Raw genomic sequence first — 71,057 nt, 5'->3', positions numbered from 1 at the left:
CACAATCTTGTTCAAAGGAACTATCATCGGAGATAAACTTGCTCCCAAAATCACTTCTTTTTCATCAAGGGGACCGAATATGGAAAGCCCTGGAATTTTGAAGCCCGACATCGTTGGTCCCGGTGTTAGCATCCTAGCGGCGTGGCCCATTTCAGTGGACAATGCCACGGATTCTAACGCAACATTTAACATGATTTCAGGTACCTCAATGTCATGCCCACACCTGAGCGGCATTGCAGCCTTGCTCAAGAGTTCCCACCCCGACTGGTCACCGGCTGCCATTAAGTCTGCAATTATGACAACAGCGGGAGTAAATAACCTTGGAGGAAAGCCCATTGTTGATGAGACACTTAAGCCGGCAGACATCTTTGCCACTGGTGCAGGCCATGTTAACCCTTACAAAGCAAATGACCCTGGGCTCATCTACGACACAAAACCAGCTGATTACATTCCTTACTTGTGTGGATTGAACTACACAAACGAACAGATACAGGTCATCACCCAACAAACAGTAAACTGCTCTGAAGTAGAAAGCATACCAGAAGCACAGCTAAACTATCCCTCATTTTCTATTATAGTTGGGTCATCTGATGAGTCTAAGTCTCAGTACTATACAAGGACAGTGAAGAATGTTGGCTCGGCTAACTCAACTTACAAGTTGGATCTTAATGTACCACGTCAAATGGGAATGAGTGTGAATCCTGAGGTGCTCACATTCACAGAGGTTAACCAAGAGATTACGTTCCAAGTGGAGTTTCTCGCAGAAGACGGCGCTGGAAAGGATGGAGTTCCGTTTGCTCAGGGATATTTGAGATGGGTTTCTGATAAGCATTCTGTTAGTAGTCCAATATCAGTCATATTTGACACCGGCTCGGATGGAAAATGAACAAGCAACAGTTATCACAAGCTTGCAGACAATAACAGAAGCAAAATAAGAGCAATTCAAATCCTTGAACATTTTGATTTTTTAGCGTTGTCATTGTCAACTCGAAAGTTGAATAAAAAAATAAAAGGTTGTTATATTCTGAATCGAAAATCGTCTACCTAACAAACTTAACAATATTGCATTCACTATTCTAATAAATAAAATTTTAGCACAAACAAACAAGCCATTAAAATAACAAACTACATGGATAATTATGTTAGAAGTCTCTAATGTGTGCGATGAAACATAATAATAATGTTCATTCCAATAAGAAAGGGAATTGTTATTAGCACTCCAAAAATCTCATTATACACTCCAAACTTTTTATATTAGGAAAGAAAAATACACTTGTGAGGAGTGCAGAATGAGATTTTTGGAGTGCCAATAACACTTCCCATAAGAAAATGTCTAGTGAGATGAATATCACTAGACCATAATACTAAATGGCTCTATAAGTTAGTCTTAACATATAAATAAAGAAAACCAAGTAGCCATGAACAAGGTTCTAAAAGATGTTAAGTGCTAGTCGGGCGGCGGGTTGGGGCTTAGCGCCTAGGCAGACTAAATGGATTTTAAGTAAGTTTATTGTATTTCGTGTAAATAAATGTCTGTTTATACTTAAAATATATATAATTTCATCATAAACTAGAAAATAGAATGACATATATATTATGAAGTATTGGAACATAATAAAAATATATATGGAGAGCAAACATATAATGTGTGTTTATTTAAGTGTTCAATAAGTCTCTTACAATTTATTGGAAGCAATAAAATGCAAAATGAAAGTTATCTATTTTCTATCTAAGTGAGTTGCAACCTAGGCAGGTGTCTAGGCGGGTCTGGGCCGGCTAAGCGAGTGCCTAGGCAGTCTATGCAGGCGCCTCAACATGTCTAGACGGGCGTCTCAATAGGTTTTCTTAATTTTCAAACACCTAGCTAATTGGGACAATGGCCAGTCACCTACCACCTAGGCGGGGATTTTTACAACAGTGGCCATGAATTTATGTCCCAGCCCATCCCAAAGTTCCTAACTGTATGAGTATTAGCCATGATCACGGACCAGCTTGGTGGCCGACAAATACCCACCCTCAGATCTTGGAGGTGGGAAGTGGGACAAAAAAGATGAAAAAAATACAGGTTGAAGATGATGACCCAACAAATTTGGGTATTATGGTAATTTTCAAGGGCCTATTTTCAGTTTTTGCCCCAAGGCTCCAATTAGCCAGGGCCAGCCCTCGTTCCTATATAGGCTGAATCAATTTAATTACGCTTTGGTTTGGTTCGATTTGGTCCAAGATTACACGTTTATATTGTTGAAACTGATCCGAACAACTGTAATTTGTATATTTTAAAGAAATTAAGCATTTGGCTAATTTTATATCCATGCAGAGTTTTTCTTTGATACAATAATATCAAGGTAGGCGTTGCGTTAAACCACACAATGAGCTAGCCATTAAGTATCGCACTCATAATTGATGAGAGTCGAACTTGAAATCTTCTACTTATACATTAAGAAAAATGAGAAAAATATCATTAAATTGTACTGCTAATGGTACGTCCACCATGAGAAATATAAAAACAAATTTTGAAACACATGCCACAATATAATAATGTGATAATAACAAAAAAAATAAAAAAAAAGGATAAAAGGATAAAAAAAAAATATATATATATATATATATAATTCTAATTACTAAACGGATCAAAATTGAATATCGATGACACATCGATCAAATATAAACCCATATAGTGATCAAAGATTGACAGTATAGCTATCAGCTATTAACAACATACTAAAAGATTTGATCATCTCAGTAATTCAAATTTAAAAATCATCATTTTATTCCACCTAAGACGTGGTTTCATTAATCCAAGCCTTTAATTTTCTCACATTTTGAAATTATTCCTGCAAAAAATCATTCAAATTCAAAATACATGATTACGTAAGTGTTTTATTTAAAAGGAAAATGCTAACGAGACCAATTTAGTAGACTACATGTAAATCACCTCCCTAATAGCGGTATGACATACTTATATTTGTAGACGTTATCTTTATTAGAGAAGTGGGTCTGCGATTTACTAAATATGATCTCCCTAAGGTCACCCTATTCAGAATATTTTGTTTGTCTATTTTACTTTGCATAACTCCAAAAATAAAGCTTGGACTGTTGTATTCATGTGGTCTGTTCCTACCAAGTGACTATTTAGGTCGTCCCAGTCAATAGGCTCAACTATTTGAGCCTGTTTGTTTGACATTCATGTTAAATATAACTCATGTTTGAGTGGATATTTAATGTTGGGCTTAGTACAATTGAAGGCCCAAGAACGCAAAAAGTAGAAGAAAGATTGGGCTCGGGCAGTTGGCAGCCCAGGAAGAATTAAAAATTATTTTTTCCAAGAAACAGGCAGCAAGCCTATGTGGAAAATGATAGGTGACAGAGGGTAGCTCACCCCCAAAAAAAAGTACTTTTTCGGGTATAGATGGGTAAATAGCAAAAGCAGATGGTGACTCACCATACTCTAGAAGCCATCCCCAAAAAGGGAGGCTTGGACAGTTGGGCTAGAGAGTCTATAAAAGCAACGAAGGACACAAGGAAGAATGACGCTTAACCAATCAATCAAAAGACATCCAACTTTGCACTTCAACAAGCAAGAAACCAGAAAGCTTTAGTTTGTTCAAACTTTACCCTTTTTAGTCGCAGGTCCACCATAGAAAGCCATTTTTTGTCAAGTTTTAGAAGCTCTACTACATTTCCCCTGTGTTGTAGTATCGAATCCCTTTAGTAAACCCGATTTATACTTCATTCTCCAAAGATTACAACCCCTATAAAACACAAAGAGAAGTGGTTGCAAGAAGACGAACCTTGCTTGACAAGGTCATAATCTTGCCCGAGTCTCTTTTGTTTGTACTTACATAAAGTAGATCTGTTATTTTATGCATCTTTCATTGTATCCTATATCATTTTCTACTGCTTTTCGTTCAAAGTTTCATCTATGATTAATCTTGCTAAACTAATTAACCTTACTTCTTTAGTATTAACCGTAACCAAAGAAATAATTTGAAGGGCCCTAAACTCCCTTTAATTGGACATATGATATTATGAGTAAAAGTCTTTATTTATAAGGCAAGAAAAAGAACTTTATACAGACTTAACCCATGTGTAAACAATCCAATCCAATTGAAATAAAAAGTCTAAATAACTTGTGGCGCAAGTAATCAACCCATTTAATAACCAAAAAAGAACAATATGTTATACAAAGATAACGGTGGCACACTCAGACCCATATTACTTTTGATTGTGAGTCTCAAGGCCTAACAAAGGCCCCACATAATAACAAACTCATATTGCAGTACATTAAGCAGTAAACCTTGCCCGACAGGTAAGACCCAGTGGAGTTGTGCGAGGGACAGATCTAGCCCGAACAACTCCAGCTCCGAATTTTTGGAGTCTTATTCCTCAGCAGCTACCATTTGGCATCTCTTCAATTATCTATATAAGAAATGCAGGCACATTCCAGCTCGATCGATTGCTATCGACTATATATAGTTGCTCATATGCGGTAGACTAACACAAAACACTTGCACTTCGTAGTAGTTCTTAAACGAAAAGAAAGTGTCTAATGTTGTTGCAGATTGTATATCTACTCGGTTTAAGTTTCTTGTTTTGTTTGTCGGTTGCAGCAGCTGCCCAATACTCACGAGGGGGAAAGTAGCATGCAAACTTACGTTGTCTGGGAGAAAGTGGCACACACATATCCAGCACAGCCGCTGGATATTTTGTGAAAGATGCCAATGCGTTGCAATGGCCAATGGCACAGCAGCTGGCGTGGCACCTTATGCTCACGTGGCAATGTACAAGGTATATGGTGAGGAGGGTTGTTCTGATGCATACATTTTAGCGGCTATGGATACTGCTGTCAAAGATGGCGTTGACATCCTCTCCCTCTCACTTGCTGGTACTTCATTTCCTTTCTATAATGAAGGAATTGATGTAGGTGCATTCACAACAATCCAAAAGGGAATTTTTGTCAGCTGTTCAACAGGAAATTCTGGTCCTGACTACGAGTCTTTGTCCAACGAGGCCCCGTGGATTCTCACAGTTGGACCAAGCACCATTGACAGAAGCATAAGAGCGACAGCACTCATTGGAAATCACGGGAAACTTGATGCGTATCTTTGAACCAGCCTAATGATTTTAATTCAACATTGTTGCCTCTTGTTTATCGAGGCGTGAACGACAACCTATCATTATCTTTGTGTCCCCCAAGATCCTTTGGAAATGTCAAAGGGAAAATAGTGTTGTGCGAGGGAGGAAGAAGAAGAGTTGCCAAAAGGGTAGAAGTAAAAAGAGCTGGTGGTGCTGCCATGATTCTTGTGAACCTAGAGGCTGATGGCTACAACGTCTTAGCTGATGTTCACGTCCTTCCCGCGACACACGTGAGTTATGATGTGGGGTTGATGATCAAAGTGTACATAAACTCAACCACAACACCTCAAGCGCCAGTCTTGTTCAAAGGCACTATCATTGGAGATCCGTTAGCTCCTAGTCTCTTTCCTTTCATCAAGGGGATCAAGCATTGCAAGCCCTGGAAGTTTGGAGCCGGACATCATTGGAGCTGGTGTTAGCATCCTAACGGTATGGCCCGTTTCTGTGGACATTGCCACACCTCCTAATCCTAAGGCAACATTTAACATGGCTTCAGGTACTTCGATGTCATGCCCTCACTTAAGTGGCATTGCAGCCTTGCTCAAGAGTTCCCACCCAGACTGGTCACCAGCTACCATTAAGTCTGCAATCATGACAACCACAGAAGTAAATAACCTTGGAGGAAAGCCTATTGTTGATGAAACACTAAAACCAACAGACATTTTTGCCACTGGTGCAGGCCATGTTAACCCTTCAAAAGCAAATGACCCGGGGCTCATCTATGACATAAAACCAACGGATTACATTACTTACATGTGCGGTTTGAATTACACAAACAAACAGATACAGATCGTCACCCAACAAACAGTGAACTACTCTAAAGTGGGAGCCATCCCAGAAGCACAGCTCAACCATCCTTCATTTTCTATTATAACTAGGTCATCTAACGAGTCTAAGTGTCAGGACTATACAAGGTCAGTGAAGAATGTTGGGACGGCTAGTTCAACTTACTAGCTGGATCTTAATGTGCCACATAAAATGGACATGAGTGTGAATCCTCAGGTTCTAACATTCACAGAGGTTAACCAAGAGATTACGTTCAGTGTGGAGTTTATTGCACAGGACGGGGCTAGGAAGGATGGTATACTGTTTGATCAGGGGTACCTGAGATGGGTTTCTGATCAGCATTCTGTTACTATCCCCATATCTGTGATCTTTGACACATAGGAAAAGACATCACAAGATTGCAGAGAACGATAGGAGTTGAGCTCAATAAATAAGTGATACTCCAGCGGTGCCATTTTAGACACTCAAGATTTAATTTTCGATTTGCAAGTCCTTTGTATCATTGCTTACATACTATAATTGAAATTGATAAAAGAAGTAAATGGATAAATGGATTGTTTACGGTTGTATCAGCTGATGGACACAGTTCTTCAGTTTTTTTTTTTTTTTTTTTTTTTCAACATAGAACTAATAATCTAACAGCATTAGCCAACATACAAATTTGGGGATTGTCGTGCATAATGACAAATAAAAATTAAACTAAAGAGCTTCAAGCAAGGTCTTCAAAGGTTTAGATTATACGTACCTCTAGCGTGTGTAGAGAAGCCAACCGAGCAGCTGATCTGGTGACTTGCATAATTGAGTTTCAGAAGCCCATGTTCCACAATGCAGGTTCTCATGGTTAATGTACTTTCACCCTCTGCTATATCGCAGTGGGGTCTGCTTCACCAACCTTTTCACTTCCAGAGTTCAGAGTAGAGGTTACGGATGACATATTAATGACTAAACAAGTTTACCTTCATACGTGATTTAGAAATATAGCAACCCCAAGCTCCTCGAACCCCCTTCAAGAAATGCTGAATGCGCCCTCTAGAGGCTAGAATTGTAAAAGTCGAAAAAATGGTCTAAAAATATGTGACATTTATCCTGATGAGTATGTCAATTACTTATGTGATTTGAATCTTACAGGCAGTGAAAGATAGGCATGATCACATAACAAAGCATAAAATGTCGAGTCCAAAAGGCGTACCGGCAGCACAACTATCCTTCATCTTCCGATGCATTTGATCCAAGTCCTCTGACATTTACAAGGACAGCGACAAATGTTGGCTCTGCTTTCTCACTTTATTACTATGGGTTGTTCCGCCACAAGGATTTGACAACCGTGTAGTGCCCATTGTAATTACTTTCACGGAGACGAAGCAAACAGCAACGTTCTCTGTGACATGTACTCGAATAGGTGACAGTACTTGGGATGCAAGAAACCTATTGAGATGTTTGAGAGGATAATACTATTTAGCATTCACGTTAACTAAATACTAAAATGGGGATGAAATGGAAAATATAAACAAATTACAAAGATTAGTAAAAATTGAACTATGTTTATTTGAGTAGTATCTTCATTTGCGAGTAACGGTTTCTATGCATGACAAGAATAAATATGTTGTCCGCTAAAAGATAATCATAGGCGTCAATTTGTAGTCTAGGATTGGTTTGGATAGACAACTCACTGGATTTAATGGAATGACAAACGGAGAATGGGATGTCCACTTGCAATTTTCGTTTAAGTGAAGGTATAAAATAGATTAGCCGTGAAGAAAATTTATTTGGATAACGAACGAGGCTATAAAGTGTAGGATTGTTCACTATGCGCAATTCACATCTACATAATTCCAAGTAAATAATTGGCATTTTGTGTAAGAATATTTACAAAATAAATAAATATTGGTATTATAAATGCTGCTGGGTTATGTATAAGGTAACAAATATTGGTATTTGTTTAGTTCTAACCGAATTCATCTACACTACAGAGACGGATAAGAGTTTGAATCTGGAGTACGATGGGTTAAAGAAGAATACTCTATCCACAGAGCAATCCATGACTTGCAAGAAACGACTCTTTCTAATGTCTAAGTTGCTAGTGGCAGAATATAAACCAACAGAAAAGGACAGCAAAGTCCCAACGCAAAAAAATTCAGGCAAGTTGCTAACTAGTGCGACATCAATTATATTAATAGTAGCTTCTTACTAGAAGAGAATAATTTGTTGGAATTCCTTTGTCCCACATAGACCAAAGAGCTTAAGAATAAGCAATTTATATAGAATTACCCTACTCTAACCAACACCGAGACCTTTTGTATTAAAACCCCACACCTAACGGATTGAGCAGGTGGCCAAGTGGGGACAGTATCGATGTTGTTGGAGTGGGCTCATGGCTCGCCTACTTGAAATTTAAGATAAATAACCTCCATAAATGCTAAGAACTGTCCGGTTAACAAAAAAGGTAAGGATGGTCAATTAGTTTCTCTCCCTCATGAGAGACTCTCTCTCTCTCTCTGAGAGTCCCTTTTCACTGGTTGTGTGGACCCAAACCAAAGCCCAAAGCCAACTAAATACAAGCACAAGTGGGCCAACAAAGTTAAACAAAAAAGAGCCCAAAAGAACAAAAGAACCCCTAATCTTCTTCTTCCACCACCTCTGCTACAGGGAACCAACCGGATCTGCAAGCTTTCATGTCTCGAACCGACAAACGCCTCTCCAATCGCATCAACCAACCGCAACGCAGCAACAAAGGAAAAAACAAGTCACAAAGTAGAAGAAGCTCGTGGCAATACTCGAGCAATGCTGCCAATAATGGTAGCAACCAGTGAGAAAGTGGTGGTGTTAGGAATATCGGGGCTCTACACACTCTCCCGAGTAACCGCAACAGATCGTGGTAAGAAGTGACTGCAAATCAAAGCGGAGATGGTCGAAGATTATGAACGTTGTTGTGGTGTGAGGAACAAGCCAAATCAGGGTGGGGAGCAGGGGGAAAAGCAAAATTAGGGAAGAAAAGAAGAGACAAAGGGCAGGAGGAAGGGACGGCGGCTTGAGAATTGGTCAAGATTGGGTACACCCACACAATCGGTGAGAAGGGACTCTCAGAGAGAGAGAGAAAGTCTCTCACAAGGGAGAGAAACTAATTGACCTTCCTTGCCTTTTTTGTTAACTGGACGGTTCTTAGACTGGGCCTCTTGGGTATTTGCTCTTTGTACTTTATGATGTTGCCCTGGAATATTATTTTCAGTTTACCAAAAAACAAAACAAAAAAGCAAGGAAAAATGACAAAAACCTGCATAGTATCCCTGTTGCCGCCTTGAGGAGTAATTAGAATCACGAAACAAAATTCTCCGGGCCGGGCAAGATGGCGATAATATGGCCGCAATAGCATAAAACTCACAGGGAGTGGAACCATAAAGCTCCAGCAGCGTGAAATGCCGGCCAATCCTCCGCTTCCTTCAGCTAACATAGTGTATGATGCTTTCGCAAGTCTGTTAAAAGTATGATTGGCACGGTTAGTAATTTGATTAATACCTTAGGAATATATACAACAGCTTTTCTTGTACAATAGCTAAACCCATAATCTAGGGATTACAATCATAAATACGAAATCAAATATAAACCAATTATATGAATATTTTCTAACTAAGAACACTGACTTTCTAACACTCCCCTTCAAGTTGAAGAGTGAAGTTCAAGAACTCCCAACTTGCGTAACATAACCGAGAACTTCTCCTTGCCCAAAGGCTTTGTAAACACATATGCTAACCATTGCAAAGACAGTATATGTTGAGTAGGGATCGTGGCATCAATTATTTTGTCTCGAATAAAGTGGCAATCCATCTCAATATGATGTGTCCTCTTATGAAAAACTAGATTTGCCGCTATATGTAAAGTCGCTTGATTATCACAATATAAAAGCGAAGCTCCTCAATGAGGCAATCGTAAATTTTCAAATAAAAATCTCAGCCAAGTGACCTCATAACAAGTACCTTCCATCGCCCTATACTCTGCCTCGGTGGAGGATAAGAAAATGGTATTATGCTTCTTTGTGTGCCAAGAGATGAGAGAATTACCCAAAAATACACAATACCTAGAGGTTGAACGACGAGTCATGGGATAGCCTGTCCAATCCTAATCACAATAAGCAACCAAATTTAATTTAATTTAATTTGTTCTCTCCCAAACTCACCTACGTGGAGCTCAAGGGTTGTGGGCTTGGATCTTTGGTACTCCCAACTAAACCAAAGTCTTCCATATTGTTGATTCCACATAGGCCCGATAAAACTTCTGTAACCATCTACATCACGATCCACTAAGCAAGCCCCGGCACATAGCTTGGGCTTAAGTGAGCATGTATTGTAGTTAGCATGATTTGTACATGACAGCAATGTCATGTCAAAGCTTGGCGTGATGAATATGCTTGGGCATGAGCTTGGTGTGACTATGCAAACACTTACTCCATAATTTTTATTTTATTAACGTGGCGTATATATTCTCGATTCCACACCTTTGCATATGTTTAAGCTTGGCTTGGGTTATTTTACAACAATCGGGCCTTGAGACATAATTGGGCTTGCATGTGCAATTTTGGCCTCCAACACTAATGAAGAGGAGAGTTCTCATCATCAGAGACTGGTCAAGAGAAGTCTAATCAAGAGATCTTGGTCAAGAGATGTTCAAACAAGGAGAGTACGATCATGAGTACTTGAGCCTAGTCAACAGAAGTTCGATCAAGAGGCGCTTGGTCTAGAGAATTTCGATCAGAGAGAGTTTGGTCATAAGTAGTTCAATCAAGGTGGGCCTGGTTATGAGAAGTTTGATCAATGGAAGTTTGATCAAAAGGAGCAATCCTATTTTGGTATACCTTCCTCATATTCTGGATGGGGATATTGTTGGGTTTTTCCAGCCCATAATGAGTTGTCATAAGTCTATTATGAATTATAGTCTTAAGAGGATTAAACTGTTTTCCTATTTGGGGTTGTTCTCCTAATTGGAGTCGTATTCCCAATTAGGATTCATAACTAGAGTAAGAATATTGCAAGGGCAAAGTGTTTGCGAGAGAAAAAATTAGTGTGTATTTCTTGTTCTTTCAAGTTTTTCGTCTAGTCTTAATTCTAAAGACTTAGCAAGATTATTCGTTGTACTCATTATTGATATTCACAATAATACCCGGAAGAAAGACCATCATCGTCTTCCACGAAAAACCTTAGAGGATCAACCTATTCATTTCCAGCTACCTTCACCATTTACGGTTCATGCTAACTATAACTAGATGAGGAGGGCGACACCTAAAAGAAAAAAAAAAAAACCACATTAAATTGATAAATACTAATAAATTGAACATTGTTTAAATGAGCAATATTTCTATATTTATTGTATAATAATTAATTATAAAGCCTTGTAGAATGAGGGTTTCTTTAGATAAAGCCTTGTATAATAATTAATTATAAAGCCTTGTCCAACAAAACAGGACAGCAACGTCTAAACACAATAAAAATCATGCAAATGGGTCGCTAATGTGACGTCCATTTTATTAATAATGGCTTCCTACTGGAAGAGAATAACCTCCACACATGCTAAGAATCGTCCAGTTCACAACAAAAAAAAGGTAAGGAAAAATGGACTCATTCGCTCAATCCTTGAACTGGTCAGACATGCAGTAATGGCATAAAACTAAACCAGCTAAGCAAAATATGCAAATAAAGCAGTAACACTCGAAGTAGAAATAAAACCTGCACAGATCCGTGTTGCCGCCTTGAGGAAAAATAGAATCACTAAATAAAATTCTCCGTGGGACAGAAGACGAAAATCAGGCGAGAATTGGATCAAATTTGCACGGACCCAAATCATAAAGCTCCAACAGATATATTGCTGAGCTTCTGTGAAAATGCCGGCCATTGTCCGCTTCCTTCAACTATATATGATGCTTTCCTGAGAATATCAACTCATAACAGAAGTACAGGCATCTTCGACTATCCCTTCTACTTCATTCAGTAGGGTTTTATTCACCATGGCTGTGATGCCTTTTCTTACTCTCATTTTCATACTTAGTTTCTGTTATGTTACCGCTCAGAAAAACGAGCTCTCACCAGCAACTACTAAAACGAGCAATTTACAGACATACGTTGTCCATGTAAGGCAACCAGAGGGCAGAGTTTTTGCTCAAACAGAAGACCTCAAGAGCTGGCACGAATCTTTTCTGCCCGTTACCACAGCAAGCGCAGATGAACCGCCACGCCTGCTTTACTCGTACCAAGAAGTGATCAGTGGTTTTGCTGCTAGACTAACTCAGGACGAAGTAAAGGCAATGCAGGAGATGGATGGCTTTGTGGCAGCATATCCTCAAAGAGTATTCCGTAGGAAAACTACACACACACCCAACTTCTTGGGGCTGCACCAACAAACCGGAATATGGAAGGAGTCAAATTTTGGGAAGGGCGTGATCATTGGCGTGCTGGATGGTGGAATTGAGCCCAACCATCCTTCATTTAGTGGTGCAGGAATTCCACCTCCACCCGCTAAATGGAAGGGGAGGTGTGACTTTAATGCATCAGACTGCAACAACAAATTAATTGGTGCAAGGGCTTTCAATCTTGCAGCTAAGGCGTTGAAAGGAGAGAAGCCTGAGGCACCGATCGATATAGACGGACATGGGACCCACACAGCAAGCACTGCTGCTGGTGCATTTGTGCAGAATGCTGATGTTTTAGGGAATGCCAAAGGTACGGCAGTTGGGATCGCACCTCATGCCCACCTAGCAATATACAAGGTGTGCTTCGGAGACCCCTGCCCAGATGCTGATATATTAGCTGCACTTGAAGCAGCTGTGCAGGATGGTGTTGATGTGATCTCAATCTCCCTTGGTGAAGTGTCAGTTCCATTTTTCCAAGACACCACTGCAATAGGCTCATTTGCAGCAATCCAAAAAGGAATATTTGTAAGTTGTGCAGCTGGAAATTCTGGCCCATTTAACGGCACACTATCTAATGAAGCCCCCTGGATGCTAACAGTTGGAGCAAGCACAATAGACAGACGTATTGTAGCCACAGCAAAACTTGGAAATGCAGAAGTATTTGATGGTGAATCTCTCTTTCAGCCCAGGGATTTCCCTTCAACATTAATGCCTCTTATTTATGCTGGAGTAAATGGTAATGATTCGGCATTGTGTGCTGAAGGATCCTTGAAAGGTCTCCCTGTTAAAGGTAAGGTAGTTGTGTGTGAGCGAGGGGGAGGTATAGGAAGGATTGCTAAGGGAGAAGAAGTGAAAAATGCTGGAGGTGCTGCCATGATTCTTTTGAATGAAGAAACTGACGGTGTCAGTACTTCAGCTGATGTTCATGTTCTTCCGGCAACACATGTGAGCTACGCAGCTGGACTGAAGATCAAAGCATATATAAATTCAACAGCAACACCAACAGCAACAATCTTATTCAAAGGAACTGTCATCGGAGACTCATCTACTCCGGTGGTTGCTTCCTTCTCTTCAAGAGGCCCCAGCCTGGCAAGTCCAGGTATTCTGAAACCAGACATTATTGGTCCTGGAGTAAGCATTCTTGCTGCATGGCCATTTCCCGTTGACAATACCACAAAATCAAAAGTCAATTTCAATATAATGTCTGGAACTTCAATGTCTTGCCCGCATCTCAGTGGAATTGCAGCTTTGCTTAAGAGCTCACACCCTTACTGGTCACCAGCTGCCATTAAATCTGCTATAATGACTTCTGCTGATCTTCTAAATTTAGAAGGCAAACCTATTCTCGATGAACAACTTCAGCCTGCAGATGTTTTAGCCACTGGTGCCGGCCAGGTCAATCCATCAAAGGCAAATGACCCGGGATTAATTTATGATATTCAACCTGATGATTATATCCCTTATCTTTGTGGCTTGGGCTATAAAGATGATGAAATCAGTATCATTGTGCATAGACAAATAAAATGCTCAATGGTATCGAGCATACCTGAAGGAGAGCTGAACTACCCTTCATTTTCTGTCACACTGGGACCATCTCAGACATTCACACGAACTCTGACAAATGTTGGTGAGGCATATTCATCTTATGCAGTCAAGGATAATGCACCAGAAGGGGTATATGTGAGTGTCAAGCCCAAAACACTTAACTTCACAAAGGTGAACCAGAAGATGTCGTATTCAGTGACATTTAGCCGTATTGGTTCAAAAGGTGAAGCAGGTGAATTCACTCAAGGATTCTTAACATGGGTTTCTGCTAAATATGTTGTTAGGAGTCCGGTTTCTGTTAAATTACAGTGAGTAATGGATGTTTATCGTATAGTGGGCACCTGGTGACTTGTAATGTCATCAAACTTCATGGAGCTCTATGCGATCAAACATAAATGTACTCATTTACTTATGTTTTCCTTCAATAACATGGCAATATTTTAAAGGAGATAACGACTTGGACAATCTAAGTCTAGAACAGAAATAAACCTCACATACCAGGTATATGATGTAGAAATCTTGGATCTGCTTCTCGTCGAAAAAATAATTAAAACATAAATATAATAATAAAGATTAACAACAATAAACAGGATGTGGACAAAGAAGAAGGGTGCAAAATAGATGCCAAAGACTAAACAGTAAAAAATAATCTCATAACGCAATATGCACTTTCTCCCATCCAATTTAAGGTTGTATGTTAGTTGTTCACTTAAAAAACTGCTGATATAAGTCTAATAATTAACTTCCACTGGGAGACTCTATAATCTCCTTACCTAGATGTTGCACACAGTCAGCAAATAATACGGAAAGGAGGTGACGAGATCCTTGCTCAAGAATGATAAACATCAGATTTCCTGTTTACTCACACCTCAGGTCATCAGGTCCACATCTAAGGAAGCTAATAATTTTGAATACACTAAATATCCAGGAGTTATATCCCCAGATGCAACAATATGTCAACAGTATCGCACTCTAGCAAGGGAATTACAGAGGAACTTTCCCATTGTAGGAACTCAATATAAGATTCATTAAGCAGTTACCATAGATTGATCCTTGGCTGCATTGTCTCTGAAATTTGATGGTTACATAGTAACAGTGAAAACTGAAATGCACGAAAACTCATCAGCCAAAACCAGGAATTTCACTGGCTGCAGCAACAACTAAGCCATTACTGTCAACTTCGTTTGAACTGGAACATCACGATTCACGAGTGAAGGCTTCACCCTTAGCTTCCCCATTTGGATTAGTCAACTTGTTGTAGACAGATCGAACAGTTTCTGCTATTTCACGTTTCATGCCATCACTTGATCTGATTATACCCCACAACTCATCAGATACGTGGCTCATTACTTAGTCCCTAGCAATTGTAAGCACACCAAACGAAGAAAAAAAAAAAAAGGTATTATCAGCTCCCACACAACTTTACATTTCTAATCCTATTACAATAACCATCCAAAGAGTTATCAAATAAACGTTTGTAACTATCTGCTTAGAAGTCCAGAAATACAAAAATAACGCTTGTATAATCTTTAAACTGTAAATTGCTTCGACTATTTCAACAAAGAAATACAAAACCACCACCACATAAACCTAAACGGTCACCAGTCACATTTTAATCACCGGAAGAAAGCGAAAAATTAGTTACTAACCCAACCTCCAGATAAATATCATCAGAAAGGTGTCTGGGTTTACATTCTCAGTACCTTCGTGATTAAGCTGCCGATTGCTTCACAATAAAAGTAATAACCTCTCGCAGTTCTTCCTGCAATTAATTGCCCCTCTTTCAGAAAAACCCACACAAATTTGGTTCAAAAACATACAAATTATAAACAATTTCCAACCATCCAAACATACTTTCAATCTACCCCATTCAAATCCTAAAGTTCAAAACTTTGGCCAAATAAAAAAATCAAATCGAATATTATTGCGTAACATACAAGGTTCCCATAACAATTCACTGAATTTAATTAGATTATTCACTGAAAATTAGTTTGAAAAAAACTGAATCGGTACAATTTACAAAAGCCTTGATTTCTACAATTACGTTTTGGACAAATACATAAGAATTTAGGCACAAACAAATACATATACTAGCAAAATTCTTTATCCTAGGACAGATGAGAGAGAGAAGGGGACGGAGTCTGTCGAAATCTCCGTCGTCCTTGAGCCGTTCACCTCCTCTTTGCTGACCTTGTTATCTTGCGAGCCCTCCAGTTGGTTTTTGCTTTGCTTCTTTGCATCCAAACCCCTTACTTTTTTGCCGCCACAACCATAGCTTATTGCCTCGTGAAAAATTATTTCTTTTGTACGAGACTAGACTTAGAAGATTTTTTTTTTTTTTTGGAATACTTTGGATCAGGTCTCTAATTCTTATCATTCTTTAATTAAAACTTTAATAGTATTCAAAGTTTAATCAATGTCCCTTGACTTTGTCAGCCTCATTATATTACTATTAATAGTTATAGTTTTATAGTTTTTACATTAATTGTTTGATATTTTATGAGATTTATAATCCTATAAATTTAAAATCCCTCGTTATAATACTATTAAAAACAGTTACAATAAAAAAATTCAAACATTTTGATTGAATAAATGGATAAAAACTATATAAAAATAAGAAATAATAAATGGCAAAAGAATGTATCCATAGTGTTAAAAAAATTTGGTACATTTCACATAAAACAAAGTGGTACATTAATAAAGAAGAATGGGTACATTATAAATAAATTAGGGTACAGATAAAAGATTAAAAATTATGAGTACAAATGAATTTTTAAAAATATAGGCGCTAAAAGAAATTAATACATGGGTACAAAATAAAACTAAAAAGAAAAGGCTTTTTATATTAACACCCCACAAAATGTAGAATGCACCTCACATTAAAATTTAATATTAAATCACTTATTTACCCCCATTATGCAAGGACAATTTTGACCTTATTAGGTTTTTAAAAAAATTAAAAATTTTAAATACACTCAAATCACTTTTAGCGTATTATTTATCTTGTCAACTATCAAAACTCTCTCCTCCTCCATTGTTGAACAAAACTCTAACCAATGAAACTACAAACATGTTGATTGAGAAAAAATTGTTTTTGACGAATGAAACACGAAATCGATGTTTCGGAAGCTTCACATGAGGTAAGACTTCATATTTTTCATTGTTTTAGTGATTTCGATGATATCAATAACTATTTAATCTTGCGTTTGCTGCGTTATTTAAACTTCTATAGTCTTATTTATCTTTTAGAGTACAATCTGAGAGCATGAATAGCATTGGACTTGCTTTGTTAGATTATAAGTAAATTATGACCTAATGTGTGTGTTTTTTCCTTTCTTTTTCGATCTCAGGTTCGTACCGAGGAGTAGCTAACAGAAGCGATTGCAACAGCAACGGGGGGGGGGGGGGGGGGGGGGGGGGGGGGGGAGAAGAAATATTGCTTGTGCTTCGTTGAAGTGATTGTTCACAAAGATTACACAAGCAAAGAGCTACTTGATGGGGATCTAGGGTCTCTTCTGCCAATAGCCGTCTGCCAAATTCTCAATAAAAAAGCCATGCTTTAGAATGATCTCAAAAAATCCAAATTAGAATAAGATCTGTACTTTAGTAGTTTGAATTATTTTATGGATTTTCTCATTTACTTGGATGTAGGGCATGTACAAAATATAAGATGTATATTGAGAATGTGGGGTGTGGGGGTATTATGGGAAAGTACGTGGGGTGTATTAAGATAATTTTTAAGTGAAAAAGAAAATGTGGAGTGTATTAAGTATGTGGGGTTTGTTCAATAATTTGTGGGGTGTTAATATTATAAGCCAAAGAAAATACTACAAATTAAAAAAAAATGTTGCAAATTAAAAGTGGGTACAAACTAAAAATATAAATATATGATACAAAGTTTAGGCATAAAACATAAATATACCATATGTAATTTTTTTATCATTCATTATATAAAATATCACATGACGGTATACACGTGTGACATTCCACATCGCCCAGGGGAGTGATCCTTATATGTATATTCTCATCTCTACCTAGCACGAGACCTTTTGGGAGCTAACTAGCTTCAAGTTCCATGAGAACTCCGAAGTTAAGCGAGTAGCGTGCGAGAGCACTCCCATGATGGGTGACCCACTAGGAAGTTCTCGTGTGAGTTCCCATAAACAAAACCGTGAGGGTGTGGTCGGGGCCCAAAGCGGACAATATCGTGCTACGGTGGAGTCGAGCTTGGGATATAGTGGGGGCCCAGGCTGGAATGTGACACATGGGTACAAACACAAATAAAACTTTAAAAAATATGGGCACAAAAAGAAACTAATATATGGGTGCAAATTAAAAATGAAAAGGAAATTGGTATAAATTAAAAAATATTTGCAAATTAAAATTGGTACAAACTAAAAATAAAAATATATGATAAAAAAATTAGCCATAAATATAAATATACTAATTGTAACATTTTTAACACTAAAGGAATATATTTAAAAATTAAAAAAAATTATTATTCAAATAATTAATGATGTTATTAATACCCAAGGACCTTGATCAAAAATTCAAAATGAATAGGATTTTAATCAATGGAGTAACTAAAAGAATGATGTGAACCTAATTTTCCCTTTTTTTTTCAAAAAATTATGACCGGTTTGAAAATGCTTTTAAAATAACTGAAAGTGCATTTGGTGAGAATATTTTTAAAATCATCTTAATAAAAAATCACGTTGATCTTGGAAAAGCACTTTAAGTGTGACAGCCCGTCTTAGAATTATTTGTACCATAGGTGTGAAATGATGATTTTGCCCTTGGTAGTTATTTGTCATTTTGGGGTGGTTATTTTTTTGTTTGGCTGGTTGCATCTGGACCACACACACATCCTCATCCCCATCATCCTCTCTCCCGTGTACTACCCTCTGTCTCGAACACACTTTCCCTCTCTCTCCTTCTCAAGTGTACGGACGAACTTCAAAACCAACCTTTCACGCACGGATTGACGTCTAGAAGGTAAGATTCGAACTCCTTGCAAGTTCCTGAGTTCATTTATACCATTTGTGAGACTTGAAACCTTCGAAAACCTCGAGAAACCTAACCCCAGATTTCATGCACACATGATTGTGAAGTTTTTAGGAGTTTTTAATGTCATAGGGAGCTTTAGAACACTCTCACGAAGCTCGGGGAAGAAAGTTGAAGTGTTTTGGACGTCGGGAAGCCCAGTTTCAATGAGTTGCAGGTTTGGCCGGAATACCGTGGGTTTTCCGGTGAGATTCCGTTGGTTTTGGGTTCCCAAAGTGGTAAGGTTTTGTTCTACTCTTCGTAAGCTTCATTTTCATACAAAATTCATGAATTTTGGTTGAGAAATGAGTGAGATTTGACGAATGGAAGTTTTTCCCAATTTCTGGCGACGGCGACGGAGTCCGGCGACTAGCCAGAGAAGAAAGGGGAATATTCCGTTAAGATTAACGAAATATTCATAACGGCAGTTAACGGCATCAGGTTAGTTTTAACGGTATATTCTATTTTTTGGACGGAATATTCCCTAACGCCGTTAGGGCTACCACACATATGCCAGGCACGTGCCCGCGCGCGGCCGGCACGTCTGGCCGTGCCTTGGCCAGCGCGTGGGTGGTCGAAAAATTATTTTAAAAATATAGGGATGTTCATGAGGTTGAGTAGATCACGTTGGTATATCCAAACACCTCATTTGAGCATTGTATTAGAAGTTATTACCTAGTTTTCGTTATGTACTTTAAATTGACGTTTTTATAGTTGTTTCGCATATAGGTGAGACCTATCCTGAGGACGAGCACAGTCACTCGAGACAAGGGGGTTACGACCCTTCCACATATCAGTGAGTGGGCTTTTGGTTTTCCGTATATACCTATATACTTGTGGTTCTTCCCAGAAAATGAAATAGAGTGATTATATGTTTTAAATGCCATGCATAGCATTTGCCTATTTATTTATGCATTAGTAGTTGCATATATGTATGTTTAGTGTTGTGAAGGCGCAGGTAAGTGCTAGGTAAGTTTATGGTTTATGATTGTGAATTAGTGGTTATGTGCGATGCATAGAGAACTCATAACCTGCACCCCCGATGTTAGTGCTCCCGCCCAGAGTAGAGCACAGTCCTTCACGTGATGTTCACCTCCCACACCACACGCTCTTCTTGGATCCAAGTTAGGTGCACAGTCCTGTCGTACAGACCATTATAGGTGGTTCCGACTCGTAGGTGACCCGCGATTATTCGCCCAGTCTTTATGTGATCGTAGCACTTGAGCGTATTTATTTACACCCAGTCCTGTCGTACAGACCATTGTAGGTGGTTCCAACTCGTGTGTAGATATAGTTAGTGAGTTGGGGATTTGAGCTCTAGATTCAGCCGTACAGGTCACGTTAGATAACTCCGGCTGACATATTACTTGCATTGATTGACATTACCTGGGTTACTTACATTTTATGTGGAGGCATTCGACATGGCATATTTCTGAGCATGTTTTCAATATATGTGTATATTCTATTTTCTGGGAACTATACAGATTTTACGGCGAAGGGTTAAAACTTTTGATAATGAAATGATTTTTCAAAAGCTTTGTTTTTGCCCACTCACACTTTTTGTTTTGCGCCCCTCCAGGTTCTAGTTAGAAGTAGCTTTGGTGGTTCACGAGGACTTGACGGTGGTTCTGACAGAACATCACAAATGTAGGATCACCTTTGGGGGTTGTGTAATTAGTATTCTTCTTCTGGACTGCACTTAGGTTTTCTGTGCTCTGATTATGTTTATCACATTTAGTCTCGCGTTAATGTGTTACTTTAATTAGTTTATTTAGTAGTTTGGTTTTTATTTATTCGTACGTTTATTTTTATCTTTTTCTTCCCCAATGTGCACATGGCTACGTCACCCTCACGTGACGACCAGCACGCCTTAATTTCGGTAGGGGTGTGTCAGTTTGGTATCAGGGCATAGGTTTGGTAGTCCTGCATATTTTGTGAGTGTTCTAATTGTTTTGGTGTCTTCTGTCATAACTATGCCGTCTCGTAGGAACCACGTCGCTCTGTTGAGCCTATTTTCCCCGATGTAGCTCAATTGGGGGAAGCTATTGCTACCACTATTCAGTCGGTGCTCCGCCCTCCCCAGAGAACTCCTCTGGAGACCATGTATAATTTGAAGCTGGATAAGTTTGAGGGCCACGAGGGTTTTAAGGGAGCTGAGCGGTGGATTGACCATATTGAAAAGACTTTCTGAGTGCTGCATAATCAGGGGAATCTTCCTGTTAAAAGGTAGGTAAAGACGACTTCTTGGTTCTTGGGTAAGGAATTGTCATCCTGGTAGAAACAAAAGGTCTGTCGTTTGACCCCAAAGGAAAGGGTTGACTGGGAAGTGTTTAAGCATTTGTTTCGAAAAAGGTATGTGCCTCCTGAGTACATTGATCGTAAAAAGAAAGAATTTACTGAGTTGAGGCAAGGGAAGTTGACGGCGAATGAATATTATAGGAGGTTCACTGATTTATCTCGTTATTATCCAGAGGTTGCTACCAATCCGGGTGAGATGCTTTGTCATTTTCGATTGGGTACTAAGAAGAAATGATGTTCTATGGCGACCACTACTCCTTGTGACTCTTATCAGGAGTTCTATGAGATTTTGTTGAGAATTGAGGATTCCGAGAACATGCCTAGCGAGAGTGAGGAGGAAGAAAAAGATGGCAATCAAAGGAAAAATGATAATGGCAAAGGTCATGCATCTCTAGGACCTCGCAAGACCCAGAGTTTTAAGCGAGGTGGGACTAGTTCCAGTTCTTCCAGCGGAGGTTTTAGTGCCATTAGTCAAGGAAGAGGTGGTAGATTTTATGGGGGTCTTAGAGGCCAAAGACAGGGCGATACTAGTAGAGGAAGAGCTCCGTTGTGCCGCAGGTGTAACAATCAACATTTTGGAGAATGCATGAGAGGCAGCAGTGGTTGTTTCACTTGTGGGAAAATGGGACATAGAGCTGCAAATTGTCCCCAGAGTCAGCAGAGGCCCCAACAGTCTTTCTTGCCACCACCTGCACCGATCTAGCAGGTTCCAGGACCTGGTAGTTATGGTCAAATGGGTCGTGGTGGTGCCTACTATTATCAGGGTGATGCTGTTCCTTATGCTCCAGGACAGTATCTGTATTCCCAGGATCCTTATTCTCAGAATAGGTATCCTTAGTACTCCAGAGGTTATATATCGTATCCTTCCATTCCAGCAGGTGGATCTCAGTGGTACCAGGGAGAACAGCCTCAGCAAGGAGAGATTGCTACTAGTAGTGCAGGATCTTCAAGGCAGTCTAGTCAGCCTAGTCAGGGGCGAAATGTGCAGGGTTGAGGTGGTCAGCCTAGTAGAGGTCGTGGTGGACGACAGCAGACCCAGAGGCGCATCCACAATATTTCTCTGCAAGATGCTCAGAATAATCCTGACTTGATCATGGGTACGTTAAATATCCTTGATTATTTTTCTAGAGTATTGATTGATTGTGGTGTTACACATTCTGTTATTTCTCATACATTTGCTCAAGTGACGCAACCTCACCATACACCTCTAGGGTATGATTTAGAGTTTGCTATGCCTAGAGGGGAGAAATGTTATGTTGATTGTGTGTATCCAGGATGTCCAATGATGGTGGAGGATGTTGTTATGCCAGCTGACCTTATCCCGTTAGATATTGTTGATTTTGATGTGATTTTGGGCACAGATTGGTTGCATTTTAATCGTGCCAATATTGATTGTTACGGGAAAACAGTTATCTTCCATCGTCCTGGATTACCTGTGGTTACTTTTGTGGGTAAGAAGAGTGGGGTGAGACATGGCGTTATTTTTGTTGTGCGAACAAAAAGGTTGTTATTAGCTCATGTAGTGTTGAACAATGTTGCTCCTAGTAGCGTGGAAGACATAAGGGTAGTCAGGCATTTCCTTGATGTTTTCCCTGACGATTTACCTGGATTGCCGCCAGACCGAGATGTGGAGTTTACCATTGATTTGCTTCCAGGTACTAATCCTATATCCTTAACTCTTTATCGAATGGCTCCTGCTAAGTTGAGGGAATTGAAAATCCAGTTGCAAGAATTAATGGATAAAGGTGTTATTCAGCCTAGTACTTCACCCTGAGGAGCTCTAGTGTTGTTTGTGAAGAAGAAAAACGGGACTTTGAGGCTATGCATTGATTATCGGCAATTGAATCGGGTAACAATTAAAAACTGTTATCCATTGCCGGGTATAGATGATTTGTTTGATCAGCTTCGAGGTACTTGTGTATTTTCCAAGATTGATTTGAGGTCTGGTTATTATCAGTTGAAGATCAGTAGTGAGGATGTCCCTAAGACAGCTTTCAGGACTCGTTATGGTCATTACAAGTTTCTGGTAATGCCATTTGGATTGACGAATGCACTAACAGCTTTTATGGATTTGATGAACCGAGTATTCCAGCCGTATTTGGATAGGTTTGTCATTGTCTTTATTGATGATATCCTAGTATACTCTAAGTCTAAATTTGAGCATGTTCGACATCTTACTTTGGTGTTAAAAAGGTTGAGGGAACACCAACTATATGCTAAATTTAGCAAGTGCCAATTTTGGTTAGATCAAGTGGCATTTTTGGGGCACATCATATCTGCTCAAGGTATTTTGGTGGATCCTCAAAAGGTAGCAGTAGTGAAGAATTGGAAGCAGCCACGAACCGTCACTGAGGTGAGGAGTTTTCTTGGTTTAGCAGGATATTACCGACGGTTTGTAAAGGATTTTTTCGTAATTACCTTACCACTGACAAGGTTAACGAGGAAGGATGTTAAATTAGAGTGGGATGATAATTGTGAACAGAGTTTCTAGCAATTGAAGTATTGTCTCACTTATGCACCTATTTTGGCATTCTCGGATGATAATGGTAATTTCGAAGTCTACAGTGATGCTTCCTTAAATGGTCTGGGATGTGTGCTGATGCAACATGGTAGGGTGATTGCTTATGCTTCACGATAATTAAAGCCTCATGAGTTGAATTACCCTACGCATGATTTGGAGTTAGCGGCCATTATCTTTGCTTTAAAGATGTGGAGACATTATCTTTATGGAGAAAAATGTAAGATCTTTACAGATCATAAGAGTTTTCATTATCTTTGCACTCAGAGGGATCTTAATCTTCGTCAGCAGAGATGGTTGGAACTGCTTAGTGATTATGATTGCACGATTGATTATCACCCTAGTCGTGCGAATGTGGTAGCTGATGCACTTAGCAGGAAATCTCAAGGCCGTATTAATGCATTGTACGTTAGTCATGTTCCTCTTCTGGCAGATTTAAGATCAACTGGAGTGCAGTTAGAGGTAGAAGATCAGGAGGTAGCCTTACTTGCTAATTTTCAAGTTAGGCCGATTTTAATTGATCGTGTACTTGAAGCCCAAATGGTTGATGAAGAGACCCAGGAAATAATTCAAGCAAGGAATCAAGGGAAAAAGAAAGACTTTAGAGTTTGAGAATCGGATGACATGCTTATGCATGAGGGTAGAATGTTTGTGCTGAATAATTTGGAATTAAAGAAAGCAATTCTTGATGAAGCGCATATCTCAGCTTATGCGATCCATCCAGGAGGTACTAAAATGTATCATACCATTTGACCATTTTATTATTGGCTGGGTATGAAAAGAGAGATAGCTGGGTATGTGAGTAGGTGTGCCATTTGCCAACAGGTTAAAGCTGAAAGGAAGAAGTCGTTTAGGTTGTTGCAGCCGCTTCCCGTTCCAGAGTGGAAATGGGAAAATATTATTATGGATTTTGTGTACAAGCTTCCGCATACACATAATGGTTTTGACGGCATTTGGGTAATAGTTGATCGGCTTACTAAGTCAGCGCATTTTATTCCAGTGAGGGAAAAGTATTCTTTAGGCCGATTAGCTGAATTGTTCCTATGATGATTGTGAAGTACCATGGTGTTCCAGTGAGTATTGTCTCAGATCGTGACCTAAGATTTACTTCTAAATTTTGGGTGGCTTTTCATGAAGCTTTGGGTACAAGATTACTCTACAGTACGGCATATCATCCTTAGACAGACGGACAATCAGAGAGGACCATTCAGACGTTGGAGGATATGTTGAGATCTTCGGTGTTGCAGTTTGGCGATACTTGGCACAAAAGGTTGGATTTAATGGAATTTGCCTACAACAACAGCTTTCATTCGAGTATCGGCATGTCACCATTTGAGGCACTGTATAGTAAATCTTGTCGTACACCCTTGTGTTGGTCAGAGGTCGGAGAAAGAGTTTTGGTGGGCCCCGAGATTGTAGATGAGACTACTCAGAACGTTTAGGTAATTAAGTCTAACCTAAAAGTGGCTCAGGATTGACAAAAGAGCTTAGCGGACAGGCATACCACTAACAGAGTGTATAAAGTTGGTGATTAGGTGTTTCTGAAACTTTCACCGTGGAGAGGTGTAGTACGGTTCGGAAAGAAATGTAACTTAAGTCCCAGGTATATCGGACCATATATGATCACCGAGCAAGTTGGTGAGGTGGCTTACAGGCTTGAGTTGCCTTCTGAGCTGGCTAAAGTGCATAATGTTTTCCATGTGTCCATGCTTCGTCATTACGTTGTGGATCCTTCACATGTAATACCTCCTTAACCATTGGAAATTAATCTGGATTTGACATATTACAAGGAACCAGTAACGATTTTGGATTGGAAAGAAAAGGTTCTGAGGGACAAAACTGTGAGTTTAGTGAAAGTTTTGTGGAGGAATCACTCATCGGAGGAGGTTACTTGGGAAACGGAAGACCGGATGAGAGATTTGTATCCCCGCTTGTTTTATGGTTACTAATGTTTGGGTTGTTGTTGTTGTGTAATTTCGAGACGAAATTTTCTTAAGAGGGTAGGTTGTGACAGCCCGTCCCGAATTATTTGTACCATAAGTGTGAAATGACGATTTGGTAGTTATTTGTCATTTTGGGGTGGTTATTTTTTTTGTTTGGCTGGTTGCATCTGGACCACACACACACCCTCATCCCTATCATCCTCTCCTGTGTACTACCCTCTGTCTCGAACACTCTCTCTCTCTCTCTCCCCTTCTCAAGTGTACGGACGAACTTCAAAACCAACCTTTCACGCACGGATCGACGTCTAGAAGGTAAGATTCGAACTCCTTGCAAGTTCCTGAGTTCATTTATACCATTTGTGAGACTTGAAACCTTCGAAAACCTCGAGAACCTTAACCCCAGATTTCATGCACACATGATCGTGAAGTTTTTAGGAGTTTTTAAGGTCATATGGAGCTTTAGAACACTCTCACGAAGCTCGTGGAAGAAAGTTGAAGTGTTTTGGACGTTGGGAAGCCCAGTTTCAGTGAGTTGCAGGTTTGGCCAGAATATCGTGGGTTTTTTCGGCGAGATTCCGTTAGTTTTGGGTCCCCAAAGTGGTAAGGTTTTGTTCTACTCTTCATAAGCTTCATTTTTATATGAAATTCGTGAATTTTGGTTGAGAAATGAGTGAGATTTGACGAATGGAAGTTTTTCCCAGTTGCCGGCGACGGGGACGGAGTCCGACGATTAGCCGGAGAAGAAAGGAGAATATTCCGTTAAGATTAACGGAATATTCATAACGGCAGTTAACGACGTCAAGTTAGTTTTAATGGTATATTCTATTTTTTGGACGGAATATTCCCTAACGCCGTTAGGGTTACCACACGTGTGTTAGGCACGTGCCCGCACGTGGCCGGCGCGTGGGTGGTAAAAAAATTATTTTAAAAATATGGGGATGTTTATGAGGTTGAGTAGATCACGTTGGTATATCCAAACACGCTATTTGAGTATTGTATGAGAAGTTATTACCTAGTTTCAGTTATGTGCTTTAAATTGACGTTTTTATAGTTGTTTCGCATATAGGTGAAACCTATCATGAGGACAAGTGCAGTCACTCGAGACAAGGGGGTTACGACCCTTCCACATATCAGTGAGTGGGCTTTTGGTTTTCCGTATATACCTATATATTTTTGGTTCTTCCCAGAAAATGAAATAGAGTGATTATATGTTTTAAATGTCATGCATAGCGTTTGCCTATTTATTTATGCATTAGTAGTTGCATATATGTATGTTTAGTGCTGCGAACGCGCAGGTAAGTACCAGGTAACTTTATTGTTTATGATTGTGAATTAGTGGTTATGTGAGATGCATAGAGAGCTCATAACCTGCACCCCCGGTGTTAGTGCTCCCGCCCAGAGTAGGGCACAATCCTTCACGTGATGTTCACCTTCCGCACCACACGCTCATCTTGGATCCAAGTTAGGTGCACAATCCTGTCGTACAGACCACTATAGGTGGTTCTGACTCATAGGTGACCCGCGATTATTCGCCCAGTCTTCACGTGATCGTAGCACTTGAGCATATTTATTTACACCCAGTCTTGTTGTACATACCACTTTAGGTGATTTCGACTCGTGTGCAGGTATAGTTAGTGAGTTGGGGATTTGAGCTCTAGATTCAGCCGTACAGGTCACGTTAGGTGACTCTGGCTGACATTTTACTTGCATTGATTGACATTACCTGGATTACTTACATTTTATGTGAAGGCATTCGACATGACATATTTATGAGCATGTTTTCGATATATGTGTATATTCTATTTTCTGGGAACTATACAGGTTTTACGGCAAGGGTTTAGAACTTTTGATAATGAAATGATTTTTTAAAAGCTTTGTTTTTGCCCACTCACACTTTTTGTTTTGCACCCCTACAGGTTCTAGTTAGAAGCAGCTTTGGTGGTTCACGAGGACTTGACGGTGGTTCTGACAAAACATCACAAATGTAGGATCACCTTTGGGGGTTGTGTAATTAGTATTCTTCTTCTGGACTGCACTTAGGTTTTCTGTGCTCTGATTATGTTTATCACACTTAATCTCAAGTTAGCGTGTTACTTTAATTAGTTTATTTAGTAGTTTGGTTTTTATTTATTCGTATTTTTATTGTTATCTTTTGCTTCCGCACTGTGCACATGGCTACGTCACCCTCACGTGACGGCCAGCTGATAGGAGCATATTTATGCGCCTTAGTTTGCTTGTTTTCTTGCATTTATGTTGCTAGTACTTAGTAATTTTAGTACTTTAAGCTATTTTCGTGTGTTTGTAGGTCCAAAGGGCTAAAGGAGCAAAAAGATGCATTTTGGAGACTTTTGGAGCACTTTTGGGCTAAGGATGGATAGCTTATGCTTGGAGCCAAAGTGTTGGACGAAATTGAAGACCTAATTAAAGACCAAAGTGTTGGAACCTTGTTCCCTTTAGTTTTAGGACATTTAAACCTTTCCTAATCCCAATCATGCCATGCATAACACACCAACACCATCCTAGCCGTGCATAACATTCCATTTCCACCAATTTCCAACCCAACCCACATGCACTTATTCCTCCATCATTGCACCACAATCCCAGCCATTTCCTTTTGTGCCGTGCACTCCCATCCCATTTCAGATTGCATTCCATTCATTCCAGCCAAGCCACATGCAATCCCTTCAATTAATTCAACCTAGCTGTCAAAGCACATGCACATTCACCCTAATCACTCACATACTACACAACCTTTCATCATTGCACCACAATCCTCACCCTTTGCCGTGCATTTCCCTTCTAACAATCAGCAATTCACATGCATTTCCAACCCACATGCACCCTTTAATCATTCACCCATGCAGCCACACATTCACCCACATGCAATCTTAAACATCCACCACATATTCCAGCTCATATCTCCACCCTCTTTGCCGTGCACATGCACTTCCCACTCTTTAATTCAGTTTTGCACATGCATTCACTTTCCTAGCTGTTTTGCACATGCATTCACTTAACCTAGCTGTCATGTTCCCTCTCCCATCCATTCATCTCCCTATAAAAACCATACACACTTCACACAACAGATATACACTCTTCCATTTCAGAAAACCATCCCTTGGTGCCGTGCCTTAAGGCACCATTCCATCAATTCCCTACTAATCCAAACACCATCTTCATTCACCACCAAAAACTTACCATTGCCGTGGCCTCCCCCTTCCATTTTCACCACTCCCCAAACCATTCACACCATCAAACTATCCTTAGACCTTGTGCTACAACGAAGAGGAAGATAAGAGGGCCTAAACGTTCATACAATTCAAGTTTGAGTTGTTGGAATGTTTAGGTGTTTCTTTGATTTCAATGTTTAATTTCAATACTCTTTGTTTTGTACGAATGAGGAATGGAAGAGAAGAGGGCCTAAACGTTCATACAATTCAAGTTTGAGTTGTTGGAATGTTTAGGTGTTTCTTTGATTCTCTTTGTTTTGTACGTATGAGGAACTAAACCCCCCTTGGCTGGGGGGGGGGGAATTCGAAATATATGTTTATGCTTGCATTTTGATTTGATTACTTCTAATTGCGTTTCATAAGTTGTGGATTCAATTTGTTTAACTGTTTGATTGATAACTTATTTATGTATGTTTATTGAGAGTGCACGCTTAATTTTCATGCATGAATATGACGCTAGAATATAAGTGAGTTTCACCTAATAGTTACGAACTTATATTCACAAGTAGTGGAGGTTGCTTATAAACAATCGCGTTAAACGAATTCTTGGCATAAGTTTCATGTGTATTCCATAGTAACGAATGCCTCGTCAACACTTATAATTTTCATAGAGCGTAATGATTCTTGCTTGTATCTCTATTATGCAATCATGTAGGGGACTTGTGGGGAATGTTTTGGGTTGTCGTATGCAATCATCCAATTCAATAACGTTAGGAAGATTTGAAGGTTAATTAGTGCATCACAGTTAACTTGGGGTGTTGAGAATTCATGGTTTATTGAAATGCAATTGGAAATCTTTTTATTATGCAAGTATAACATGTATGGAGATGAACCCCTTAGCTAGCATCCATTCATTCAATTCTATCACAAATTCATATTTACATTCTGCCTAGTTTATTAACTTGTTTCGTTATTTCAATTCTCGTCAAATCAAAACCCCCTTTACTTTCTTGTTCTTTAGTGCTTAGAATCTGTTTAGTTTATGTTTTAAAGTGTTTTGAGTCAAGTTACAACTTAATTTAGTCCAAAATTGGGTTTAAGGTCAGAAACTGCCTAGTTAGTGTTTTTAGGCAGTTTTGAGTCTTTTGAACTTGTTTTGAGTCTTTTGGTTTGTCTTAGTGTTTTAAAGTTTAGTTTTGCATTCTTTGAGTCTAGTATAGTGTTTTATATTGTGTTTTTACGTTTTTGAGTCAAATCCAAGTGATTAACAATCCCTCCTAATCCCCGGTCCAGAACGATCCCTACTTATACTTATACTACAATTTGACAAAAAGAGGGTTTAATTTGTGTGCGTATAATTCTTGCATCACCAGCACGCCTTGATTTCGGTCGGGGTGTGTCATTAAGTGCTTCTTGCTAAAAGCACATATTTTGTGCTTTTTCCAATTCTTTTTGGAACCCAAATCAATTTCACTAAAACCGTTTTTAATTTTTTAAAAACACATTCAAACAAGCTCTTAATGCATGAATTATGATTCTTTGAACAACCCTAATTAGAATTGATTGTCAATCCTTAACCGTTTTAGTCTATATCTAGAACTCGGCCCAGCTCAAACGCAATTTCTCCACGGTCTTTCTTAATGGTGTCTTTGACTGGAACATTTTTACCCTTTAGAACCGATGTTGCGTCGAATGTTGGGTCTTCCATCCAATTTCCTTGTTCTTGGCCGAACTTGTACAATAACATTCACCAAAATTGTGCAAATTAATAAGAGAATTTTAACAAAAAGCTCCCAGTACTGTTTACTTTAACGAAAAATCATATTTTACACTAAAAAGTCAATCCTAGTACTATTCACCTTACTCTTTATTTTCGTTAGTTTTCTTAATTAATAAAGCAAATTAATCAATCTTGGGGACATATATAAGTTTATTGAATCAACTATATCCAAACTAACTCCATACAAATCTGAGCTCAAAACAAATTATAGAAATTGAAGTCATTTATCTCTCTGTTGGTGAGCCTCCTTGAAAGTGTTTCTCACTAGTTTGTGAGTGTTTTTCCATTCATCCTCAATTTCGAAGCTGCCGACCCTAGCTCTGTCTAAGGTCGGTGGCAATCCTTCGTTTTTTTTTTTCTTCTCTCTTCTTCCCTTTCTTTCTCCCATCCATCACCCCCGCTTTCCTTTGATTTCATTGTCCTCTGAGCCAAATCTCCCCTTCCCTACCTCCATGATCAATCCTCTCCATAACTTTCTTCATCTTCATAAAATCAATCCTTCATCGATCTCGTCTGGATCTGTACACACAAATCTTCAGCGCAATTTTTCGCGATCTCCTTGGAAGGTGCATAAAGCTTCGACCCTGATGTTCACACTACCACCTCATTCCTTCTCTTTGCTTTTGTTGGCACTGGTATTTGCAAGCTAGTTCTTCCTGTGTGTTTCTTTCGATTTGTGGTGGAGATTTCGGTGGTGCTCTTTGGAGGATGTAAGTGTTTCTTCTTCATCCAGCTCAAGGACCATGTTTAGCCTAATCTCAGGCATTTGTTGGGGGCGACGGTCTGAGATGGTGGGTAGGAGGCGGTATGGCGGCGATGGAAATTACAAGTTGTTAGGGTTAGGGTTTGTCTCAGTATTTTTGGTGTTGGGCCCAGAACCTGGTTTTGGATTTTTGTTTTACTTTGGAGGTCCACTTTTGTGTTGTGTGGATATTGTAACTGTGCCTTTCTCTTGTAATTATGTTGTCTTAGTAATAAACTTACCTTTTATCAAAAAAAAAACAAAAAAACAAATTATAGAATTTTTTTTTCAAATTTCAGTAATGACTAAGGATGCAATGTTATGATTAAAAAAAAGTAAAAAGGAAAAAAAAATAAAAAGGAAAAAGGATGTAATGCAACTAAAGATCTAAAAGTAAAACATCTAATGAAAAAAAAATAAAATTGAATCATGTCTGAGGATGGTTCTCATCGTAGCACCATGGTATGGTTTTTTACACGACATGTTAACCCAGTACGAAATGACATGAAATTAACAGATTTTCAGGTCAACACGATAACAAATCGGGTAATCCGATGAGCACCTGTTAAGATAACGGGTTAGTCCAAATATACACGTGGGTAACCTATTATACGATAAGAAAAATATGAATTTTATAATTTTATACCACTAAAAAAAATACTATAATTAACAACAATAGGATTTAATTCCAAACCAAATTGAAAACTAATACACACACACACACACACACATTCAAATTAAATTTAGAAAATTGATGACTGTTGGATCGGCTGAGACTTAATCCCCGTCATCAGATGTTTTACTCAGCCCTATATCAGACTCTCTCTCATTCTCGAAGGCTCGAATCGAAGCAGTTGCTCGATCTTTCTTGACTCTCACTCTCGAACCTCAACTTTGGCCAGCCACAAGTGCACGACCACCCTCTTTAGGCTCCCTCCACCACACCACTGTCACCACATACAGCCTAGTAACTCACCACCTGTCGATCTGCTCCTTTTGTCTCTAATTCTCTCTCTGGATCGAGCGAATCTCGTTAAGATATTTTTGTGGCAATGTTAAGATATTTTGAAGTAATATTTATGTGTCAATATGGTATGTTCAAATTTAGAAAGAGAAAAAAAAAAGTGTATTTTCTTAAGGGGTCATTTTTACCTATTGGGTAAAATGACCCGACCTATTAAGAACCGTTAAAATAACAGATGTTACACAAAAAACACACAAACACGGTAAACACGACCCGTTTGCCAATCCTAGCGTGGTATGAGAATGAAATGAAGATGTGGGTTGAGGCCCTGAAGAACGCGCAAACTAAAACGTGATGGTTAAACAACCCCTAAGTAAGGTGGAGAACAAAGCTGCTTTATTACCCAAAAAAAATTTTACCTAAGCAATTGACCATATTGAGATTAGTTCTTAGAAGCACATGCAATGTCTTTGAACTTTCAGATGGAATCCCATCTTAATTTCTCCTTTGACAAGGCATTGGATATCTTGTTCACGCATCTTCACAATTATTTGTCTTCTATAAGGACGTGGCAGATTTTATAAGATGATGAAAACATCTGTGGAACTGTAAGTGTTTTGTTTGATACTATTTCGAGTTTTGACAGTGTCTCTGAAATTGGAGGACAATAGAGCCGTTGCATTTCCCTCCACACATTCCCCACTCACCTTATCTCTTCGCATGTTGTTTCTCTTCGCTTTCCCTCCAAACAATCCCACCCCCCAAAAAAATGAATCCAAAATTCAGATTACCAAAAAAAATCCTGTCTTCATTGACTACTCAGCTCACTCTGTAACCAGAGAATTAGTGGCTTTTCTCAGTTCCAATGGCCACCAAATTAGGGTTCACCTTAACATCTACAACCCCTTTTAATCCCTCTATTCAGAGGCCCTTTGTCTCCGCTTCTTCTTCCTCCTCGACTAGGGTTGAGTCTTTTCAGATCAGTGGCAGACAGCTATGCCTCCGCCGCCGCCGCCTTTTGGTACTTCCGGCTAAGGCTACCGCTGACCAACAAGGTCAGGATCATCTGTCCATATAAGGCTTTGAATTATATTTTTTTGTGGTAGCTGCTTTGATTGCAGTGTTGATTAATCAGTGAATGAAATTGATTGAGCATATTTTTTTTTTTTTAATAATTGAAACAAACTAATTAAGTAATCATATCAAGTTCAGTGCAGTATTGATCTCACCAAAACTACAGGGGTGTGGTAATTTCACACTTTGCTTACGATAGAGGGTGTCCTAATATTTTCTGTTCGATATAGCAATATTCTAAACTATTCTAACCTATGAGGGTGGAAATTGGAACTTGGGTGCAAAACACTGCTCTAGCCAACTGGCCTCCTCGTGATAAAGGGTGTGCTAATTAATTAGTAAACAGATATTATGTGGAAGATACAATTTTTACTTCATTGCATAGGTAGGGGCAGATTAATAGGACCACCAACCTAAGTATACAAATGAGTTAATTCTTAAGTCGCAGTAGCCATGATAGTATTTAATAATTTAAACTTTTGAATAAATAAAAATTAAAAATAATAACAATAAAAGAAGAAGAAAATGTTCAATTTGATGTTTTACTTTCTTAGTTTTAATGCAGATTGAAAGGGACTTATTCATGATTCAGTCTTAAACTATGTTAGCTGACACCATAAAGTGTGGACAAGTTTTTTGCATACGAAGTTTTATTGTACAATTTAACGAGTAATGCTATGTAGACCACGTATGCTGATCTCTTTTGCAGTCAGTTCTTGAAAATCATTTCTTTCTCTTTTTCAGAAATTTATACTCTTTTCTTGGTTTGTTTTTGGAATATTTCCTGAATCATGTCCAATATCCTTTTTCAGGCAAGGTCGAAAATGATGACGTCGTTGACAGTAAAATTTTGCCGTATTGTAGCATAGACCAGAAGAAGAAGTCTTTGGGTGAACTTGAACAAGATTTTCTTCAAGCTCTACAAGTAATTTTACACTACATTTTAATGTTTTATAGTACTATAGTGTTTTGCTATTAAACACATTATGATTCCATGGATAAACCGATCCAAGAAAGTACTAATAGATGTTCGCATTTGAGATGCTAAATGGTTTCTTCTTCTCTTTGCTCGTAAAGTCATTCTACTATGACGGAAAAGCTATTATGTCAAATGAGGAATTCGATAACCTTAAGGAGGAACTCATGTGGGAAGGCAGCAGCGTCGTCATGCTAAGTACGTAGTGTTTCATTTATTTTTCTGAATGAGACTTGGCACCACAATATCTTGGGATTTCATAATGGTAATATTTCTAAGATACAATTTCAGTTTCTGGTGTTTAATTTTACTGTGCAGGTTCTGATGAACAGAAGTTTCTGGAAGCCTCAATGGCCTATGTGTCTGGGAAACCAATTCTGACAGATCAAGAGTATGATGATCTGAAAATGAGGCTAAAGGTGAGTGTGTGTTGGTTTCATGTTTAGGCACGCATAATATGATTAATAGTATAGTTTCTTCTATCTATCGTTTCCATTTGCTTCAGTTGGTGAACATAATTTTCTTCTTTTCAGACGGAAGGGAGTGATATTGTAGTCGAGGGTCCAAGATGCAGTCTCCGTACTAGAAAGGTGCGTAACGCTGAGTTTTCACACTCTTTCTCTATATATCCATGTATGAATTACCCTTGTGCACCCTTAATTTTGTGGTTTCATAAGGACTGCAAAATGTGAATGTAAACCCAATATCACAAGGATTATCTCTTTAGGAAAAAAATATTTCTTTAGTTTTTCGTATTCGCCTGTTTGATTATAGACGTATTGATTAAAACCCATTACTTTAATACCGGATCTAAAGATTTTTCTCTTGCTTGTCCTCCAAATGTCTCTGCACTTCTGCTGATTTACCATGGAAAGAGTTGTTTAAGTAGTACTATTTGTTTTCTTAAGCTTACATGGATGTTTTACTGTCCTTTTTTCTTTCTCTAATACAATTTCTGTGAGATACCTTGGTTGCGAAATCGGGGATAAAAGGCTAACTAAGTTCTAACTAAGTTCTGGTTGTACTGATTAACTTTCTTCCAACAGGTTTACAGTGACCTGACTGTTGATTATTTGAAGATGTTGCTGCTGAATGTCCCTGCGACTGTTGTCGCACTTGCAGCGTAAGTCATCTGCTTAAACCTGCTTGCTCCGTGCGCATAAACGAAATATGGTCAACTGCTTAACCAGCTAATAACTTCTTGTCACCGAAGTTTTCGTCTAGTTTACATAGATGATATCTAATCTACGAATTAATCAACAATCTTGTTTCCTCATCTGCTAGGTTCTTCTTTTTGGATGATCTGACCGGTTTCGAAATCACATATCTTTTGGAGGTATATTGTTTTAATTACACACAACTTGTAACCATGAAGTTTTGGTTGCTGTATGTATCCATTTTACACTCATTCAAAACAACCTTTCATAAATTCTTGGATTGCAGCTGCCGGAGCCATTCAGCTTCATTTTTACATGGTTTGCTGCTGTGCCTGTCATAGTTTACTTAGCTCAGGCACTGACAAAGCTAATTATCAAGGATGTTTTGATCCTGAAGGTAGGATTCCGTCTTGTCAAATGCCATTTCTTAGGGATGTCTGCAAAGAATACGTACGTAAATTGTGGATACTGTATTGTTTTTAACATTTCACATTTGTTTGTCTAGGGCCCTTGTCCAAACTGTGGTACAGAGAACTTGTCATTCTTTGGGACTATACTTTCCATTTCAAATGGTGGTTCCACCAACAACATCAAATGCTCAAAGTGAGTATAAACCTAATCATGATTCTAGATGAGTGGTGCAATCCATCACGCACACGTGGGTGATTTCTGACCGTCTTTAGATATATGTAAGTTCCACAAAGGAGCTCACGTGCATCAATACTCAGAAATCATTCAAGCGTGCGTGAGCAACTGACTGTAGCATTTTATTCTACTATTGACGTTTCTTTGTTTTGTTTCCACTTGTGTGATTTTATCCCTTGGACTCTGCTTGGCTCCTTCATTGATGATAGTGGCATCATTTCATTATACAAATATTTAAATTGCAATCGTTCTTTCTCTTTATCATCATTTGAACATCATTTATGGAATAAAAAAAAATCATTGGATTTGTAGACCAATTAGTTATTCATATGAATCAAACAAATTGACGGTTAACCATAAAAATGAAGCATTCTAATTATGACATTTGTACGATAAGTATGATGCCACGTTGCCATTGAAAGAGGTATGGCATGAGCCAAGCATTATACTTTTCTCTTGGTTTGGATTTTGTGTTCGTTTGGACATGATTTACAAAAGTTGTGTTTCCATTTAATTTGAACTGTGATGAGTAACATTTTACTGCAGCTGCGGAACTCCACTGGTATATGATTCGAAGTCGCGCCTGATTACGTTGCCAGAAGGAAGCAATGCATGATCAGAATTTGGGAGCTCAAATAAAATGTAGCATAAATGTAATTAACGAATAATCAGCACTCGTGTATTGTGTAAGCGTTTTCTGTGCTGAAGAAGAACATGCAATTTTCTTTGTTTTTGGGGTCTCTTTGGAACATCTCAACAGCTGATTGTGAATATGAATACAAGGAAAGAGGAAGATATCATGATCAGACGGTTCAGATTTAGTCTTATGCCTTCGATTATCAGTTCTCTTCAGCTCCCGTGTGCACATTGTTTTCTCGTTCTCTCGTTCGGTATAGAAAATTGGATTGGAATCAATGGAATCGCTGTTTTCTTGATATGTCAGAGGTAGAAGATGAATTACTCTGTCCGAAAACTTATCCGTTCTAATCCCAACCACCCAGCAAATGGTAGGGTTAGAGGGTATCCATTTCAATCCGACCCTCTATGCTAAACGAGGCTTGTAGGTCGGAAACAGAGTTACCGATGCAAGAACATTGGAAAATAACTCAAGTTGAAAAGCATTTCTATTTGGGTTTGTTTTCAATAAATATGAAATGCTTGTATCCAGCAAGAACTAAAATCGGCACTAAGATTACAGAAATCCTTCCGAAGAGTTTAAACATCCTTACAACATACCAAACGGCCTCCACAAGACAGTTGAGTAAAGGCAGCTAAAGCTTAAGACATCCAATAAAATGGACATCGCATCAAACTCTAACGGCATCCTTCCCACTCGATCCATCCAAAATGCTGCCTCCGAAGAAACATCAGTGCTAATGCTACAGCCATCTTCTCTATAGAATCGCCACGTCCAAATAATCTCCAATCTACAAAAAATGAAAAGATGTGAGAACACCCCTTTTTTCGTCAAACTCCAATAAACTTTGACATAAAATTTCAGTTTACCTGAAAGCTAAGATCATTCAGTGCCTTGCTTTCATCCACTTGTCTCCCGTTTCCATGAGAATTTGTCATCCCAACCTTAGAAATCCAAGAAATACACGATTTTTAACAAAAAGAAAAGAGCGGGGGAAAATAGTTCAATTGTATATGTACACAAGCAAAATTGTTTTGTTTCCCACCTAGCTATATGCTGGAAAATGCGCAAAATCATACTGCATACCCAACCAACCAACTGGAACTAATTTCTTGGGATCAGATCAGTATGAAATATAGTAAGGAATTTGCTATAAGGTGAATTTTAAACTCATAATTGCATACGACGGTTGAAATATAATTTCACATATTGGTGTAAGCATAATTTTCTTTTACTGAAAAGAGGTGAAAATGTACAAAGGAATATCGCTTTTTCTATCGAGATGATTTATTATTTTGACTTGAATGAGAATAAGTTTGAGTTGAAGCACTAAAGAGGACTCATTTATCTGTCGAGCGGAGGATACAGAGAGCAGTCCTCGGGTATCTACCTCATCTTGATAGCTAGATTTGAAAATACAAAGGGTAAAAGTGTACTGTGATGCATGCATGTATCACTAAGTGAGAAGGGAGCAAGTACCTGTTTCACCACAAAACGACCGCGCTTGTCAGGGTATACAAATGCAAAAGACAGCCTAGCATTTCTTCTCCTAGCCTCTGGAGCAATCTCTTTGACCTGACAAAGAACTAGAATCATCTTCGGAGCAAGTAATATAATGTTATTCAACCAAATATGGGAAAGAGGATAGGATGACATGACCCATGACATTATGAAAGACAGATAACATACGAGATCAGTTAGCTCACGAAGTGTTGCATCTTTCCATGTATAAATTTGAACCTCATCTTTGGGTTCATTGCCTCTCACTGCAAAGTCCACCTCACTGTGATGAGCTCCAATCTGCCAAAGAAAAAGAGTTGAAAGAAAATGTAAAAGGCTGAAACGGAATGTCAACAGCACCCAACCCTTTATATTAACATCCACTTTCCAAACTTTCAATACCGCCAACTTCTCCTATCTTCTCATTAGTAACACACGAGCTCCAAATTATACAAAGCTTCCCCATAATTTCAAAACAAAGTCTTAACGGTATTAGAAACCCAACATACTTCGTTCTCCTCATTACCTAACTTAACACCTATCTCAGAATCACCACCATAACCTTCTACTGAACTGATTGTAGGGTCTAATTCGAGCAATGACCTTCAAGGCCAAGAGAAATTGAGAGACATAATTATACCAACTTAATTTTCAATTCTTCTCCCTTCGCTCTGTTAATTGGGCAAAAAAACAAACAAAAAAAAATACCCCAATACCAAATTTTACCTAAGTCTATCCTCTGCAACAAAATCAGCAAAACCTGCTTCGAAGCCAATTTGAAGTAAATAAGATATGGGTTTTTCTAAAATTTGAATTTCCAACAAAAATCACTAACTCCAATTACTTAGAAGCCAAATTTCACAAGCATAAAAGATTCAAAAAATACTAAAAATTAATATCAGAACTGCAAAAAATAACCTAAAAAAAACAAAAAAACTTGAGTTGCACATACCTTAGTGAAAACCCGGAGCAGCAGAGGGCAAGTCTTGCATTACATACAAAAATACAAAGCTGTTCATAAATATATGCCTATAAACCAGCTAGCAAAAAGTAAATAATAAATTTAAAAAAAATGAAAAATAAAGAAACCCTAAAGAAGTAATATAGCAGAGCTGAAAGTTAAGGAGAGTACCTTTTCACGGTCGATGGGTTCGGAGCGGGGGCGAGGCGGCGGCGGCGGCGGACCCCTGGAGTGAGGCGGAGGAGGTGGTGGCGGAAGTTGTCTTCCGGGTGGGCCTCGCGTCTGGGGACCCGGCCCTCCCATCTTTTCGTCTCTGCTTCTCTTCTCCATTGTCGAAGTCCTTGCCTGATAACGATTTCGGGTTTTGGGGTCGATGTAACAGAAATTTGTCGTGTACGAGACTTGATTAATTATGCTGCTCATGGGTCATGACAAAGAAATAGGTACGGGTCATGGGTCTGAGCCCAAAGAATCAAAAGGCAAGAAAGCCCAAGGAGTCTGCAACCACTCTATAACCCAATAAAGAAATAAATAAACCAAATAGGTGTTTCATGTTTGCATGTTCCCACCCCACCCCCCGGGGGCCCGCGGGAACATGTATAGAGCTTTCAATTTTCTCTTTAAACTTCGCTATTAGCCAATTTTTCCCTTAAATTTTAATTGTAGCTGATTACCCCTTAAAAGTCTATAAATAGCCAATTCCCCCCCCCCAAAACCGTCAAATTTTAGAATTTTTCATCCACTTCTCATCCATCGAATTTTCCATTATTTTTCCCCCATACAGTTTTCATGTACTGCCCGCGTGATAAAAAAATGGATGAAAATTTTAAAATTAATCGTCAAGGGGAAAATTTGCTATTTATAAAAGTTTAAGAGAGTAATCGGCTAAAATTAAAGTTCAGAGAGGAAATTGGTAGCTTTATGCAAGTTTGGGGGGCAAATCGACAAATATGCCTAAACCAAAAATATTATTGACTTGTTTTCCCAAACTCAAGAACATATAGGTTGCACTTAGAGGTACAAATCGGCTCAAACAGTTCAAGTTTGACTCGTGTTCAACTTGTTTTGACTCGTTAAAGCTTGATTCGTAAAAGAAACGAGTTGAGCCTCAAACAAATTATTAGGCCTGCTAGAAAAATGAGTCAATGTTGAGCTTTGGTATGTTCAGCTCATAAAACCCATGAGCATTTCGCTTTTTACATATATTGGACATGTAATCATTTCCAAGTTTGTTTTTATTTTTTTATTTGTTTAATTTTCAAAAAAAATCAATTTTCATTAAGTTGAGCCAAATAAAAACTCGGATCCGTTTTACAAAGGAGCTAAGTCAAGCCAAGGCGAGGTTGATTCTACGTTTATAAAAAAAATTTCGAGCTTGAACAAATAATATCATTTGAGTTAAGATTAAACACTTTGTTAGTTGGTTTGGCTCGACTCATCTACACCCATAGTTGTATTTTCATACCTATATTTACTTTGATCTTTATATTTTTGAGCAAATTGTTATAGGTAATCCAAAATGATCTTTGTATTTTCATACATACATTTACTTTGACTTCTGTATATACGCCATATATTCATGACAATTAAAACTTCTAGAAATAAAACTGAGCAAGAAATTAGTAAATTAAAAACATGATTGTCATTTTGAAAAATAAAATTTACAATACCTGTTTTCTTACAAATAGCCTAACACAAAATCTCAGGAAATCATGTGTGAAGCCCAACAGCCACACATGCTCCACGTAACCCGAGTTGTGTTGTCCATGTGTTAGGCTTGAAATTTCACCGTGAAAGAACGTATTGAGAATGAATCTAACATTGATGAGAGAATGAACCTTACATATGCTTATAATAAGTATTAGACTACTCCCCATAGGTGGACCTCAACTTTCTTTATCAAGCAACAACTTTTCTGGTTACAACCACTAAAATTCCTTGATCATAATTAATTATATTTGATTTGGAAATGGATCATCTTCGGATCCCTTCCACCAAATCCACCCAGTCAATGAATCAGGACCTTTGCAATTTGATCCAACCGCGGAAAACAGGGATCCCTTTAAAAGTTATAATAACTTTAATCATTTGATCAAATTTCAAGAACCTCGATTCATTGACTGGATAGATTTGATGGAAGGGATCCGGAGAGGATCCATTTCCATTCTAGATAACCTCCGGTTATTATAATACTTTTCTATAATATAATAAGTCAAATCTATGTTTGTCTTCTGTCCGTTGGATTACTCATCCAACTAATGAATTTTTTAACTTTGACTTAAAACATGAGCAAATAATACTATTGTAATCAAACACAATGTATCCTTTTTCATGCAATTAGTCACCAACTTAATTCTTTCAATAAACATAAAATCCTTTGGACGATTAATATAATTAAATTATATATAAAAAAAATTAAAATATCAACCGCCTAATATACATGCCAGCACGTTAGATGCCACGAAAACATTTCACTGAAACTATTGATTTTATAAGCAAATAATATAATACTCCTACTTGACTAATTGTACAGCATAAACATCGTTGGGGCCACGAAGTCGTTTTTCTAGCTACATGAAATGTTTTGTAGTTGAACATTATATAAGGCATGCAAAACGGACCAACTGGCATTGCACTTGTACTTCGATCATCCTACAGAGTCTTAAAGGAACCTCTACCAACACAGCCATGGCGTCTTTCCTTCCTTCGTCGAGCCTCAGCTTCCTTCTCATGTCATTGATGCTGGTAACCATTAGCACAACAGTGGTTGCAAAGGTCGTTTACCGGCCGAGTCCATGGCACCTTGCCCACGCTACTTTTTACGGTGATGAGACAGCCTCCGAGACTATGGGTATGTATGATGTTCATTTCACATATATTGAGAAAATTATTTGTCCTTCAAATATCTAACATGTTATATTATCAAACTAAAATTAATACTGCATATTCAAACACATGATAAAATAAGTTACCCATTTTTTCATTTATATGTCAGTAAACATGGTACATGCAATACTATTTTGTTGGAACTAATTGCGTATAAATTTCTCTCGATTCACTATATCGGTGACTTGCCACACAAGAAAAGTGTGGCTAGCAAAAACGATGAATACAGATATATTCAAATAAAGTACTTTATCAATTAATTAATAATCCCTATTCTTAATTATTCTGTTTTCTTGGTACAGGAGGAGCTTGCGGTTATGGAAACTTGTTCAGTAATGGGTATGGTACAGATACAGCAGCATTGAGCTCAACACTATTCAACAACGGATATGCTTGCGGAACTTGCTACCAGATAAAATGTTACGGGACAAGTGCATGCTTTGGAAATGTTAAATTCACCACCGTCACCGCCACCAACCTTTGTCCGCCAAACTGGTCCGAGGACTCCAATGCCGGAGGCTGGTGCAACCCTCCCCGCACCCATTTCGACATGGCCAAACCTGCCTTCATGAAAATTGCTCAGTGGAAGGCCGGCATTGTTCCCGTCATGTATCGCAGGTACGCCTTAAAATTTAGGATACATTAGGGTTTTTTTTTTTTTTTTTTTTTAACACTAAATTGCAACACTTAGTAAACCACAGAGACTAAAATGAAACTTTGCGTAAATTATAGCAACCAAAATCATGATTTGGCCTTAACTAAATAGTTGATTTTATATGATCACATTTTCACAATTGGATTCTAAATCTTCTATGTGATTTTCTTGCAGAGTGCCGTGCATGAGGTCGGGCGGCCTTCGATTCTCTTTCCAAGGAAACGGGTACTGGTTGTTGGTGTATGTGATGAATGTGGGAGGAGGAGGTGACATTGCAAGCATGTGGGTGAAAGGAAGCAGATCAGGGTGGATACAAATGAGCCATAACTGGGGAGCTTCATACCAGGCATTTGCAACCTTGAAAGGCCAAGCTCTCTCTTTCAGGCTAACTTCCTACACAAGCAAAGAGACTATAATTGCCTGGAATGTTGCTCCTTCAAGCTGGAATGTGGGTTTGACTTACAATTCAAATACCAACTTCCATTGATGCACAACAAGCACGCAAATATGCGGAGATTCTGTATTACTTAATATGCGCGCCTACTTAATTGCCACTCTTTTTTGTTTTCTTAATTTTCCTTCTTTTTTTATAAAGCCCCAAGGCCTTTATCTGTAGCTTTGGCTTGGAAAATTTTCCTTTGGTTACTCATATATCCTTACGAAGGTAATTTTACTGATCACAACAATGAGAGAACAATATTTACGTGCTATGTGTACAATTGCTTGTTTTCAGTATTATTTGGTTGAAACAAGTGTTCTGCAAGTAGTGGATTGTCTTAGTGAATAAGGTTTTTCACAGCCCAATGTGTCTCAGGATCTTCCTAATGTTGCTTAAAGTAATAATATCACTTGTAATTGAAAAATTTATATATACACAAGAAAAAAAGTGTTCTGCAAATTCCATCTTACCATGTAGAAGTTGATATCATATTTCCTATCATATATTTCCACTCCTGTGCATGAATTTGGAGTTTTAACGAAAAGTCTGCGGTACTGTTCATTTTAACAAAAAATCATATTTTTACATTAAAAAGTTAAACTTGGTACTATTCACTTTATTCTTTATTTTGTCTTTATTGTTAAAACTCAAAAATTTCAAACCATTTTCATTAATTTTTTTTTTTTGAAAAATGCTTTTCTCCCAATAATATTTGAAATACATTTAAAGCATCACATATTTAATTCAAAAAACACTTTCTGTTACCCTGCAAAAGAATCCGGCTGTGAGGATCTCATAGACCAATCAATCGTATCTGTTCATCGTATATCGTGCGATAAAAAATTATTTTAATATTTTTATTTAAAATAAAACTACTTGATAAAAACTAACCGTATGATATAGATGAACAAACATAATTCACGAATCTCTAAAATTATTACCAAAAGAATCTGAAGGCTATCCTGTTGGCCTGCAAAATACCGATACGATCATCATCATCTGCCTTGTCGGCAAATAGCATCAAAAGGCATGAAAAAGACCTTGTGATCTAATAGTACTTTTGGTCAATTGTGATATAACAGCACTTCTCAAACACATAATGACGTAGAAGTGGAACAATTGCTCAATAGCGCAGGCAAAGTTTACTGTTTTCGGTTTATTGGTGTCTGTTTTTGTTTCATAATACCTTTTGAAAAGAAAATGACGAGACAGATCAAACTTGTTACTTTGCCATAATATACGATAATTTGGGCATTCGAGGCTTTTTGAAAGGTCAAAACTGCACTTTTATTTAATTTGGGTTGTTTTGTTAATTTGGGTTAAGTTATTTCTCATTTATTCCTTTTGTCGTCAGGGTTTCTGTCAGATTATTTACGCAAACTCTATGGTTGTATTTTGGACTATCTTTCATTCAATAAAATTAAAAAAAAAAAACGAAAGTTGCTCTCACATATCCCTGACGTCCTATGAACCTTCAAGTGTGATCACTTGTGAACCCCTTATGCTATAACTTTTGTTGTGTCACATAATAAAGCACTCTAGATTGTCGATGACAAATTGAGAAATGATCATCAAAGAAAAGAGGAAGATTTTATGTTTGCCCTCATAAATTAAAATTCAAGAGTTTCGGTTGGTTAAAAGAATTCATGAAGTTAAAGTCATATTTTCTTGTTGAAGAAAATTGATGTTCCACTATAAAATCAATTGGCAGCATGAGAATAGCGCTATTATTTATATGCACAAGCAAAGTCCTCTCTCAATAATGTGGAACTCATTCTCAACACTCGTCTCCTCTCCTCTAGTATCGTTTATGTAAAATAAAACCTAAATTGAAACTTACAACTAGAGTAGACACTCAACTTCACTAGATAACGCAATATTCTGCACCGTCACCGGTTGTCAATACACTATTTTCTTCAAAACACCCACAAGTGACAAGACAATGGTCATTGCTACCTTGCCTTTCACTTTTTATACTATTTCATCCATGTGAATTGTGGACCATTTGGAGAGGAATAAAATGAATTCCATGCTTGCTATAATCGTGAGACCCACAACCACACACAAAGTGGTTAAAGTGGGGAACATGATAGCAAACACAATCAGGAGTATTATCTAATATGCCCTCCCAAAATAGAGCCATGCTCTCTCATTGCATTGCCCTAAGCACGCCAAGCCTCCCTTTTTCACTTCCTTTTGCCACAAAGGGCCATCATCACAAAGGCTTCAACATCATTTCTTCAAACCTTATCATATGATGATCCTATATGACTACTCCATCTCCTTTGCCACCCCAATATTTTTCTTTCTTTCTCAGAAACCCAATTTTCCATTTTCTCATGAAACAAACAGGCATATATATTTTGGTGTTGTAGAACCTTGGTTTTGTTTAGGATTAACATACATATTCTCTCCAAGACCTCCATAAAGGGAGAGACAAAGTAGGAACTTTCTTTTTCCTTTTTCGTTGCTTACTCTTTAACCCAACTTTGCTTTTTCTGAGCTATAAAGTCCACAAACAGTTTAAGCCTAACTATTTGCAACCTTGTATCTGTTTAGATCTAGTTTTTCATAGAATTCGATAAGCCAAAACCACATTCTTGTAGTGTACAAGCTTCCAAGAAAATCAAACCAAACCGTTTTGTACATTTATGATTTATTGTTACTATATTCGTTCTTCGAAATCAAGCTCATTTTCTCACATGGGCTCTCTCTTCTATCTCACATTGGTTGTTCTTTCATTCATATGTGTAGCGTTCACAAAATCTGAAGCTCAGAAGATCCAATCAGCCCGTCTTCTCGACCTTCTCATTCGAGACGTCACCTTCAAGGCGTACGACACACGAATCAGGACAGGAACACTACACACTGTAAATTTACCAGCAAACTTCTCAGGCATCATAGTTGATACTGCAAGATACAGATGTGGCAGTCTGCGAAGGTACGGCGCGCAGGTAAAAGAATTTCATCTAGGCACTGGTGTATCTGTGCATCCATGTGCTGAGAGGGTCATGATAGTTAGACAAAATTTGGGATATAATTGGTCCTCAATATATTATGCCAACTATGACCTATCTGGATATCAGCTTGTTTCTCCAATTTTAGGCCTCTTAGCATATAACGCCGGTATGGATGTGAACTTCAGCAACCCTTTTGAGCTTGGTATTGAAGCTGGAGAAAAACCCATCAGCATTGACTTTAAAAACATCACAAGGGTGAACAATGAATTGGGTACAAGGCCATTATGTGCAAGTTTTGAAGGTGATGGAAAAGTGACATTGGCAAGGGAAACTAAACCTTACATTTGTGTTGCAAAAAGGCATGGACATTTCGGGTTGGTCATTGAGAAGCCTATTCCGGTGCAGTTGAGGAAGAGAGTGAGCCAGTGGAAAATAGCGGTTGGAAGCTCGGTTGGATCTGCATTGGGTGCTTTTCTTTTGGGACTGCTTCTAGTGGCAATGCTTGTGAAGGTGAAGAAGCAGTCGAGGATGGTGGAGATGGAGAGAAGGGCTTATGAAGAGGAAGCTTTACAGGTATCAATGGTTGGACATGTGAGGGCTCCTACCGCATCGGGTACTCGAACAACACCAGCAATTGAGCATGCGTATATACCTCCTCCTCACTGAATTGGATTCAGTTTTTCATACTAAATTATTCTTTTTTAACATTATTTAGCTGAAATGGAAAGGTATTCGTTGTGAGATAGAATTGTATTTAACCAAAATTTTCAAAGGCTCCATTGGTTGGCAGAAGGAAATTCTACTTTCTGAGCTATACATGGCCATTCATTGTTCTTTTTACCTTCAATTTTCATGACAGGATGAGGTTTCTTTTCTTTTTCTTATGAATGTTTCCTAATTACTTGTCAAACTGCAGAGTGGAGACACAGATTAACAAAACTTTAACTGCAGTTACAGGTTATCTTACTAACTAAAGGGTTTATGGTGTGCTTAATTTGACCTCACCGTGATGGTAAAAGGACAACAATCTTCTCACTCACTTGACAATTAGCCTCCACCATACAATCAAATCGCTTTAATACATTACTTAGTTCAGATTAAGAACTTATAGAAAACAATACTTTAGTCTCTAGTCACTCCTGAAATAGAAGCAAAATCATCCCTAAATCCCTTGAATCTCACCTTTTCGCTTCAAATTTATTTTGTCAAAGGCTATCACATAAAACCCGTGATATGTCTTCAGACTTCAAAATGATCTTAACCAACATTTTATACATTGAATTTGTGAAAGAAAAACTCCTTATAAGGGTTTCCTAAAGCTGAGATTTTATTTTATTTTTTAAGGGAAACTAGCCTTCATGCACACGCTAATGCGCGTACAGAATGCATTTTTTGAATCACGGCATGCTATGCGCGACTTACACATTTTAAATGTATTTATATACGTAAATTGACAAAAGGAAAGTGAAATATTTGAAGTAAATGAATAATCTTAGATCATGCAAGAAGAAACCTCTTATAATCCAATTAAAGTAGCTAGACCTTTTTTTATAACCGGCATTACATGCCTCTTAAGATGTTTTGAACGTGCTTAAAAATAGAGAAAATAATATTTAATAAACAACTGATTGAATCACATTATTGCTAACCTATTGTGAGGCTAAACCCACCCTCTTCCCCTTAGTGTAGATAATATCGTTTGTTAAAAAAAAAAAACAATCATTTGACAACTAATTTAATGTAATTTAATCACATTATTATCCGCATGAGAAAGACTTTTTTTATAACCGACATTACACCCCTCTCAAGATGTTTTGAACGTATTTAAAAATAGAGAAAATAATATTTTAATAAGCAACTGATTGACTCACATTATTGCTATCCCATTGTGAGGCTAAACTCACCCCTCCCCATTAGTGTAGATAATATCGTTTGTTAAAAAAAAAAATCATTTGACAACTAATTTAACCACATTATTATCTGCGTGCGAAATATTTTTTTATAACCGGCATTACACGCCTCTTAAGATGTTTTGAACGTGTTTAAAATAGAGAAAATAATATTTAATAAATGTCACAACCCGTCCTTAAGGTGTATATTATTTTATCCTCGAGAGTAAGGAAATGACGTAATTGCCCTTGGACGTTGAGATGTGTTGTGTGTGATATATTTTTGGTTGTGGTCCAATTCCTAACTTTCCTATACTTTTGGAACTACTTAGGACTTAGGTTTTATTTTCTTTTGTTTTTGGTTGGTGACCCACTAGGACCACACACACACACACACCCAAACCTCTCCGTTGACCCTCTCTCTCTCCTTCTCTCAGATTTCATCCGTTGTCCGTATAAGTTGTACGGTCACTCTTCAAACTAGCTTCATCTTACACGGATCGACGTCGAGGAGGTTGGTTTTGTGTTCTTTGTGAGCTCAGGAACTCATCCATACCCTTAGTTCAACATGAGAGCTCGTAAAACTCGAAAACCAGAGAACCCAGTTTTGGGTTACTGTTTATGTAGTCATGATCATGGACTTTTCTTCGAATTTTAAGGTTCTAGGGAGTTTTAGGACGTCTTCACGAAGCTCGAGGAAGAAAGTTAGAGTGTTTTGGACGTCAGGAAGCTTAGTTTTGGAGAGTTGCAGTGGTGGCCGGATTATCATGAGTTTTTCTGGTGAGATCCCATTGGATTTAAAGTCCTAAAAGTCGTAAGGTTTTATTCTACTCGTTGTAAACTTCATTTTGGTACAAATTTCATGGATTTTGGTTAAGAAATGAGAAAGATATGAAGTTTTAAAGTTTTTCCAGAAACCGGCAAAAATTCGAGTTTCAAACGACGGTGCTGATGGCGGCGACCGGCGAGGCTCGTCAGAGAAGGAGATGAATATTCCGTCAGAGTTGACGGAATATTCTAACGGCGTCAAGTAACGTCGTTAACTTCTGTTAAAGTTTTAACGGAATATTCCTAACTGCCGTTAACTGTTCCGTTAGGGTTGGCCATGCGTGGGGGTGCGTCTGGCCGTGCCTTGGCCGACGCATGAGTGGTCGGAAAATTTTTCTAAAAATATGGAGATGTTCGTGGTGTTGAGTAGATCACGTTGGTATATTCAAACACCCCATTTGAGCAATGTATGAGAAGTTATTAGCTTGTTTCGTTTATGTGCTTTAAATTAACGTTTATATAGTTGTTTCGCATATAGGCGAGACCTATCCTCAGGACAAGCATAGTCAATCGAGGCTTGGGGGCTATGACCTTTCCACATACCAATGAGTGGGCTTTTGGTTTTCCGTATATACCTATATACTTGAGATTTTTCCCAGAAAATTGATTTAAATGAAATTGTGTTTAGAAATGCCATGCATATTGATTTATACGTAGATCATTAAATTAATATAGTATGCATAAATGTGATTTGACGCTGTGGACGCTCAGGTAGGTACCTGGTGAGTTGTAGATTGTTTATGTAAGTTGATGATTATGTGAGATGTGTTGAAAGCTCATAAACCTGCACCCTGGCAATTAGGGCACAGTCCTTCACGTGATATTCACCTCCCGCACCAAACGCTCACCTTAGATCCAAGTTAAGTGCATAGTCTTGTCGTACATACCACTATAGGTGGTTTTGACTTGTAGGTGACCCGCGATTATTCGCACAGTCTTCACTTGATCGTAGCACTTGAGTGTATTTATTTACACCTAGTCCTGTCGTACAGACCACTTTAAGTGGTTCTGACTCGCGTGCAGGTATATTTGTTGGGATGTGGATTTGAACTGTACAGTTAAGTGACTCCAGTTAGATGGATGAGCTTTAGATTCAGCCGTACAGGTCATGTTAGGTGACTCCAGCTGACATATCATTTTGCATTGATTTATATCACCTGGCTTACATATTTTTATGCTGAGATATTTCACATGGCATATTTGTGGATTTTGCTATTCTGAGCATGGTTGTGGTATAAATATGTATTCTATTTTCTGGGAAATTATACAGGTTTTACGGCTAGGGGTTACTATCTTTGATAATTAAAATGGTTTTGAAAAACTTTGTTTTTGCCCACTCACATTTTCTGTTTTGCGCCCCTCCAGGTTCTAGTTAGGAGTGCTTTTTGGTGGCTTGGGAGGAATCCACGGTAGCTCTGACAGATTATCACCATTGTAGGATTACCTTTGGTGTTGTATAATTAGTATTCGTCCTGCTAGACTGCACTTAGGCTATTATGCTCTGGTTGTGAATTCACACTTAATTTCGTCTTGCACTTATTCTTATCTAGTGCTCTAATTAGTTTGGTTTTTATTTATTCGCATTTCTTATATTAATATTGCTTTTGCACTGTGCACATGGCGCCATCACGCCTTGATTTCGGTCGAGGTGTGTCATTAAACAATTGATTGAATCACATTATTGCTAGCCCATTGTGAGGCTAAGCCCACCCCTATCCCCTTAGTGTAGATAATATCCTTTGTTAAAAAAAAAAAAAAAAAAAAAAAAAAGTCATTTGACAACTAATTTAATCACATAATTATTCGGGTGCAAATGACCTTTTTTATAACCGGCATTACACACCTCTTTTGAACGTGTTTAAAAATAGATAAATTGAATTATATTATTGCTAGCCTATTGTGAGGTACTAATTAAAAAAAAAACCACAAAAAAAAAATAATTATTAAAAAAACACTATTAAAATGATGAAAATGCCCCTGTCTTATTTGATGCATTATTTTGGGATGCCTTTGAACTTTTTTGTCTTGAGGGCATTTTTCTCCAAATTTTTTTGTTGAAGCTCAGTGAGTCCAAAATCACTATTCACCTTTTCCATTGGCTTTATATATAGATAGTGAGGGCAATAGAGTAGTAGGCAAGAATTAAGAACTACACACTAGGACCAAGTCATTGAACTACTAAAGTAGTCTACCCTCCCAATCGCACAAAGCGATTAGGGGGACCTAACCACTGTTAGAACGTCGTCTCTTCAAACACCCCACACCAGCCAAAATACTGTTATCCGTATGCAGTGAAATTTCCTGTTTTGATGTGAATTAGTTTTCAAACAACATGTAAATGATATGAGTTCTACTATACTTTCATGAGTTAGATTGAATAAACAATTGAGCAGGTGTAGGCAAAATCATTAGTCACAGTATTGAGAGTATTAATTTAGGAAAAGAAGGGACCTTTCATGTACTTAAAAGTATTGAGGAATGTTAGGTAAACTAATCTTTTAAGCCACATGTGCAAACCATGTGATGTGTCACCAATAGTAAATAAGCACGTTAATCAACAATTAAGTAATAATCCAATCATCATCAACCACATCATATGATTTACAAAATATGGTTTAAATTGATGGTATCCCTAGCATTACCTGTAATGAGTAATTGGGCTTTCTCATACTGACAATTTGTTTTATGGTACAACATCAACTTTCTTCATGGTATCAGAGCATGTTGCCAAATGTGTGAAGTCTAATGGTCACATGTAATCTGCATCACCCAAACTGTGTTGTCTATATGATAGGCTTAAAAATTTGTCACACCTGAGCGGGCATGTTGAGAGTATTAACCTGACATCAGAGAAATAATGGACCTTACATGTGCATATAAGTAATTGAGCTACTCATTTTATTATCAATTGGTTTTATGATGGAATCTTAACTTTTTTTCATGAAGGATCATCATCATTTAAGCCAAATCTAATATATCTTATTTACAAATAAAGAAAAACACCATTAAACCACGATTCAAGGCTAGTTTGGTATTGATGTGATTTTAAAAAAAATAAAAATAAAAATAAAAAACTGTTTTTGCTGTGCTGTGAGAATAAACAGCGGTAAACTAAAGTTGTTAAGTGTTTGGTAAACCTTTTTTTTTTTTTTTTTTGTAAAAATGTTTTTAATAAAAAAAAAAACTGTGTCTGAGTGTTTGATAAATTTTTATATAAATTGCTTTGAATATGTTAAATGACTAAAAAGATATAGTATTTAATGTGATATAATGATTATCAAAGACATGTGGGGGTATATTTGCTATTTGAAAATTTCATTAAATGACACTGATTACTATGCTTTAAAGAAAAAAAAAACAAAAAAGCAATTTTTTTAAGCATGATAGACCTTGCTTTTGGCTTTCTATGTTTTTCTACTGTCATTAATAGCAGTTATTTTTTTTTAAAACACTATTTTTTTTTAAAACACTATTTTTTTTTTGGGGTTTTATCAAACATATTTAATGTTTCAAATTTTTAATAAGCTACTTTTTTTTTTTGTTTAAAGCACCACAATTTCCAACCAACCCTCAGTCATAACATTTTTTTTTTAATTCCTTATTATTAAAGATGAGAAAAAAGTTTGAAACTGTTACAATAATTTAGGAGCGACGAGTTTTTCAAATGCATAACACATGGATAAAACCTAACATCTTATTCACTAAGATACTGAACCATGAGCAATTCAGTTTTTTTTTTTTTTTTTTTTTTTGGAACAAATGATATTATCTATACTAACGGGGAGAGGAGGTTTAGCCTTACAATGAGATAACAATAATGTGATTCAAATTCGTTTTTGGCAAGAATTGAATATAAGACCTCTCACAATGGGCTAGCAATTCAATTACAACTTTGACATATAAAAAATTATATAACAGTTTCCTTGGAACCACAAGAATTCCTTAATTAAATAGGATTCCAACTCCCCATTTGTTATTTTGAGAGGCATCCCACATGCTTGCATCATGTTCTAAGTTGTTAGCTGTTTTTTATGTTATTTTGATTATCTTAATTGTCTGGTGATCTGTATATGCAATATAATAATCTTTGTTCTCCGTTTGTGATGCTCATCATATACCAACCAATATTCTTGATCCAAAAATAATTAATTATACCAATGAATTGTACTTATATATTATTTACCAATATATAAAAAAGACAAAATAAAAAAGTTTTTTAAACCCAAATTCTAAGCATTATTTGAAATTTGGTTAAATCGCAATCCAATTTTGCCAAGGAAAAGGAAGTCCCACTAAATTTTGGTTAAGAAAACAAAAAAGAGTTTACTAGAGCGAATTGGACTTACCAAACGCACCAAAATATAACCCCCTCCCCTATGATTTTCCCGGGATAATTATCTCCTCTGCTTTCTTACCTGGTTTTCCCGGGAAAATTACCAGAACCCATCAAGCCCTTCTCTCTCCTCCCATCCTCTCTCTCCTTTCCCATCCCAATTCCTTCTCTCTCCCACAGACAGAGAGACAACAAACACACACCCACACACACACTGATCTTCTATGGAGGATACCACTCCGACAACCCCATCGACTCCGACTCTGCTCCGCACTCCTCAGGCACTACATTCCCTAACCCCATCTCGGCACATCGACCGCCTGATCAACTACAACCACCACCAATCGCCGTCCAGGACCATCTACTCCGATAGGTTCATCCCCAGTAGATCCGGTTCCAACTTCCCCCTCTTCGACATCTCCAATACTCCATCCGAGGGCCGCGATGACTCGTCAAGCGCCTACGGCACTCTCCTACGCGCTGCCCTCTTTGGACCTGACTCCGCCGGCGTCGTCCCTCCGGCGACGCCTGAGAAAAGGAGCGCGATTCAGATGAACCCGCCCAGCCCCAACATCTTCCGGTTCAAGACCGAGACTCGCCGGTCAATGCACTCGCTTTCCCCTTTTGGGTTCGATGATGTGGTCACCGGAGTTCACCATAGCCCCGTCAAGGCTCCTCGGAAGGTTCCCCGGTCGCCTTATAAGGTGACTTTCATCACTTTCAAGTCTTTTGCCGATTTGGGTTTGGTTTGATTTTGGATATTGTGAATTGGGTTTTTATTTATTTATTTTATTTACGGAAATTTTGTTTCTTGTTCAGGTTTTGGATGCCCCTGCTTTGCAGGACGATTTCTATCTGAATCTTGTCGATTGGTCTTCGCACAATGTGCTTGCTGTTGGGTTGGGAAATTGTGTTTATTTATGGAATGCTTGTAGTAGCAAGGTCAGCTCTAACTTAGCTTCTCTTTCTAATTTTAACATTTTTTTTCGACAAATTTCTAATGTTAACATTGTTGTTGTAATTTGAGGTAAACGTGGATGTTTTTCGATGTCACAAGTCGCTACCTTTTTATGATTGTAACTGTTTTTCGATCATGTGGTGTGCGTTTTTCCTGGTGTATGTATGAAATTGATCACTTTGAGTCTTTGCCGATGCGATATTTTTTGACTTTATGATTGGATGTCACTTGCAGGTAACTAAGTTATGTGACTTGGGGATTGATGATAGTGTCTGTTCTGTTGGCTGGGCTCAACGTGGAACTCATCTTGCGGTTGGAACTAGCAATGGGAAAGTCCAAGTAAGTGATACTTGGACCTATTCACATCTGATAGACATGGTTCATTCTTAGAGATTTGATATTGAGATGTTATTTTATATTTATAATATTGCAAAGTGCAATTACAAGTGTAGTTGCAACAACATTCACAATATAGGTGTATAAGCAACAAATTTGTGACTTTAGTATGGGGAATACTATCCTCAAACAACGTAATGCTTGAAATACTTATATGAACTGCAGAATTTGTGGAAAAGGTTTGTTATTAGAATGTAGACTAATACAAATAACAAGGTCCTATCTAGCTGCATATCCCTGTCTGGTCTGTTGTGCAGACAGTCCCCCGAACACGTCATCTATTTACTCATTCTAGAATCTCCAAGTTTTGTTCCGATGTCCAGATTCCAAACTTGGCTTTAAGTGTTCAGCTTTGTAGATGTATGTTACTGGTCTTTAGATAGGAGTTGGAATAGGTAAGTCGAAACCTCCATGCCCTGCTCATTACATTGTGAATCTGTGACGATGTTTGTTTATATGAGTCTGAACACAATAGGATTCTGATTTTGGTGACTTCCTTTAATTTGATTTTTTGCACAACTGTTCAAACATGAATAAAATTTTGACTACTGGTCTGATTATATGTGACATGCTTCTTCTGTGTTTGGCCTTTGTCAGAACCAGGTTAGTGTATATGAAAATCAGGTTAGGATTGTATTTATTGTTGCAATTGGATATTCAACAGTTGCATGGGAGCAGTTTATGCGTTGGTTTTTGTGCTGCATTATAACAGGAATTTCATATCTAGCACCACTTTTGTGTAATTGTTTCCATTTGAATTTTACTGTTAGACATGTGGCATGTTTATTGTATATATGCTGCTGCATAACTGGCTGATGCACTTGCTATCTACTGTATAGATATGGGATGCATCCCGGTGTAGGAGGGTAAGAACCATGGAGGGCCACCGACTACGCATTGGCGCCTTAGCCTGGAGTTCATCTATGCTGTCTTCTGGTAGCCGGGACAAGACTATTCTTCAACGTGATATTCGTGCTCAGGATGATTTTGTTAGCAAACTTTCCGGACACAAGTCAGAGGTCAGAATTTTTGAGTTCATGTTCACTTTGAATAAACTTCTGTGTACAATAAGAAACTGTTAACTTTAAAATTCTGTGTACTCATTCTAATTATTAGTTCTTCTAACTTGTACTTCGTGTAACATGCCATTTGTCTTTGTTGCATTGTTATTATCCATGTATCTTGCATATCATATTTTGTTTCATTTATATATTTCGCACCCTGAAGATATTTGATTATCCTTTAGGTTTGTGGACTGAAATGGTCATATGATAACCGTGAGCTGGCATCAGGCGGGAATGATAACAGGGTATGTTATGGCAATTTTTTTATTTCAGTCCGACTTATTTTGTGTGCAGTTTTAATTTGGTCACGCTACCAATTCATAACTGATAGTTTGCTCTCTCTCTATTTACAGCTTTTTGTTTGGAATCAACATTCAACTCAACCGGTGCTCAAATACTGTGAGCATACTGCAGCTGTGAAAGCTATTGCATGGTCTCCCCATCAGCATGGGCTTCTTGCATCTGGAGGAGGAACAGCAGACCGATGTATTCGTTTCTGGAATACTACCACCAACTCACACTTGAGCTGCATGGACACTGGAAGTCAGGTGAAAAACTTCTTTCTTGTTTGTTTTAATCTGCTTACTCTCCTGTTGATTTTTTTTAAACATGCATGCAGTACGAAAGCTTTGCTGTGTGAGAAATATTTAGAGAACCTGAACTGATTGCAGTGAAATGTCATTATTTCAGTAGTTCCAAACCTGGTTGTTGTTTCATCACATTGTTCTTTTTCTAATGAGTAGTTATTTCCAACAAATATAAATATTCCTTTAAAAAAAAAAAAAAAATTTTACCTTTTCCATGTAATGATAATTGATTGATAAAAGGAGGAAACATGGGTTAACATATTCACAACTTGAATCCAATTACTTTCGCTCTGTACCTCACCTAGGTGCTAAATCAAAGGAAAACTATTTTACCGCGAAAATTACATGGATTTCTCATTCACGATGCTAGATGTTGATATACACTGTTCATAGACATGAATTTTGTTGGTGACTGAAATCCCTCCCTTTCACTTGTCCCTTTTTCTGATTACTATGCGCAGCTATACTTATATCCATTAGATCTGTACATCTGCAGGTTTGCAATCTTGTGTGGTCTAAAAATGTCAATGAACTAGTCAGCACCCATGGATACTCCCAAAATCAAATAATAGTTTGGAGATATCCCACCATGTCAAAGGTAAATAAGTGTTGTCAATTCCCCAAAACCAATAAATTTCTTTTATCTTGGTTTCTAATTCTTCAACGCTATTCTGATGATGCAGCTGGCAACTCTTACGGGCCATTCATACAGAGTTCTTTATCTTGCCATCTCACCTGATGGACAGGTTCTGTACCCAATCTTTTGATTGTGCATGCCCTCTTTTTATGGTTATGCAAATTACTTTTCATTTGTTTATGAATATTCTGATCTGTCATTGATTATTGTTTCAGACAATTGTCACTGGAGCAGGAGATGAAACACTAAGATTTTGGAATGTGTTTCCTTCCCCCAAGTCCCAGGTAAAAGATTCAATACTTGATGGGAATATTTAATGCAAATGATTTGGTTAATAGCTCTTCCTTAATTGTTTAGTCATCAGAGCAGGTTATAACGGATGCATAATTGATTATGCTTCCTTGAGAACTCATTTTCTGTCGATGTTCCGCCTGCATGCAAAGTCAGTAAGGTCATTAGAGAAAAACAGGGTACTTTGGTAGTATTGATTATTTTCCTTCCCTGACATCGCTTAATAATTGGGTTCTATATCCTTAATCACGTTATCTTACATTCTATAATGTGAATTGAAATTGGTTTAAGCAAAGACAATAAATTGCATCCAGTTGTTCCGTTTCATGTCCTCTACCTTTGATTCTATTTCGAGCTTGAGAGGAATGCAACTCACGTCAAATGAATGAAATTGTTATTGCAGAACAGGGAAAGTGAAATTGGAGCATCATCGCTTGGAAGAACCGTTATCCGGTGACCTCGTACATAACATCAATACTGACTTGGCAACCTTCACAGTTGCTCAGACTGCCAGAGGATGGGAACCGGGCAATGATGTGCCATTTCTTTTTGACATGATACCATAGATGTGCAGGAGATTATGCCGCGACCTCAGAAGACTAAGACGAGAGATGAAGTGATGGGTTCGGTAGGATTTCGATATTTTACTCTCTTTTCCCACTTAAGTAGTTTACTATATATAATGTATAGAGGGGGGGTTGTGATGAATATTCTCACCTTCTCGGAGCTCCCTCACTTTGTATATTTAAAGAGGAGGATACACTGGACTGGGAGATAAGTCGGGTCAGCAGGGTGCAAGTTTGTTTCACATTCTTTGTAAATGGATCACAATTTTTTTCACATTTTAGTTGAAAATTAGGTGATTTATTTTTACAAATCTAGTTCGTGTCGTCGCATTCGCACGTGCCAAATTCTCTGACGTGTTCGATTGATATAGGTTCTCCCTTCAGTCACTGTGGAATCGGATACATGGAATTCGATGATTAATTAGTGTTAATAATTCACAAAGGGAAGCTGTCTTAAGCTAATGGACCATTAATCATATGATTCAAGATGTTCTGTTCTTTTATTCTTTTCTGAATTGCGACAGAATCAGAACCTTGTGCCAACCGCTCCGATCTATCAAAGCCAGATTGAATCACCACCGTGTGATTTGTAACGAACGACAGCATGTCCAAGTGCAATTTCGTGAAAAGGTGAGATGCAGATTTCTTTTCTTTTTTAAAAAAGGCCTAGCTAGTGGCTTCACCGTGATAACTTTTTTCTAGCCATCATCATGCGATTCACTAAGGCTAAGAATTGAACCCAAGACATGTGTGGAATTCGGATCTGAAATTCATTCCAAATCACTAAGCCACCCCATAGTCGTTAGGTGAGATGCAGATTTAAATGTTTAACGCAATTTTGTGATATTACATATTCACAGAATTTAAACTATTATAAAACAGGTAGATTTCACGGGGGAGGCTTTTTTATTCCAAAATTGGTTTTTGTCATCACAAATAAATGCAGAAATGACAATTGGATAAATTGTTCCATTGGCCAAAACATTGGTTTTGAGTGAATTTGGATGACCAAACAATTTGAGTAAATCTCTAAATGGCTACTATATGCACAAGCGTACAAATGCTACCAATACGTATTTGTCACAAAACTGATAGATGCAAGAGATCCATATTTGCAAACACTCCAGAAGATGTTGAAGAGCGAGGTCATATAAAGTCATCATAAAGGAGCAAGACCACATAAGGTCATCACTGAAAGACAAACACATAACTCAATGCTCAAAGGCGAAAAACCACACCCAGCGATCGATCGTAGAAGCATGACCAGAACACTCGCTCGGCAAGAGAACAAAAAAGCTACACACCCTAAGAAGGCAACCATTTTTTGACTCATGTATGTGGAGGATTAGAGCATCTCTAAAGGAGATGTCAAATTCAAAACATCAAATTTTAATTTGATGGCTAACTTGACAATTTGACATATTGTTAATATTTTTCTTTCATCTGATATGCCAAAATTTATTGCTTTATTTATTTATTTTTAAACAAAAATAATAAAAACTGGGTTGTTGTTGGTTTAAAAATAATAAAATAATACTTAAATATGCTAGCATTTAAGGTAAGGCAAGTGAAATGCATTTGAAAATAGCAAAAATCATATTTGAAGGCAGCTTCAAATCTGACATCTATTTGTCCATGTCAGCTTAAGTATCTTTTTCATGTTAGCTTTGATATCTCAGTTGGAGTAAATAGTACATCATTTATTATTGTTACATGTCAATGTGACATTTTTAACATTTCTTTTGTCAATGACTCTAGCCAAGGTGGAGCCGACAAATGTGACGGCGCAACTATACTGTTGACAAACCGTCAAAAGTAGGTATGGTAAGCCCAACTCCCCAAAAGTTTTTCAATATGTTGCCTGATTAGTGTGTATTGTCAACTACACATACCGAACTGGTTCATTTTTTCCCCAACCAATTACATGAAATTAAAGGGGTGTTGTTGGTAGTTTACAATTCTATCATGTGCTTTGATTTCAAAACAAAGACAAGTATAAATAGATTAAGGTTCAAAACGAGGGTACATGAAATTACATATTTTTTTTGGAAATCTAAATTTAAATTTATTTTTTTTGGATTTAATCTTTTTGAATAAAATGTAGGATAGTTATTAACTTATAAAACACGTACAAACTGAAAATAGTGTGCTTTAAGGGTCTTGATAAAAATCTATGTTGAAAATTTCAACCCAATTAAAATAAAAAATAACCTAGATAATAATACAAATAGAGGATAGGAATAATATTTTTGCAGTAATATTAACAGATAGGTACACATCTATTTACATTAATTAAATAAACAAAAGAAATAAATAAAATCTTCAGTTTGTTTCCTGGGTTTGCCCCTGAAAGCTCTGGTGGGTCCCAACCCTAGTTTGATTTGCATGGGGAAGCTCTTGGGACCATGCAATCGAAGTCAGTGGTGTGAAGCAACAGTCGCACTCCTCTTGACACGTCTCTGGCAAGTCCCAGTTGCTTGGAGAAGTTGCCTCCTCCCCCTCCCCGCCGCTGTTGTTTTCCTGGTGGTGGGCACCGCCTGATGACCCACTAGAAGGTGCTGCTGCGTCGATGAGTGGGCCCCAGCACTCCACCTTGTTGAATTCGGGAATGCTCGAGTGGAAGTAGATCCATACCGAAGCGTCCTGCAGTTCTGGGTAGCTGTTGAACAAGTTGACGTCCCCATGGACGAAGGCCTTCAAAACCTACCAAGGGAAAGGGAATATTACGTTTTATTAAAGATCATAGAGAAATTAATCAACCATTAAGAGAAATTAATTCTCGATTAATTAATTCTTATAAATGTGTGTGTAGTTACATTAGCATGATCTCTCAATAATTATTTAATATACCAAAACAATCGTTACTGTCATGTGTTATTATTCTACTCAAATGATGTATATTATAACTAGAATATACACTACTCTGTACCTAGTGCACAAAAATTTGTCGTACGTGCAGTTTAAATGAGATGAACTAGAATTTCAGTGGTATAAAAATTATTAATAACTAATTAATTGCTGACTTACCACAGGTAATTCTTTGCAGAAGATGAAGTATCTGAGCCTTGCAAACAAATCTAAGAGGAAATGACCTCCACTTATGTGACAGTGAACATGGAGAGACATCTTGTTCTTAACTTTCTTCCACTGAGCAACAACTTCATCTCTTTGCAACTTGCTGTACCACCCTTGCAACTGCAACATCAAACTTCCCGATTTCCATGAATTCTTCATTAAAGTAATTAATAAAAAAATTAATCTTAGTCAGAATTCTTAAAACCTGAGAGTTGTCGATTGTTTGTGAAATTGCCAGAGTGAGCTTTGAGGTGATGTCACTATGAGTGAGTGTGTAAGTTCTTGGAAGCTTCCCTGGGTGCTTCTTTTCATCCACTCCTAGAAACAGAACCTTCAGCTTCGATGCTTCAAATATTGCTGGCCCAAATAGCCTCGCAACCTAATCAATCAAAACCCACACCACACAAAAAAATTGAAAACCGAAAAGTAGACATGAGCGTAATCAAGTTGACAGTCAGCCTTGCTCCTAAGTTAGAATCCCGCTTAAGCATGTGAGATTAGATTTGAATATCGCTCGTATGGTTTGTGAATAAAATGATTAAGAGTAAAGGATACTTACAGGAACTATGGCCCTGTTTCTTTTCTTGGGAGTTCTTGTATAGTGAAACAAAGAGCTTCTATGATGAGAGAGAGGGAGTGAAGGCTTGAAATCCCAAGGAAGCACAGAAGCAGCAGTAAAAGCTCCCATCTCTCTCTCTCTCTCTCTCTCTCTCAGCTTGTAGGCACCCAATTATGTAAATCTATATGTATGAAGCTAAGTAAACAAAAAGAGTCAAGAGTTTGAAAGAAAAGGAGAAGTGTGACTGAGAGTTTTGGTTTGCCTTTGCTTGTACTTCTGCTTTTGCTTTTGAGAATAACTTGTGAGCTCAGCGTTTGAAACGTTGAAGAATTAGAGAGATTTTTCAGTGTGATCGGCACACGAGGTAATATATTATGTGTTATTATACAAATGATGAGATATGTGTGTTAAAAAATTTATAACTTAAAAAATAAATTTCCCACCATTTATATAAAAACACATAATGTACCATTTGTATTTCCGTTACAATAACAAATTTCTTGAAGAACTGAGCTTAGCGACGTGTCGGTTTGGCAATATTTGCCTGACCTGATGGGATCAAGGTTGCTTCAAGAAGCAAGAAAGCGAGTTCTTTATGGCCATTTATATATTGGATCATGGAACCATCAACCATGGACCATTTTTGTGCGGTGTGATGTGTTGGCCTCAGTTTTAAAGATCATCATTAGAATAAAAAATTAATCAAATTAAAGTTGTTTAGTAAAACAACAGTAGCAAATCAATAATAAATAATACTTCTATAGATTTGTGTTTTTTTATTAGATGGTGAAATAACTTTATTTCATGAATTGACTTATTTCACCGTACGAATTTATATATTATTAAATTTTTTATAAAATAATTTTTACGACTTTAATTTATAATATAAATAATTTTTATCATAAGCATGATTACAAAATATTAAAACCAAAAGCTCCCAAATTTTTGTATTAATTTAACCTAGCCAGGGCGGAACCAATCCACCCCCTCTCCTATTTTTAGGATTATATAGCTCTACTTTTACGTCCGCCCCTTTTTTTGGTAATTACGTCTGGCTTCTGTGGCAGTTGGGCATATACGTATTTCAATTGGTTTGGTCAGTTGCATGATTGCCATGCAGTTTCATGATGCGATATGCCAAGAAATTTACAAATATCTAACCTATTCTGTCATCTATGCATGATGCATCATGGCAAGAAATTTACAAGTATCTAACTATTCTATCATCTATGCACGACGCATGAACCTATCATGTGTGCATGATGCATGAACAGCTCCCACTTTGTCTAAATTCAATAATAGGGAGAGGCCGGGATTGAAGTCTCACATTTAATAGATGTATTATATTTTTGGGTGGGTTATATTTTACCTTTTCAGGTTTGAGTACAATTGCAACATCATACCATATTTTTTAAAAATTTCAATTTCATACATTACTTATCATTTCATTTCAATTTCATACACCCATTATAAAATCTGTCAAATTAACAGTGAAGTAATAACGTAATAGATATAAAATTTACATTTTTAACTATGTGCCTGCCAGCTTTGCAAAATGTGAATAAAAAACAAATGAAAAAGAATTAATCAATACAAAAATTGATAAAATCCACGAACCCAAAAGACCTAATTCTGATTTCCCCAAACACGGTAAAGTCAACATACATTGCCGGCCACCCATCAAATTCTTCAGACCAGAGATTTTTTCTTTCTTCCTCCCCCCCTTTCTGACTCTATCTTTTCAATGTCTCTATCTATTCCTTGGTGCGACTAACATCATTGTAAAACCTACAAAGCAACAATCCCTGAAAAGGAAAAAAAAAAAACACACACACACACACACGCACACACACAAAGGTGAACAGTGAACAAAATTGATTCCCTAACAGTCGAATTGAAAGGCTTGAGAATTCAAATAAAAAATATACAATACTGCCATCAAAATTGTAAAGCAAATCCAATACAACATTTTTAGTAGACACGGTAGTTTCTGACACGACACGAAAATGACACGAAAATAACAGGTTTCGGGTCAACATGATAACTAATTGGATCGTTATCAGGTGATCCGTTAAGAATCGGGTAATATGTGGATAACCTGTTTTGACCCGTTAAGAAAAAAATTATTTTGATAATTTTAAAGTTTAATTACTATAAGATTTATTATAAAATACAATAACCACATTAATATATACAGTTTTGTATTATTATTCTATATAAATTTAAAAAAAAATGTTTTAGTCATTATTTATTTTTATTATGAGAGTTCCTTATTATCATTACTAGGTTAAATTTTACTTAACATGTTGTTGTCCAAAATTAAATAAACTAGTATAGTATTTGTATAGGCAAGAACTAAGAAGACATACATACAAGTATGAAAAATGTGAAAGAATATATAAACACTCGTGATTCATCATTATTCCTCCACGAGCTATATGGAGGTGAGCATGTACATATAAGGCACATCACCCCCTTACCGTTGGTCGATGTGGGATGTTACAATATATTCTATATTAAATATATATTTTTGTATTATTATTCTATATAAGTTAAAAAAAAAAGGTTTTAGTTGTTATTTATTTTTATTATGAGAGTTCTTTATTATCATTACTAGGATAAATTTTACTTAGTATGTTGTTGTCCAAAATTAAAATAAACCAGTATAGTATTTGTATAGGCAAGAACTAAGAAGACATACATACAAGTATGAAAAATGTGAAAGAATATATAAACACTCGTGATTCATCATTATTCCTCCACGAGTAGATAATAGTTACACTTACATTATCGTTTAGATTTTTAAAATCCTCCAAACCCTCATGAATAATGTTTTTTATTGGAGGGCAAAATTAATAAAATTAATAATAATTATTGTAGAAGTGTAAAAAATGTTAATATATATATACACACACACAATCACTCATAGTGACAAGCTTTACAACTTTCATAAAGGGGTCAGCTTCGAAATCCAACACTACAATCCATAATCCATAAACCTTAAATTTATATTTAACTGTCGATTGTCATTTACGCTTTATTCTTCTTATTGAATTTCATTTTTAAAATTTTCTTTTTTGAAAACATGATCATCTGGTGGATGTAAGAAGATGAACGGTTTAGATTTTTGATATTACATTTCGATATTTACGGTTAACTGAAATATGAATCGATGTCACATAGTTTGTAAAAACTTTATAAACATTAAGCAATATTTTCACTAACCGTAAAACTCTGAATATAATATCAACGATCTAAACCGTTCATCTTCCTGCGTCCTCTAATAGATCATGATTTCAGAAGAAAAAAAAAAAGAAATTTGATGAGAACAATGAAGCGTAAATGTAAACAACAATCAACGGTTAAATTTTGATATATGATTTATATGATTATAGTGGCGAATTTCAAAGTTAAGCTTTTCATGAAAGTTGTAAAGCTTGTCATTACGAGCGTTTATATATATATATATATATATATATATATATATATATATATATATATTTTTTTTTTTTCTATATTTTTTACACTTCTACATTAATTTAAAAACTATTAAACACTTTACTTAAATAACGACGGTAAGATAAATGAGAGTAAATCTGTACCGTTCGATTCTATTTCACTTATATTATTAGAACTTTTTTGGACGAAAAAACCCCTTCTCTATTTCAATATTTTCCAATTTTACCATTTGATCAATTTAGGTAAGCGAAAATATACTTAAAGGAAAATTGCGCTTTTATGTTTTGGATGTGACAATATGGTATGTATATACCTATTTAATATTATTTTTTTCATTTGATTATTTATTGGTTTAAAATCTATTTTCCTTAACGGGTAACGGGTCGGATCATTTTACTGGTTTATTTTAACGGGTGTTACACGACACAAATGCCAAGTCTAATTTTTAGTGATTAAAACACTCAAAATTCCAAACTTTTCACAAAACCATCAACATTTTTGAAAATTATAGACCCAAAAATTCAAAACAAAATTTGAAAGGGGGTCAAAAAGCATGTCTTGATGGTTCTGCTATAAACGCACCCAAACCCTCCTTCCTATCAGCACCTCCTTGCTAAATTCCCTTCTCGCTTCGATAACATGAACACCCTCAGATTATTGGCCCGCCGCAGACTCATCAAACTGGAACGCCACCGCTTATGGGTTAGGTTCAAAGATTAGGCGCTAGGATGCCGTCTTGTGAGAGAACGAGAATGAATGGACCAAAAACCAAAAAATCCCAAATTTTTGTATTAATTTAATGTAACCAATGCGAAACCAACCCACCCCATCTCCTATTTTTAGGATTATATAGCTTTACTTTTACGTTCGCCCCTTTTTTTTGGTAATTGCGTCCGGCTTCTGTGGCTGTTGGACATATAGGTACTTCAATTGGTTTGGTCAGTTGTATGATTTCCATGCATTTGCACGATTTATGTCAAGAAATTTACAAGTATCTAACTAGTCTATCATCTATGCATGCATCATGGCAAGAAATTTACAAGTATCTAACTATTCTATCATCTATGCACGATGCATGAACCTATCATGTGTGCATGCTGCATGAACAGCTCCCACTTTGTCTTGTAGAGTAAAAAATAATCAAGAAAATTATGGAAGCAACACGTGAACTTTTGGGTTAAAAAGACAAAATTACCCTCGAGGCACACCGGGATTCCCACGCGCATGCAACGGACAGTAATTGCTCAATCGAGGTCAAAGGTGATCAAAATGGTATTTATTCAAAACCTTCTCATCACTCCTCATTAAATCCTCACCCACAAGTTAATTTCTAATTATTCTTTTCAAATTGGGATTAATTTCCAAATTAGTTGATTAATTACCAAATTAATTGCAAGATATTATTTCACATAATATCTTGCAATCAATCCCACAAATCAACCATATGTGGCCGGTCCCAATTCTCCTAATAGGGCCGGCCACACCCATATATATAGCCCCTCATTTCTCCAAAAACATTCTAACTTTGGCATGGAGACTCTTCGGCCAAAGCAACCCCACCCAAAAAAAAATCATTATGGGCGCGTGAGCTTTTTGGCCTTGATCTTAGGTGTTAATTGTTTTATAGGTGCATTTTCATCCAAGAAGAAGAAGACGAAAATTTGCATCCACAAATTGGTGCTTTCATTGAGAGTCTTGATTAACACGCTCGTAAAAGACTCTCGCATTCAAGGTTTTTCGTTTTCTTGTTCATTTATAGATTTTTCATACGTTATTATTCTTGGAATTTTTGTTTATAAAAATTCTTTGATAAAATGTAAAAGAAAAGTACAATGACTAGAAACTCGGAAACCACTACGAACAAAACTTCCAATGTTTAAGAATTAGGACCACGACGACCCACAAAGCTCAACGCGACGACAAGTGGAGCGGCTCCACCCCCACGGGGCACTACCGTAGCAACCTTTGGCAAATCCATGACCCACAGTGAGTAACAAGCCCAAGCGTCAAGAGCAGCCCAAGTCCAGCACACGACCCAGGACCCGTAAGCCCAAGATATGCCAAAGATAGCCCAACGCCCCGCGCCACTCTAAACCACACGGGCCTAAGCCCAAGGCGAGCTGGCCCTAGCTGTGACCCGATGCGAGCCCAACGCACACTCGAGCAAAGCCCAAGCCTCTCATCGAGGTGCGCCGCATGCCAACCAACCCACTCCCGTGGCCTCCCAAGCAGCCCAAACCTGTCCAGGACCGGTTCAACCGTCCCAGCTTCAGATTTCTAGGCCGACGATTGAACTGGGGGTTTTCACCCTATTTCTCCGTAAATTTGACATTTCCTAACTCAAATCTCCCGCTTGGAGTCCATTACACTTTCGTTACTCAAAGAGATGCATTCCGTCTAAGTTCTTCCAACCCAAATAGTGAACAACACTTGTCTCAAAAAGTCATAGAGTTGACAAGCGCCCTCGCATAGCAGATGACCTTGGTGAATCAACTTTTGCAGCTCACTGAGATGCAACGTGCCCCTGACGAGGTATCCCGAAGTAGGACAAGGGTAGATGAATAACCTCTCCAACAATGTCCCGGCAAGTAGCCACTCGACCAGTGATGTGATATAAACTAACACATAAATTAGACCCTTTTTAGATAGTTATAGTATATGAAAGTAGGATCGTTCTAGGCCGGGGATTAGGAGGGCTCCTAATCTACACAAATTAAACTCTAAATCACTAAACTGACTAAAAAACAGAAAACTAAACTTAAACAACTTAAAACAAGGTAAATAGACTCAAATAACACAAAACTGACTCAAATAACCCAAAACAAGTACTAAGGAGTGATTTGGACGAAAATCTAACTAAATAGACTCAAAACACTAAATGGGGGTTGTTGTGACAGCCCGTCCCGGAAATTTTAAAAACGTACGCGTGAAAAGACGGTTTTGCCCCTAGTGCGTTTCCTTTACGTTTTGTGTTATGTTTTTTTTGAGTTTTGTTGGCATGTTTTGGGCCACACACATTCTCCCACACTCCACACCCTTTTCTCCTTATTCCTGCACCCTATCCCGAGCCCCATTCCTTTCCCATTTTCCTTGAAACGTACGGACACACACACAAACTCATCAAACCTCCACAGATCGAAGAAACCAAGCACATATTCATGCTCGTGAGGCTCGTAGGAATCCAACCATACCCATTTCAGGTGAGAATACCTTCATTTTCACGTCGAACTCACGATGCCCGATTTTGGTACTGTTCATGCACACGTAATTTCTCACGTTTTTGGGAATTTCAAGCTTGTAGGAAGATTGGTGAGGTCCCTAGGAGGCTCGGGGTGGTTCATTTGAAGGTTTTGGACGTCGGGATCACGAGTTTCGAGGTTGGCCGGAGTTGGGGTGATTTTTCAGGTGAGATTTTGTGGATTTTAGCACTTGAAAGTAGTATGATTGTGTTCCTCTCGTTGTAAGCTTCATTTTGGTACCAATTTTGTGAAATTTGGGTGAAAAACGAAGAAGTCACAAAGGTTTGAATTTTTCCTGATTTTCCGGCGCCGGAGCCTCGCCGGAGGAGACGACGGAATATTCCGTCAAATCTGACGGAATATTCCTGACGCCGTTGACGGTTACCGTTAGGGATAACGGAATATTCCTAACGGCGTCAGTTGACGCCGTCAGCGTGCCAGGCACGTGCCTGCGCATGGCCGGCGCATGTGGCCGTGCCTTGGCCGGCGCGTGCGACGATGAAAAATTATTTTAAAAATATGGGGATGTTCCTGAGGTTGAGTAGATCACGTTGGTGTATTCATACACCCCATTTGAGCATTGTATGAGAAGTTATTTCTAAAGGTTGGTTATGTGCTTTAAAATTAACGTTTTTGTAGTTGTTTCGCATATAGGTGATACCTATCCCGAGGACGAGCGTGGTCACTCGAGGCAGGGGGGCTACGACCCTTCCACATACCAGTGAGTGGGCTTTTGGTTTTCCGTATATACCTATATACTTATATTTTCCCAGAAATGGATTTAAATGTTTAGTAGTTATGCCATATATTATATTGCCGTTGTTATGCATAGTTACTTGCATTGGTATATACCCTTGTTCTTAAAGTATAGTGAAGCATGACATAGAGGGAATCCCTTTTGATCTACAATTTGTAGAAAAACAAGTGTGGGGAAGGTGTTTTTCATGGAAATCTATGAAAATTGTACATTTTGTGTGCCAAAGAAAAAGAAAGGGCACAAAAGAAAGAAAAAAAAAGTTGAAGAAAAGAAAGAAAGAAAAAGAGTTGGAAATAAGTGAGAATGAACTCACAAGTATTGGTTGTTGAAGAAAGGGTCCAAAAGTTTGAATATGGCCTTAAGTGTTGTGTGAAGTTTCCCTTGGTGTTCAAAGTTGATTTCTGCATTCAAAAGTGAATTCTAAGTGTTTATTTCATACATATATATGCATGCTTATGCCGCAGAAAACGACCCCGATCCATTCACCCATTCACTCATTCATTCATTCATTCAGCCATCAAACACCATAATTCACACCACAAACACCTAAATCACCATAGTGCCGCAAGCAAGGAAGGAAGGTGAAGAAGAGTGTCGTGCAATCTGCCATCCAAGGGAGTGTTGTGCCTACCATTGGAGTGTGGAGTGCTTCTGGGTTCTTTCTATCCTTAAGTTTAGTTCAATGTTTGTTTTAATTTGGTTTTCAATTATGATGAACATGAGGAACTAATTTCTTTATAATTGGAGGTGAATTCGAAGCCATGATTATATGTTTTATATGAATTGATTACATCCAATTATTGTTTCTTGAGTCTTGAATGTGATTTGCTTATCTGAGTTATCAAAACTTGTTTATGTATGTTGATTGAGGGTCGACACTTAATTTGCATGCATGAATTTGATGCTAGAGTATAAGGGAGTTTCACCTAATCGTTATGAAGTTATATTCACAAGTAGTGGAAGTCACTAGTCATGATTGTGTTAAGTAAATTGTTGGTATGAGTATCATGTTTTTCATAGTTACGAATGCCTCGTCAATGCTTATGGTTTTCAAAGAACTTAATGACCTTTGATATGTCTTTATATTATGTTTTTCATAGTTAGGGAACTTGATAAGGGTAATTTGGTTGTGATGCGTATCCCATCCAATTCAATGAGTTAAGGAAAATCTGAAAGTTAATTTGTGTTTTTCACGGTTAATATGGGGCATTGTCATTCATACTCTAAAGGAATAATAACTGGAAATTGGTTTGTATGCATATGTCATGTGTGGAGAATGACCCTCTAACTAGTCTTTCACCCTTTTTAATTTCACCAAATTCATTTTTATAAAGTGTTTTATGCAAAATTTCTGTTTTAAGTTTTAAATTTGTCAAAAACAATCCTCCTTTCCTTGAATCTTGTTATTTGAGTCAAAATATGTTTTCTTTTAGTCTTTTGAGTCAAGTTAAGTCTTACTTTCGTCAAAATCACTTGTTAGGTCTAGAATGGAGTCTTTTTTATTGTTTGTTGCTGTTTTGAGTGTTTTTAGTTAGTTTTCAGTCTATAGAGTCTAATTTAGTGTTTTTGAGTCTTATTTGTGTTGATTAGCATCCCTAGTTAATCCCTGGTCTAGAACGATCCCTACTTACATATATACTACAATTGATAACATTAGAGTTTAATTTGTGTGTCAAGTTAATTTTCACATCAATGAGCTAGACAAATGCACACTGCACATATATATTCAACAGAGAAGACGATTGGCAACCGCACCTACCTCATAATTTTGGAGAAGATGAAGGAGAAAAGACAATTATGGTACTTTTTTAATTAATTAATTGTTTTTAAATTTTTTTTATTCATATAATACAAATGTGGTTTCTACATCAGTAAAAATATGGGTCCTATATCTGACATATCATCATTTAACAGCCAAATTAACGAAAAATATAACGGGCGATAACATTGGAATGAATAGTAAATAAATGTATGAAATTGGAATATTTTAAAGATGATGTATGAAGTTGCAATTCCAGCCAAACTTGAGGGTGCAAATATAATTTACCCTATGATTTTTGTACACATTTTAATAATTTGTTGAATTACATGTTGTTTAGAACTTTAATGTACAATACATGAGTCTATTATACATGTACATACATAGTTTTCATGTACATGTTTTTTCACACAGCTTTTAATAATACATATTAAATTCAAATATTCTGTAT

The 71,057-nt window shown here is 37.6% G+C and overlaps 8 protein-coding genes and 1 pseudogene across 8 annotated transcripts in view; 7 read left to right on the top strand and 2 right to left on the bottom strand.

Annotated features, from left to right (window-relative positions):
* The window catches only part of LOC137721851 (subtilisin-like protease 3), a 2,313-nt gene extending 1,427 nt beyond the window's left edge, over positions 1-886 (top strand). The window contains exon 1 of the mRNA XM_068460875.1: positions 1-886. This exon is cut by the window's left edge and continues 1,427 nt beyond it. Coding sequence (XP_068316976.1) covers positions 1-886 — 886 coding nt within the window.
* A 3,598-nt stretch (positions 887-4,484) lies between these two features.
* On the top strand, positions 4,485-6,303 carry LOC137721943 (subtilisin-like protease 3; annotated as a pseudogene).
* A 5,162-nt stretch (positions 6,304-11,465) lies between these two features.
* Positions 11,466-15,213, top strand: LOC137723546 (subtilisin-like protease 4). Its single transcript, XM_068462744.1, has one exon. The coding sequence runs from the start codon at positions 11,915-11,917 to the stop codon at positions 14,171-14,173; it is 2,259 nt and encodes a 752-aa protein (XP_068318845.1). The 5' UTR covers positions 11,466-11,914; the 3' UTR covers positions 14,174-15,213.
* A 17,819-nt stretch (positions 15,214-33,032) lies between these two features.
* Positions 33,033-37,010, top strand: LOC137723461 (PGR5-like protein 1A, chloroplastic). The gene is made up of 10 exons (XM_068462658.1): positions 33,033-33,374; positions 34,206-34,318; positions 34,471-34,567; positions 34,688-34,788; positions 34,903-34,959; positions 35,416-35,492; positions 35,654-35,705; positions 35,813-35,923; positions 36,032-36,129; positions 36,718-37,010. Exons 1-10 carry the CDS (start codon positions 33,185-33,187, stop codon positions 36,785-36,787), a joined length of 966 nt encoding a protein of 321 aa, XP_068318759.1. The 5' UTR covers positions 33,033-33,184; the 3' UTR covers positions 36,788-37,010.
* A 267-nt stretch (positions 37,011-37,277) lies between these two features.
* Positions 37,278-39,655, bottom strand: LOC137723463 (histone deacetylase complex subunit SAP18-like). The gene is made up of 6 exons (XM_068462659.1): positions 39,441-39,655; positions 39,261-39,293; positions 38,498-38,608; positions 38,288-38,383; positions 37,678-37,752; positions 37,278-37,598 (listed from the first exon to the last, which is right to left on the bottom strand). The coding sequence occupies exons 1-6, from the start codon at positions 39,597-39,599 to the stop codon at positions 37,566-37,568; spliced, it is 507 nt and encodes a 168-aa protein (XP_068318760.1). The 5' UTR covers positions 39,600-39,655; the 3' UTR covers positions 37,278-37,565.
* Positions 39,656-41,957: 2,302 nt separating this feature from the next.
* Positions 41,958-43,359, top strand: LOC137721874 (expansin-A7-like). Its single transcript, XM_068460904.1, has 3 exons — positions 41,958-42,120; positions 42,458-42,773; positions 42,985-43,359. Exons 1-3 carry the CDS (start codon positions 41,958-41,960, stop codon positions 43,295-43,297), a joined length of 792 nt encoding a protein of 263 aa, XP_068317005.1. The 3' UTR covers positions 43,298-43,359.
* A 2,592-nt stretch (positions 43,360-45,951) lies between these two features.
* On the top strand, positions 45,952-46,875 carry LOC137721941 (uncharacterized). Its single transcript, XM_068460957.1, has one exon. The coding sequence runs from the start codon at positions 45,952-45,954 to the stop codon at positions 46,873-46,875; it is 924 nt and encodes a 307-aa protein (XP_068317058.1).
* Positions 46,876-53,347: 6,472 nt separating this feature from the next.
* On the top strand, positions 53,348-58,178 carry LOC137722967 (B-type cell cycle switch protein ccs52A-like). The gene is made up of 10 exons (XM_068462103.1): positions 53,348-53,963; positions 54,079-54,201; positions 54,452-54,556; positions 55,453-55,632; positions 55,860-55,922; positions 56,031-56,225; positions 56,761-56,862; positions 56,948-57,010; positions 57,117-57,185; positions 57,596-58,178. The coding sequence occupies exons 1-10, from the start codon at positions 53,484-53,486 to the stop codon at positions 57,647-57,649; spliced, it is 1,434 nt and encodes a 477-aa protein (XP_068318204.1). The 5' UTR covers positions 53,348-53,483; the 3' UTR covers positions 57,650-58,178.
* A 1,774-nt stretch (positions 58,179-59,952) lies between these two features.
* LOC137722938 (protein STAY-GREEN homolog, chloroplastic-like) lies at positions 59,953-61,664 on the bottom strand. The gene is made up of 4 exons (XM_068462068.1): positions 61,393-61,664; positions 61,039-61,212; positions 60,786-60,953; positions 59,953-60,461 (listed from the first exon to the last, which is right to left on the bottom strand). The coding sequence occupies exons 1-4, from the start codon at positions 61,519-61,521 to the stop codon at positions 60,081-60,083; spliced, it is 852 nt and encodes a 283-aa protein (XP_068318169.1). The 5' UTR covers positions 61,522-61,664; the 3' UTR covers positions 59,953-60,080.
* Between the last annotated feature and the right edge of the window lie 9,393 nt (positions 61,665-71,057).

Source organism: Pyrus communis, chromosome 17 (genome assembly GCF_963583255.1).
Source record: "Pyrus communis chromosome 17, drPyrComm1.1, whole genome shotgun sequence".
Classification (NCBI taxonomy): Eukaryota; Viridiplantae; Streptophyta; class Magnoliopsida; order Rosales; family Rosaceae; genus Pyrus; species Pyrus communis.
The sequence above is the reverse complement of the archived record's forward strand: the minus strand, read 5'-3'. Positions and strand labels throughout refer to the sequence as shown.

Coding starts and splice junctions, on each gene's coding strand:
- LOC137723546 (XM_068462744.1), top strand. CDS start 11,915: ATGGCTGTGATGCCTTTTCTTACTCTCATTTTCATACTTAGTTTCTGT.
- LOC137723463 (XM_068462659.1), bottom strand. CDS start 39,599: ATGGAGAAGAGAAGCAGAGACGAAAAGATGGGAGGGCCGGGTCCCCAG. Junction 39,294..39,440: donor AACCCATCGACCGTGAAAAG/GTACTCTCCTTA, acceptor ATGTAATGCAAG/ACTTGCCCTCTGCTGCTCCG. Junction 37,753..38,287: donor GTCGTTTTGTGGTGAAACAG/GTACTTGCTCCC, acceptor TGGATTTCTAAG/GTTGGGATGACAAATTCTCA.
- LOC137721874 (XM_068460904.1), top strand. CDS start 41,958: ATGGCGTCTTTCCTTCCTTCGTCGAGCCTCAGCTTCCTTCTCATGTCA. Junction 42,121..42,457: donor GACAGCCTCCGAGACTATGG/GTATGTATGATG, acceptor TTCTTGGTACAG/GAGGAGCTTGCGGTTATGGA. Junction 42,774..42,984: donor GTTCCCGTCATGTATCGCAG/GTACGCCTTAAA, acceptor ATTTTCTTGCAG/AGTGCCGTGCATGAGGTCGG.
- LOC137721941 (XM_068460957.1), top strand. CDS start 45,952: ATGGGCTCTCTCTTCTATCTCACATTGGTTGTTCTTTCATTCATATGT.
- LOC137722967 (XM_068462103.1), top strand. CDS start 53,484: ATGGAGGATACCACTCCGACAACCCCATCGACTCCGACTCTGCTCCGC. Junction 55,633..55,859: donor TTTCCGGACACAAGTCAGAG/GTCAGAATTTTT, acceptor ATTATCCTTTAG/GTTTGTGGACTGAAATGGTC. Junction 56,226..56,760: donor GCATGGACACTGGAAGTCAG/GTGAAAAACTTC, acceptor GTACATCTGCAG/GTTTGCAATCTTGTGTGGTC.
- LOC137722938 (XM_068462068.1), bottom strand. CDS start 61,521: ATGGGAGCTTTTACTGCTGCTTCTGTGCTTCCTTGGGATTTCAAGCCT. Junction 60,954..61,038: donor AAACAATCGACAACTCTCAG/GTTTTAAGAATT, acceptor TTGATGTTGCAG/TTGCAAGGGTGGTACAGCAA. Junction 60,462..60,785: donor TCTGCAAAGAATTACCTGTG/GTAAGTCAGCAA, acceptor TTCCCTTGGTAG/GTTTTGAAGGCCTTCGTCCA.
- LOC137723461 (XM_068462658.1), top strand. CDS start 33,185: ATGGCCACCAAATTAGGGTTCACCTTAACATCTACAACCCCTTTTAAT. Junction 35,924..36,031: donor AGGATGTTTTGATCCTGAAG/GTAGGATTCCGT, acceptor TTGTTTGTCTAG/GGCCCTTGTCCAAACTGTGG. Junction 36,130..36,717: donor AACAACATCAAATGCTCAAA/GTGAGTATAAAC, acceptor ATTTTACTGCAG/CTGCGGAACTCCACTGGTAT.